This window comes from Rattus norvegicus, chromosome 10, assembly GCF_021556685.1.
Source record: "Rattus norvegicus strain SHRSP/BbbUtx chromosome 10, alternate assembly SHRSP_T2T, whole genome shotgun sequence".
Classification (NCBI taxonomy): Eukaryota; Metazoa; Chordata; class Mammalia; order Rodentia; family Muridae; genus Rattus; species Rattus norvegicus.
In genome coordinates this window covers 62,354,105-62,426,193 of record NC_141543.1, presented here as the reverse complement: position 1 = coordinate 62,426,193, position 72,089 = coordinate 62,354,105, and the positions used below count along the sequence as shown (strand labels likewise).

Here is a 72,089-nt window from a genome sequence, read left to right as displayed (position 1 = left end):
TTCCCCCACTCTACTGATAGATACTGAAGATGTCTTTGCAGAGACAGTGCCTGGGAGCTGAGGGTCTCGTGCATGAAGTGGTCTCATTTCTGCCTTCAATATGATGCACTTTTCTACTGTGTAAATTCAGAGTCTTTGTCTTCCCATCAGACATGGGGACTCCACATTCCCCTTCTCTGAATCTTCTTTGTGTAGAACAGAAGTGTGACTAAGAAGAATATGAGAGCCCCACCCCCAGCCCCCTACCCCCACTCCAGATTCCTTCTACCTCTGAGCGCTTGCTGCTCACTGTGACTCTGGTCTCTAGAAGCTCCAGGCAGACACCTGGCTGCAACAACATGCCCTAAAATATACACTGTCAGTCTTAAGTGCTTAATGTCTTCTGCCCACAGCTCCCAAGTTAAACTACCTTATGTTGTTTCTCTCCAACTCCAGGAAATAGGTGTGCTTGGCCAGTGTAGAGGAAGCAAAGTGAGCGAGAAGTCTAGAGAGGGAGGAGAGGGAGCCTGAGACAGCAAGGAGGCCAGAGGCTGCTTCTTAAAGGTACTCACACATCCACATCCCATTACCAAAGCCTTTCTGAAGTGTTTGTCACTTTTCAGGAACAGGCATTGGACCTCCCCTCATTCAGGCACCCTTCCTTCCACATTCACCCAATTCTAACTCCTACCCAGGCATGCTGGAGATTCCTGGGGTTCCTGAGTGTGAAGCTGAGGTGAGCAAAGGGCTGGGAGAAAGAGCAAATGGTGCAGTGGCTCTGGGGAAGCAACAGGAGGAGGGAGGCTCTCTCTGGGGAGGAGGAGGGAAAGGAGGGGGGTAAGGAGGACGAGGAGGAGGAGGGAGAGTGAGAAATGTATAACTCATATCTCTACCACATGGGTTTAGGGTGTGCTGTGCTCACCTATCCTGGGACAAGGAAGACACAGAGTAGTTAATAAGAGAGAGGGGTGGCAGGAAAAGTGGGAGAGCGCTTGGCGAGTGGAATTGGAAAGTTTGGATTTGAGTCTGTGTGTTCTGGGAGAGTTACTAAACTTCTCTGGGTTTTGTTTTCTTCTCACACAAGAAGGCAGGTTGAGTATGAATGGGGTCAATGATGCATATCTGGGCAAGTATAAAGACACAGATCTGACGATAACCTGAGCTATGTTCTATGTGTCACAATTATACATAATTTATTCATCATCTTCAGTCTTCCTGACGTCCCTGGAGGTTAGAAGGTAAGCTACACACACACACACACACACACACACACACACACACACACACACACGCACAGATAACCTGACCAAGGTGTTCTGAGTATGATGGGAGATCCACAGAGAGACCACAGTCTCATGCTTTTCCTTCCCCGCAGCCTCCACTGACAGTGGTGTTGAGCACTCAGATGTGACGTGATTGGAAGTCTGGGTGATGAGCTCTGAACTTACTTGGCAGTGTCTTTGGCTTCTATGTTTCATCCCTCTGTTTTGTTGCTGAAGATGCCTGGTTCTTATGTCCGAAGCTAACCTTAATGGCAAAGGGCACCATCTGGGGAAATGATTCAGCCTGCTGAGGCCTCAGTTGCCCTAATAATTCTGGCGACTTCTCTCTGGACTTACAAGAGTAATTACAAGGCCTCTCGGAGACCACAAAGCTCACCTGTGGGTCACAGAACCTCTGACAGGATAACAAGTTGCTTCAACACAATCACAGCAGTGCAGACCTGACAGAAAGCGGGCTGGCTTCTCTGCTCATTCCTATGCAGACAGGGAGGCTGAGGCTCAGATGGGAAGTGATTACAGTCTCTCAGCAACAAGAACCAGACCATCACCCAGCCGGGACACCTCCAGTTCTACCTCCCCATCAGCGGCTCATCTGGACTTCCTTGGCACAGGAGAAAGTCCTGAATGGTGATATCAGCTTTGGATATCCTGCCATAATGTCTGTTTTCAGGCTACATCATCTCAGTTATAATTAATGATTGTTGACTAATAGGTGCAGAGGAAGCTGTAACCAAATTGCTAAGGGAGTGGTCTGGACTCTGAGTAAAGTTTTATTTGCAAAGACACAAAGTAGGCTGACTTTTAGTGGCAGCCTACAGCTTGCCTTTTCTTGCTTTAGAGAGTACATTACTTCTTTTCCCTGGAATCTGGTCTGCAGCCCACAGAGCATCTGGTATATTGACATTTTGCTCCAAATGTCAGGACCATGATGGCTGACAGGGAGACAGCACCTCTCCCATGAGATCCAGTGCCCATCTGTCCAGTGCCAGGACATGCTGGACTGTCTTGGACTACTTGGATTATCCTTTTATTGTGAGGACGCTTCACAGCATGCAGCATGACATCTGAAAAGTTAACATGGCAATGGGAAAAGAATCTTGTGAGGACAAGGGCAGGGCAGCCTATAGTGCTCGCTCCCTACCCTCAAGTATCCCTTTCTCCATCCTTCTGAAACCCCCTTGGATGTCTCCATTTTCTATTTGTTTCTATGGCTAGGATGAGAGCGCCTTCAAAACAGAGCCCATTCCTGGCTTGCTGCCATGACCCCAGACTCCCACACTAGGCCTACTATGTAGTTCTCGGTCAGTAAGGATTACTAAACAAAGGAGTGACTGGGTGAGTAGACTTAGCATGGGTAATGCAGGTCCCAGAGGAGCTGATGTCCATCCTTTTGATCGAGGAGAGACAGTGCAGAGCTGAACTTGAGGTGGAGAGCACTCAGATCTGCCAGCCGGAAGCTGTATCCTCTGAAGCTCCTTGTTCCTTGGTGGGCAGCAAGGCTTAAGGCTTCGATGCCATTTTGATATGTAATGACCAGCTGGCTTGATCCTGTCCTGGCCCTCTTCCCTCTTCATTAAAGGTCTTTGCAAGGAACACAGCAAAAATATGGAAGTCAAAACCTGTTATGACCTGTTATCCTCCCCAAAATATGTTGGAGTTGTATTTGCTAGTACCTCAGATGGTGACAATATTTGGAGACTGGATCTTAATCATCAAGTTAAAATGAGGGACAGAGGATGAACTCTACTCCAGTATGGCCGGAGACACCATATGAAGGGAAAATTTGGACACAACCATTACATAGTGTGGAAGGACAATGGGAAGAGACTTAAAGAGGGAGCTGGAGAGACGGTGTAGCAGTTGAGAGCACCGGCTGCTCTTCTAGAGATCCAGGATCAACTGTAGATGGATTCTGGTATCCATGAGGTGGCTCACAATCATCTGTAGCTCCAGTTCCAGGGGCTATGCTGCCTTCTTCTGGCCTTTGTGGGCACTAGTCAGTCATGTATGCACACAGATATACATGCAGACAAAAAAATGCAAAATTAAAATTAAGCAAGTCATAAGGAGGTCAGCAAAGAGAGAGACTCAAAACAAACCCCTCAGTTTCATCTGTCAGGAGCAGCTGACCACATTGGCACTTCCATTTCAGATTTCACACCTGTAGAGCTGTGAGACAGGTATCTGTTGGTCTAGGTCACACAGTGTGCTATGTGAGCTCTCAGCAAAGCAGTATCAAAGCCTTACTGTCCTCATCAGTTTTGGTCAACTTGACATAAATCTAGATATAACCAGGAAGTGGGAATCTTAATTGAGAAAATGCCTCTATCTAGATTGCCTGTAGGCAAGCCTGTAGGGCATTTTCTTGCTTAATGATTGATGTGGGAGGGCCTAGCCGATTGGGAGGGCAGTGCCAGCCCTGGGCATATGACTCTAGGTGGTATAAGAAAGCAAGCTGAGACCCAAGAGGCCACACAGTGCTGGTGGGGCAGGAGATACCCAGAGGCCTGGGAACCACTACAATGAGCAGGTATGTGTGGTAGAGAGATGGGAGAGAAAGAGAAGTAGAAAGGTTTGTGTACTATGAAGAAAGGTGGAGACTCTAGGTTTGAGAGGAACTGCCTGATGTAAATAGCCTGTCCTCTTAGGCCATGGTAATGTCCTGGTTTGTGCTGCCTCTGAGGGTCATGTCTGTGTCTGCAGACCTGCAGCAGCAGGATCTGTGTTGATGTCTGTGGCCCAGGTTACCACCAGAGGATGCCCATGTTACCACTCTGGGATGCTGCCTGGGGTCATATTGGTGTCTAAGGATTTCTGAGAGCTAGCCCTGCCCCTTGCTCACTGCAGCACTCAGGTGAGATGGACCTGTCCCTCCTCTAGGGCAGTGCTGGTGGTCTGGGTGTGGGAGAACTGGCCCTGATGGTGTGAACATGGGAGAGCTAGTCCTGTTTCTTGCTGGCTACTGTAGGCAGGAGAGCTGGCAGGTTGACCAACTCAGCTATCACCCAGGCCTAGATACAGGGCTTGAGCTGGCCCAGTCCAACATCTATGAACTGCTCAAGAGGCAGGTCCTACAAAACCAAAGCTGCAGGATCTTCATGGCACAGGGCAACAACAGGATCTCCAAGAGGAGACCCGTGAGGATCAAGTATTGATAGTGTAGCAGAACTATAGGCCTCAAAGCAGACCAATGACTCATTGCAATGAGAATTTGCAAGTGAAGTTGTTTGGGCAAAAGCATGTACCTTATGACACCATCTCCCATTGTGAGATATTTTTATTTTTTGTTTTCTTTTAGGGGAGAGGTTACAAGAGCAGAGGATGGATATGGAGGGGTAGGGAGATGAGTGGGATAGGGGTGCATGGCATGCAATTCACAAAGAATCAATAAAAAAGTGGAAGAAAGCTGAGCAAGCCAGGAGGAGCAAGCCAGTGAGCAAAGCTCCTGTGCGGCCTCTAGTCCAGGTTCCTGCGTTGAGTTCCTGGTCCAACTTCCCTTAGTGATGAAGTGTGACCTCAGAGTTGTAAAAGGAAGTAAACTTTCCCTCTTCAAGTTGCTTTTGGTCATGGCGTTTTATCACAGCAGCAGAAACCTTAACCAAGGCACTTACTTTCAAAGGAGTTTCAAAAGCAGCTGGAAAAGTAGAAGAACCAATGAGGACTTGGAAGGGGGCTGGGAGAAGACAGAGGAGAAGGTAAAGGGCTGGGTGTACATGATCAACGCATGGTATCCGCATGTATGGAAATGCTAAAGTGAATCCTATTAATTTGGACAATTAACATGTGCTAATATTTCAAACAGCAGCATGGATTCCACATCCCGACTCAGGACCGCATTGGAAGCACATTGTCAGCCTCTGTTCTTATTGGTAATTAGAAATGATTGATTCTAATTTTTAGAGTATTTTTTTTTAAAAAGTATGTGTGTGAGTGCGGGTTGGGCTTGTACACATGAGTACAGTGCCCATGGCAACCAGAGAGTTAGATGTAACATGCAGTTGTGAGCTGCCCAATGTGGGTACTGGGAACCAAACTTGGGTCCTCTGCAAGAGCGATACATTGTTTTTACCTCAGATCCATCTCTCCAACACGCCAGACATGAATTCTTAATGTGCCACCTGAAAGGAGTCATTGACCTACTGTCTTAGTTAGGGTTTTACTGCTGTGAACAGGTACCATGACCAAGGCAACTCTTATAAAGACAGTATTTAATTTGGGCTGGCTTACAGGTTCAGAGGTTCAGTCTGTTATTATCAAGGTGGGAGCATGGCAGTGTCCGGCAGGCATGGTACAGGAGGAGCTGAGAGTTCTACATCTTCATCTGAAGGTTACTAATGGAAGATTGACTTCCAGGAAGCTAGGGTGAGGGTCTTAAGTCCACTCCCACAGTGGCACACCTACTCCAACAGGGCTACACCTCCTAATAGTGCTACTCCCTGGGCCAAGCATATACAAACCACCACAGCTACTCCGAAAGCTGTTTTTGCACTTTAATGTGCCATGCCAGGTGCTAAAACAACATGGAGGGTACCTGGGTGGGTCTAGAGGTTGAGAGGCCAGTGCCAGGGACTGTGTGTGGCAGGCAATAGTGAACTTTACTGAGATGACAGGAGCCATGGAGACAGGGAGAGGGGAAGGATTCAGGACATGTATGAGAAGAGGAACCTCCCACTCTGATCAGAAGTCTCCTTCATCCCTGATTAAGCGAAGGAGGCAGAAGCTCTGTGTGTATTTTAGTCACTGTGATATTAATTTCACTGAGTTCCCAGGCCACGATGACTCTATGAATCCTGCCTTTCCTGAGCTAATGGGCTGGCATAAATAACTCCAGGGGGAAGCCCTCAGCCTCACAGCTCCTAAGCCAGGCTGGAGTTAATCAATCCTTGGCTCCAAGTGTAGCCGAAGGCAGAGATGTCGGGTCAGAGGTTGTGTCTGTCTGGGGCTAATTTCCTTCTAACAGATGGTTCTCCAGAGAGCCTGGGTGCCATGTGCTTAGAGGAAAGCCGTATTTGGGGGTCAGGAACCTGGCCTCTGATTCTTCCCTTGGCTGTGACGTGCAGTCAGTCCACACAGCGAGTTAGACTAACTCGTTCTCCCGTGGGTGGACACTCCCATCTCTTGGGAAGAAATTAATCCAGTACCTCTTGGTGGTAGGTATGTACCCAGTCTGTCTGTCTGTCTGCTGTCTGCATGTATCCCTCAGCTGCTGGCTCATCTCATCCGGCAATGTCACAGTCTTCATTTCTCCCAGAAGGCTGGATGCACAGGTTTTAGAACTTGGCTCGGGGCCAAGCTGCTTTAGTTCAGATTTTGGCTCTGTCTGTTATGGCTCTGAGCGTTTTCCAAGCCCTCTGACTCTCCATTTCCTCATTTGTCAGACAGGCAAGAAGTGATGAAGGCTACCATCCAGCTCAGCAAACGCTGCTCACCCTCAGGGCTTACCATAAGGACTTAATGCATGACCACGAGTCATGTCTGGGGCTGGGCCCTGCACATCTACCAAGAGCTTAGTGTGTGGGTGCTATTATTAGATCTCTCTCCTCAGGGACCTCATCTGCCCTGGTTTCTTGTGAAGCATTTGTGGCAGCTCAGATGCTCTGACCTTCTCTACAGCATCCTAGGGAAGGATGGGCTGTGGAGCAATCACAAGGACTCCATGCTGGGCTCCCAGTCTCCTGCCAGCCTGGCTGGGAGTTTGTCAGATCTCAGCAAGACTTCAATAGTTAGTTCATCAGACATTTTGTTGATGGGCCATAGCATCTTGTATTGCAGCAGGCTATGAACAGAGCCTACTGGTCTGGGACATCTTGCAAACTGAGTTTGTGCTCCAAGGACTATAAGGAGACCATGGAGGGGCTTCAACCAACTCCCTTTGTACACAGCACTTGGCAGTCAGAAAGCCTCATTGCTCTCTTATTCATTTAAATTGTCAGAATTTAATTTATTCAGTCATTTTTTTCTTTTTTCTTTTTTCTTTTTTTTTCGGAGCTGGGGACTGAACCCAGGGCCTTGCGCTTGCTAGGCAAGCGCTCTACCACTGAGCTAAATCCCCAACCCCCAGTCATGTTTTTATATATACTTTATTCTTGGTTTGCATTGTATACTGGCGATAAACACCATGATCAAAAGCAACTTGATGGGGGAAAAGATTGACTTGGCTTACAGGCTCTGATCATGGGCCATCTTTGAGGGAAAGCAGAGTAAGAACTCAAGCAGGGCAGAAACAAAAGCAGAAGTCATTGAGGAACACTGTTTACTGGCTTGCTCCTCATGACTTACTTAGCCTGTTTCCTTATATACCCCAGGATCACCTGCTCAGGAAAGGTACCACCCACAGTGGGTTGAGCCCTCCCATACTAATCATTATTCAAGAGAACGCCCCACATGTTGCCTATAAGTCAATCTAATGGAGGCAGTTATCAATTAAAGTTTCATCTGTCCAGTGACCCTGCTATGTCAAGTTGGTAAAAAACAACAACAAAAGCCTAGCTACACACACACACACACACACACACACACACACACACACACACACTTCTTTGATTATATTCTTCCCCATTGTCTATTTTTTCTCCTTCCCACTGAACTATCCTATGAATAAAAATTCCGTCAAATTCTCCTATAATTTTGTCTCTTTTGTTTGTTTGTGGCTCACTGTATTTGATTAGGGTTGTCTGAATGGACATGGGGAATTATTTACTTGAGCAAGGGCAACTTACCAGAGGCTACACTACTGAGGAACATGAGTCCCAGCACCGTTAACTACCTATAGAAGGTAGGGATTATTAGCTCTCTCTCCATGATGGAATGTTGAGCCCAGTCTTATACGGGCACTGCATACTGTGTACTGTATACAATACTGCTGCTGTGAATTCATGGGTATAAGACTCATGTCAATTCCTGAAGATAATGCTTCACAGCACCTCCCCTCTCTCTGCCTCTTCCATGGCCTTCCTTCTGTGACATTCCTTGAGATGAAGTTCCTTGAAGGGTCACCCCTATTGAGGTTTTGTTGGAACCTCTGCAGAGCTCAGGTGGGAGGAGACTTCACTGAGAAGGATGCTCAGATTGCAGAGGGAATGTGCATGGGGCACAGCTGGGTCAGCAGGACCATCTTCAGGTGCCTACTCCCCTCCACTTGCTCTGCACTTGCCCAGCCTGGTACCTACTTGTGGAGTGATTGACTCTGTCTCTTAATCAACCCAGAGAGTTGAATCCAGGATGTGTGCTGGGAGAGGGTGCCCTCTCCCAGGGATCTACACATGAAACAAGAAAGCCTAATTCTGAAAGGCCCCATGATGTATTTATTTTCAGAAGTCACTGGGCAAACCAAACTCCCAGAGACAGAGGCTCAATTCATTAAGCTCAGATGATTAATTATGGGGCAATTAAATATTTGATTAAATTAATCCTAAAGTGTTTAAACATTGTTTTGCAAAGAATGTTTGCTCATTAATTATAAGGAGTAATGCATGAATGAAGCAGGGATGGGGAGTATGTGAGAATCAGGAAGCTTGGAACATGCCCTTGAGGCTCTTCTCCAGAGAGAAGGAGTAGGAACCGGCCTACAGTCCACCTCTCTGCCCTTGGCGTCTCTGTGCTCTTGCTTATAAATGAGTCTAGGGAGGATAGAGTCATGGATGAATCCCTGGCAGGACTAGGGTCCAGAAGCAGGAGATCTGGTCCAGACTATTGCTAACACTTAAGTATCCATAAGTGAGTGCCTGTCCTATTGGTCTCAGGGTCTGTGTCTTCCCATAGGCACTTTTGGGGAGAACACCAATTCTTTAGTTTCTTGTGGGATGAGCTTTTAAGGGATTTAATTCACCTTTCTATTGTCAACCAAGAAGGTAACAGATCAGGGAGTGTCTAATCTGACTGCTCTCCAATTGTGTAGGCTCTATGCCACCTTCTTTGAAACTCTTTCCTCCAGTGGATACTCAGTTTTGATGGGACATAATATATCCTTCAAACTGTGACTAAAATCCACTGGAAGGTATTTTCAGAGATGAGCGGACTGTGAAAGGGAGGCTGGTCAAACATGCAGGAGTAACCAGGGCTTCTGGGAGATATCCTGGGCCTGAATTCTGGTTGGGTGTTTTGCTGCTTTGGATTGGATAATCCCAGGACTTGGAAGGACTCTGGCCATAGTCTAACCAAGGAAAGCAGAGGGCAAATTATGGGCAGCTGGAGATGCTGGGTCCAGGGCAAAGGAGATTCGGGGGTGGTATGACAGGGGGGTCCAACCAGAGGGCTCAAAATGTGAGCAGTGAGCAAAGACAGCCAGTGTATACAGCCTTTATAAGTTTTATTGCAAGGGAGAAGAATGATGTGGTGGTGGCTAAAATAAGAGGTTTTGAACAGAATGATGTTTTTGTGAATAATGCAGTTAACACACTTCAATGGTGGAAACTTCAGAGAGCCAGGGTCATGGTCTGCATATTTGTATATTTTGGTTAGACTCTGTTGGCTCTCTCCTATCTATTTTACTCTCTCCTTTGGACTCCTGGGTGATATACATGCCAGGATGATAAACTTGAGTCCGCAGGGTGACCAGCTTAGAACCCTGAGTCCCATGAGTCTACCAGAAGAATAGCAGGATAGCTGTTCTGTTCGATGGTGGTGGAAAGAGTGGGCTGGTAGCCTGGAGCCTGGAGCCTGGGGTCTGGAGCCTGGGGCCTGGAGCCTGGGGCCTGGAGCCTGGGGCCTGGAGCCTGGGGCCTGGAGCCTGGGGCCTGGAGCCTGGAGTGCTGGTTCCTTCCTGAACCTGCTGCTAGGTAGCAGAGAACTTGGGCTGGTTACTTCTCTATTTTGGGCATAAACTTCTCCAGAGAAGTAACAGTTCCACACTAATTGTTTTATGAACCAGATGCCTTCAGGATCCAAGTTTTCTCGCTACAACCCCCATATTGTGTTCCCATGCCCAGGTAGAAGACACAGGAATCACTGGCTATCCCCTGATGTCTGAGCCTTTTCAACCACCCTACTCCCTGTGGAATCCTTCACTCTAATCTAGTTCAGCTCCATTTGCAAAGCCTCTGGGATGATCAACACCACCTCTCCTTGATTCAGAATGAGGTGAGGGGCTTTATCCTCTCTCTAGCTGCCTCCTCCCCCATGTTCCCTGACAGCAGCAGTCTATATCCGAGTGTCTGGAACAGAGTGGGACTCAGAATCACTTCCTCTTATCCTCCATCATTGGCACAAACTCCTGGCTTCCCCTGAGCGTTTCAGGGAGTCACAAATGTTCAAAGCCAAAGGCTTCCATTGGTGGAACTCTAGATCACCGTGTTGGCAAGCTGAGGAGTCTCCTGTTTGTTCCTCGTCTGTCCAACCTCCCATAGCTCTGCTCAGCATTTGGAGAATCAAGAGGGTCCAAAGGTTCAATCTTCTTTGTGAGACTTAAGATACTGGGACAAGGAGGGAGCCCTTCCCTCTTTCTAGCAAAACTCCACATTCTTGGAAGCCATAGATTGAACCAACATGCACCTTACTACTGCCCATTGCCTGGAGATGTTTTATTTCTCCATTTTAATCTTGGAAGGGGGAGAAAGAGAAAGAGAGAGAGAGAGAGAGAGAGAGAGAGAGAGAGAAAGAGAGAGAGAGAGTCTTGTAGGAAGGCTGTATAGTGTGGTGTTGAGAACACAGGATTTGGAATCATGCAGGCATTTAGTTTGGAATAGTAGCCTGGCCATTTCCTTACAGTTTGAGTTTTAGGTAATTCCTCCTTGCTGAGTGGGGATGCATATAGAAACCCTGTCTACCTGCCTCCCTGCCTCACAGCCTTCACATAAAAATTAAGTGAAGAGTTTGCATATCTGACACCTGTGGTTCAGAGAGTGGTGGATGGGTGAAGGTGGCCTAGCTCCCAGGGCTGCTCACAAGAGGCTGGATGGAGGGGAGGCAAGTGTAGAACCATGCTACACAGTGTGGGCTTGGCTTTTAGCCTGGATCCTCATGAGGAAGTAACTGTTCTGGCTAATTGGAGCAGAATAAAAAACCTACCACAATTCAGCAGATAGCAGAAAGGAGAATGAGCTCATGGGACAGAGCCTGCAGCTAACTGGAGGGGGATGAAGGTGGTGTAGGAGCAGTGGGAGGATGGCAGACAGGGTGGCCAGGCAAGAGGGTCTCATGAGTGATGGCCCCTTCCAGCAAGAACTCAAGGTGGAAATGACCCTGACAGTTTAATCTGTAAAGTACATTTGTGTCTAAGCTAACTGTGAGTCAAAAGTAACAATTTCTTTTAACGTGTTCTTTCATTCACTTTTGGGTAATCTTTGGGTCATTATAGGTTTTTAAAATTTTAGAGTTGCTGCTGCAGCTGCTGGGGTCTTGCCTCCATTAGTACTTGCTGCCATAGAAACCAAGGTAGGGTTCTGCCTCCATTAGCACCACCACACAATCCAAGGTGCTCAGAAAGGGTTAAAGACAGGAATAATTCTTACAAGCTACACTTTTTCTGTGCAGTTATTACACAAGGAGAAGCTATGCTATATCCCTGGAAATTAAACACATTTTCCCAAATGACAGCTTCTACATGTAACAGGGTAGGGGCTGGGAACACCCGAGTTGTGATTCTAGCTCCGCTTCTGGGGGAGAATGTTATTATCCATGCAACATGCACTCCACAAAAAAGTGTTAAAAATCATCTTAATAAGGACTCCAGCAGCTGGAGAGATGGCTCAGTGGTTAAGACCTCAGTTCTTCCAGAATACTGGAGTTCAGTTTCTAGTACCCACGCTACATGATTCACAACCATGGGTAGCTTCAGCTTCTGGGGATGTGGTGCCCTCTTCTGGACTCTGTGTGCACCTGCACTCATGTGCACATACCCACACCCTTATCTCCTATACTTAAAAATAAAATAAATCATCAATAAGGACTCTAAAAATTTTACTAAAATTCACTCTTTTTTTATTGGATGTGTACAGAACCCAGGGCTCCCCACATGCTAGATGAATACATTAAGATTCTCCAACCCCTTGATTATTTTTGTCTTTAATGATGATTTAAGAAATAAAGCATTCTTCAATGATCTAATAGGTTTACCTATTTCTAAATGAGACTGTGCACCTGAAAAAAATGCAAGTAAGATTAAAATCAGGAGTGAAAAGGATGACCTATGTCAGCACACTGATGACTAACACACTGGCCAGCTCCCTATAGAGCTCTGAAAGAAACTTAGGGTAGAACAGATTGTTTTCCGACACTGCAGTTACTTCAGCAAGGCCAGGCAACAGGAATGGGAAGGTATGAAACTACAAGACAGCATTTGTATGGGTAGAGAATACAGTGGGTCAGGAAATTTACAAATTAAAGAATCCGAGGCAAGATGGATGCGAACTGCAAACACGAGAATCAATGGTTCTCCTAAATACCACAAGCAGCTAGCAAATAGAATAAAAAACATCCATTTGTAAAAGAAAGCAAGCGATCTAACATGCTTAGGAATAAATATAATATATGCCTGACCTTTATAAAGAACATTACAAGCCCTGCTGGGATGTGGACAGAGGGAGAGCTGCAATATTTCCCAAGATGTAGTGTATTCTCGGTAGTGTGAGGATGTCTCCTGCCTCAGGTTAATTCTGTGAGTTAACACTGCCTGCTCTAATCAATCGCACTGGAGCTCTTCCACACGCTTGATTCCAGAGACACAGGCAGAGGAGGGTTTCAGAAGCCGTGCTGAGAAACAAGAGGGTGTGGCAAAGTGGAGACCAAGAAACACTGCAATGTTTTCTAAAATCATAATTTAAAAATAATAATAAAAAATGAATAATGTTGGAAAGTGGATAGAATTGGAGAGTTTTAGTTTAGAACCCCCCTCGTATGAAAATAGACTACAGATGGATTAAAGAGCTAAATATAATCTTAAAAACAGAAAACTTGGCAGAAAATGAAATACGTATTATCTTTGTCAAGAAAGACTGCTCTTGGCTTTGAAGAAAATATGGAATCCACCAAGGAGATGACTGACGGATGTTGCCAAGAACAAAACCAAAACTCTGGTGTGTTAGAGGGAAAACACACACACACACACACACACACACACACACACACACACACACACACACAAACACACACACCACACACATATGACACACATAACACATACTACACATATACACATACACACACATACACACAAAGACACCCACACCCCCCACACACACACATATGATACACATAACACATACTACACATACACCACACACACACACACACACACAGCAGGGGGGTGAGGAAACTCTAGAAGGAAAAACTTTGAAACATGAAATGCTGTTAACCGTTTTGCAGGAAGACCTCATTAAAATACCTGCAAGGGAAATTATTACGACTCAATAGACAAGTGGGGAACGCTTTACAGAGACAACTCACTGGTGTGGGCCCATGTGCTAGCGAACACCTGTGGAGCCTTTAGCCTCTCTGCTAATCAGAGCAACGGCAATGATTATTCTGTTGGATACTTGTTGAACTAGCCTCCCCCACAAAGCACTGTCATCAGCCCTGTGGCAGGAATGGAGTGTAGGGTGAGATAGAGCAGGGACACAAACTCAGTCATGCTCAGGGTGAAAGAAAGGCTAAGCATTGGATAAGAAGAGTCTAAGGACATCAGTGTCCTTTGTCCCTGCTCGTTCAACTCTGGAAAGGAAGACACTGTACCTTTGCTAGTGCTTCACATGTCAGTGTTCAATGAGAAAATTTTGGCAGTAACCTATAACTTGATAAGGGGCTGTCGAGGAAATTATAGCTCATCCGTGCTGTATTTTTGTATCTATTAAATTTGATTATAAAAGCCCTGTGAAAGCATGAAAAATGCTTCTTATGCATTGCTAACTGGATGAAAAAAATCTGAGTGCCAAATTATGCACACAAGTGCAGCAAAGAGAAAATGTGTGTCCCCGCAGGCAGGGACAAGGGAGGGAGACAGAAAGATGAGAAGTTTGCTCAGTAGGATCCAGGGTGCCTTGCTTCTTACGTTCCTCACTTTGAGAACGTGGGCTTCTGAAGCCTGTGAGATCCACATCACAGCTTCTTTCCTGCCATAAACCCTCCCTTCCTGGGATCTCTGACTCCTGGATCATCCATGCTATCCATGATGGCTCCCTGGGTCTGGGCTCAACCACCAGGACAATAGCTTCTAGTAGTCCTTGAAACCAGCAGAAGCCCCTGGCTTAGGGCACCAGCAAGCCATCTTTGTAGCATAGCCCTCAGCGGGTAAGTCATTGTAATGGCTACTCTGGTGTCCACATTGACCGGATTCCACTTGCTTCCTGTACTTACAGGACCTCAGCTTCAGCTCCAAACTGGAGGCCAGGACCAAGAGATGGCTTCTCCCCAGGTGAGAGTAGAGAGCAGAGGACGGTACCGATCTCAGGCAGGGCAAGGGCCCCGCACTGTGTTGGGAGCATCATGCTAACAGCTACCCTGCTGCGTCAGGCAGATCTGAGTGTAAGGCTAGATTTGACTGGAGCTTCACCCACTCCACACACGCCTGCAGGCAGCCTGAGCTCCACACCTCAAAGACCCTCTGCATGTTCATTAGGTCCAGAGTTGCTCAAGTGTGTGTGCTTAGAGTGTGCACGAACGTGCAGCTTGTGCACTAGTGTGGCCTGTGTGCTGTTCATTCACTCCGACTTCTCCCTCGCACTTAGTGGTTTTCCTCTCTGCCCCAGTTCCCCCAGTTTCCACTCCCTTTCCATCCTCTCTAAGTCTGTGAATAGGACCCAGAGACCCATTGTTCTGAAAGATAGCCACAGATTCCGAAGTAGCCCAGGAGCAGGTAGACAGCACTCCCGTTTGCATAGGACTTCCGGCTGGGTGGCCCTACTTCAGGACAGCTTCAGCACTGAGCCAATTCAATGTTCCAACTCCCTCCATCCCTGCCTCCCACAGAGATGTCATCCCACTACCTTAATGACTTGTGCAGGGTTCCTAGAGACCCATCAGGTCATAAGTGGGGAGGGGCACACGTGACACGTGACACTTTGTTGGAAAGTTCTGGCATTTACGTTTCTTTGGCTCTTCTCCCTTTATGCCAAGGGCCAGTTTCCACCCTGGGCTCATGAATCCAGATCCTCACCCTCTGGGTGGGGGCCCTCACACCAGCTGTGAGAGCGATGGGAATTGTTATCCCAGGAGCGAGGAGCTCTCATTTCATTTATACTGTAATAAAACTCCTATCGATTTTAATAAAATTGAAAAATCTCTCTGTGGCTCAACAGCCCGGAGCCCCACCCATTGCTACCCGACTGGCTGCATTTTCTCCACTCTGTGGACATCGTGATTCATGACTGGGCACTGCTGCAGCCCAGGGCCGATTTCCCGGCAGAATGAATGTGAACTATAAAAAGTTGCACATTTGAGTACTTCCCAAGAGGACCTGCCTGGGAGGTAGAAAGGTTCCAGCAAAGGGGTCAGAACCATGAAACAGCCTGAGAATGCCTTGGGGAAGGAGCAGAGAGTCTCAATTTCCCTGCGTCTGGTGTCGTCTTGGTTCTCAACATCAGTTCTACCTAAGCTCTGAGAAACAGCTTCTCCTGGCCACCAAGTCTGGTCCAAAATGGATGATTGCTCAACCTGAATTCCTGGTCCAGAGCACTTCCAATCCAGGTGCAAAAGGGAGAAGCTGTGTAGACTCCTTGACTCCCTTCCTACGTCTCTAGATTAACTGTGCTCTCTCTGTATCTTGCAGATGCTATGCCTGCTGCCTAAAACATTCATCCCAGCCTTCCTCATTGTCTCTTCTCTCTGCTCAATGTATCCACCCACTCACTCTCTTTGCACAAGGCACCGACCCCTGCCGTTGGCTTCTCTCTGTTCTGTGCTCACACTGACCCTGTACATTACCTGTTCCAGCATTGCACACACTGCCTTTGCCTTTGTCACACTCCTAAGCCTCCATTCAGTCAATTCTCTTAATAATCTATTTGAATAGGTATCGTTATTGGGGACTTCTCAATGGACATGGAATGACCACAGAGGGGTTAAGGAACATACTCAAGGTCACACAGTGAGCAAGTTACAGAGACAGGTGATCGCACTTATGGGTTTGAGCTAGTGACCACTCTGCCTGCGTTACAAGAGGTAACCAAGGTCTAGGGTGCATACCTTTCATCCTCAACACCACTGGTTAATGCAGGACTGGAATACTGGAAGCTTTCAGCATCATGTGTAGGTTGGGTATCGAGTTTGGTAGTGTGTCCTTCATAGGGTGACTATTCCCCACACCAAGCCTTTCCCCTGGTCAGTGCCTGAGGGTCTGTGGAGTGGTGAGAGGCATTGAATGATATTATTGAGTTTTTTCAATGATGTAAGTATGATCTACCACATCAGGCCTACATAGGTTATCTAAACTGTGAAGTGCCTGACATTTCAACTCTAGAAAGCATGAATCTAAAGTCAACAGCCTTCCTGGCTCTATGCTTCTTAAACTGTTTTGTCTTCCTCAGCCTCTGGTTGCAAGCCCCACATGCAAGGGCCTAGAGGCTATACATGGCCTTTAAGAGCCAGACTGAGGCTGGACTGTCCCTGGGCATTGGGAGTGCTGAAGCAGTAGTGAGTCCCAGCCATACAGCAGAATGGCTGGACCTCACGCTCACTTTGGGAAACCTCAGAGGCTTTCCAGTACAAACTCCCTGACCCCAGTTAGGCCATGCATCCAGAATTCATTCTCCACGCAAACTGACAAGGAGACCTTTAGGCTGTATAGTGCTTCTAACCCAAGCCCCTGGACAGGAAAGGCTGGTGGAAATACAGTTTCTTGAATCCTGGGCATAAGTTGAAAGTGCTGGATGAAGTTTTCTGGGTTGTGGCTGTTCCTAGGAATTTCTCTTCTGGATTTGTCCCTGAATAAAAGTATGGTTTCCATGAACCTAGACTAATTTCCCAGGAAGGCTGCGTTGCCCTGCCCCCAGAGTGCCTCCACATTGCGTGCAAATGGATGGGAGAGGTGAAGTTCCATTCATTCCCTCTAGGGAATATGCTTCTAGGTGACACTGGGAGTTTGTCCCATGTGGGGTTTTTGGAAGGGAGCCTTCTTTGTTGCATTCCAGAAATGTTTCTTCTGCTGAACTGTTACTGCACCCCATTTACCACCGTTCCACAACCTCCTTTCTATTGTGCTCTGGTTATAGCTCCTCCTCAATCTCCTTGTTCCCACCCTCCAATTGGCTGCTTCCCTATCATGTGGTTCTCCTCTCTCCCTGGAGTCTTTGCTCATTCAACCAATCCTAGATAGAGTGGAATCACACTGATCTCGTGCTCCGTATTGTCCTGGAGGAGATTGGGAGAGCTGGGCTCTTTGCAAGATGTTCAGATGTTGACACCCATGTCACCAACTCCCTGGAGGCTCTGCAGAGGTGGGACAGCTCTGCCCTATCCTTGGTGTGATTTATAGGTGGTGTGGATTTCAGAGCCATGAGAATGTTTAAGCATGTGCTGGCTGCATCCCTGGGATGGGGCTAGGGATGGAGCCTGTACAGGGGGAATTAAGATCCAGGGACGCAGAGATCTGGTCTCATGTTCAGGAACTCCCTACGAATCCATGGCCATTCTCAGGACTAATCCCAATGGTGGGGGAATACTTCTGCTAGATATTCATCTTCTGCATTATCCATCCATCTTTCTGTCAATCCATCCATCCATCCATCCATCCATCCATCCATCCATCCTAACTTATTCATTAGTCACTTACTCCTCGTTTGTCAATTGTAATTCTTTTACATTCATTATTGATTTGACACACCTATCCATTTATGCTTTTTTATTTATAGCTTTACTGAGAAACAACAAATAGGGAAGATTTATAGGGCTAAAATGCAGTTAACAGCCAAAAGAACAAAGAATCTGGACACAAGGAAGTACTATCCTCTCACGAAAAGCATAGATCCCCATTGCTTGTGTCAACATGCCTGGGTGAGAGGACATTGTGTTAAGTGAAATAGGCCAGGCACAGAAAATAAGTACCATGTACTCTTCACCATGGGTGGACGCTAGACAAGTTGATCTCTGATGATCTTTCTTCTAACAAAAGTGAGGGGCAAAATAGTGGTTCCCATGAGAAGATAGACAGTCTGGTTAATGGGCACAATATATATTTAAGCAGGAGGCATGAGGTCTAGAACTTTACAGCATAGGAGGTTGACTATAGCCAGCAATGGCTTATTACATACTTCATAGGAAATAGAGGGAAGTTGTCTGAAGTTCTGGTAAATATGCTGGCCACCCTGACTGGGTTAGTACATATTCTATACCCACTCCAGAAGACCACAGTGTATCCTGTAAGAGATAACTAAAGAAACATATAAGTTGAAAAATTTTGGTATACATTTACCAGTACTGCTATTTCCACCTCCATATTTTAAAGAATATTAGACTTTTCTAGACATTTGTGTAAATGGAAACATGCAGTATACATTATTTCCCCATTCTGTCTTCTTTTATTTAGCATAAAATACTCATTTTACAGTATGCATCAGTACTTTTTATGATGCCTTTTTAAAGGCTGTATAATATTCTAAGGTGTTGATTAACCAGTTTGTCATCTGTTGATGGTCAGTTGCGTTGCTCTGTCTGTGGCCATGGATGTCAATGTAAGGAAGGTGGCTCCTGTTTCTCTCAGGTAAACACCAATCCACATTTTATGACAGATCCACATTTAAATTAAAACGATATTTTCATTTAAGTAACTGTAGAGTCTCAGGCAGTTTTAAGAACAACTGTAGAAAGATCCACGATGTCTTTACCTTTTACCCAGTTCTGACGTCTTGCTGAACTTTGCTAAGGTACCTGGCTATCCACACTGTCACAATCTGTCCACGTATGCAGATTGCCCCAGTATTATTTGTGTCGATCTCTGTGCATATCAAGTTTTGTGACAAGCGTAGGTTCAAGTGCTCACGGCTGTTGACACAGAACCAAGCTTCTCCATCAGAACAGCAGACTCCACATCAGAAAATGAAACCTGAGCTCTGGGTACCAGCAGAGGCCTGCAGGGTGCCTTGGGAGCTCCAACAGCCAAGAGCTGAGAGTTGGACATTTCACCAGAGGGTCAACAGCATTTCTCCGAGCCTGCACCAGCTCAAGCTTCTACTGTTATGACTCAGGTGGCAGCCATGAGACACAGATGAGAGGGCAAAGCCCAGGAACTTTTCAGCCCTGAAACTGTTCTGTGAGACAGAGTTTATGTGGAAATAGAAGGTCTGACAGCCTTACTCTCAGCTTTCCCTCTATGTCATTACAAACTAAGGAGACCCCAGACCTAAATTTCTTTAAATTCAAATTGTTTACCCACTCGCTAAATGATGTGGAGAGAATAGGTATGTCTAGTCTTACTTTCTTTTAGAATAATGTAGAAACCAATACCATGCATTCATATTGGTGCGAGCCACTTGGGAAACTTACACGCCTTGGCTGCCAACACCACCAGCAGCTCCCAAACAGGAGGCCCGGTGCCTGGCTGCATGGGGCATTGGTCTAAGAAGCTCTTTCCATTCAAATAACTCTGCCAGCACCAAATAGCCTCTTCCCTCCTGCCCCGTGAGGGACCACTCCATGTTTACTTTCCTCTTTTTATTAAAGTATGACAACATTGCTCATAATACGTTTGTTGGCAACCATTGTCTAAAACAGAAACCATGTAAGTGTAATATTTCATGGAGGAGTGAATTCGCCATTTAAAGACGTGTGCTTGGATGCAGTCCAGCGCAGGCCGTGACTGCTGCAGCGGTAAGCAGGAGGGAGCAGTGTTTGTATGTGTGACGAAGGCACAAGGCCATTCCATCTGGTGAATTACTACCCGTGTGGTGCAGCTGATCACCATCTCGGTCTTCAAGATACACCATCGTGAGTGTGGGAGGCTTGAGTGTTAAGGAAGCTGCGGGAATATGGTAGGCACCTGCAATGTGAAATGGTTCTGTAGATCAGTTTACGGTCATGAGGTTTACAAAAGACACCTTTGTTCGTTGAAAGAATGTGAAGGTACAGGGGAAAAAGATGCCAAATTTCCACAAATGAAGATGCTGTGCCTCTTCTGTTGACTCAAAACAAATAATGCTATGGCGAGACTTATTCTTAAAAAGACGGGTAGCATACCATTTTCATGGGTTTTGTTCACTTTCACAATCTTTTCATTAATTAACTGATTCATTCACTTTGCATCCGGATCAAAGCCCCTCTCCTTCCTCCAGGTCCTGGCCTTACAAATCCCTACCCCCATACTTTCGCAAATTTAAACCAGATTAATAGTTAAAAATACAACAGTGCTCAATTTAGGAAGGAAAATATTCAATAAGAAAAACAACCACAATAATCAGTAATGTGAAATGCAGAAGAAACACTTGTTGTAGGTCATTTTCTTCTTTTATTATTTTAAAGAGACTCCCACCTGAAACATTTATCTAAAAATGGGATAGGGAGATGGTTCAGCAGTTAAGAGCACTGACCCATTTTCAATTTCTAGAGCCTACATGGCATCTCGCAACCATTTATAACTCCATTTCCAGGGAGTCTGACTCCCTCTTCGTCAGACATGCATGTGGTACCTCAGGCAACAGACATGCATGTGGTACATAGACATACATGCAGGCAAAACATCCCTATACATAAAAAATTAAATAAGTCTATATTATAAAGCCAAAATATACTGTCTTATTTTCAATTTAGGTGCTTAAGATATGGTTGCCATGGTGGCTTTTGTTAGATGTCTCCTAAGATAGGACTTTCTGTATGTTAATGTATAATTAGACCAAAATGAGATATTTCCTATTTGAAATTTTATAAAGTTTAAAAACCTCTCATCCTTTGTTGGTATTGTGACATTGCAAAAACTTTGCTACAGCATTCATATTTAGCTAACTTACTACAGTAGCTAAGATTAATACATTCATTGTTTATTTGTGATTTTTCAACTTAGAATAAATTGATCTATTATATTAATAAAAAACACCTCTCCAGTGTTTTCCCAGATGCCAAATTATGGCTGAAAAGATTTTTAATCATCTCTGACCTTGTCCATGGCTACAATCTTTCTCTTTCTTGAGTTCCAACCCTTTGATTTCCTTTCAATTCTAAAGCATCTCTTGGACTCTCTGTAATTCCTGCTGTCTCTCCTCAAACAGTCTTCTTCAGACCTTTTCTTGTTTTGAATATCTTATGTAATGTCACTTCATATGGAGAGAAAAGCCTACGCTTAGTGGTTACTCTATTTACCTCTCTCTGTTCCTGAAATCTGACTAGATCTCCCTGGGACAAGGGTCATTTCTCGTCCCCCTTCATATCCACTACCCACCTCCTTATTTCTTTCAGCAATTGGACCAACTCTTGATTTGATCTGGCCATATGACCACCTGTGGGAAAGATGGCCTTGCTCTGACTCCCTTTTAGCTCACTGGACTGCATACAGGCTCATTTAGGGTTGATTGAACATGGGGTAAAGTGCTGTTTGTGATATTGAAATATATATAGATCTTTGGTATCCTTCCCACTTCCCAGAGAGTCGTGTGGCGATGGAACCAAGACAATTTTGGTCATATAGAGAGGACCAACTTTTTGTAACACAGAGAAAAAAGAAGAAAGATCCAGAATTCCTGAAAAACTAATAGCTGTAGAACAGACATTTCCACTGGCTCTGGACTACATAGTTCCCTCTGAGGGAAAACTGACTTCATCTCTTTGGGGGCCATAACTAATGTTGCAGTGTCTTTGTTCCAACAACTTAGTCCAAAAATAAGCCTATGTGCCTCCACGTTAAATCAAAATGATAATCCTATTTAGAGGTATTTTTGAAGGGCGAGTATATGGATACATTGATGAGCTTGTAATAAACTCACAGCACTTGCTGGTCATTGCTCTTTATCTGTCCTCATAACTCAACTCGCTGCCTAGCAGGATGTAACACGTGCCCTTGCCTGCTCGTTTGTTGATCATTTCCTTCGTCCGCTGGGTGGTGTCTCCCACTTGCAGGGCTCTTGCCTGTCTTATGGTGCTCCTAGCTGTAGCTGAGGTTCTAGAACAGCACTAATCACAGCAGAAATCCAACAGTATTCGCACGTGTTCCCCTTCTTTTCCACGTTTCCCTCCTTTGCCTTTCATATCTGATAGTTTGTTCTACTCACGGCACCTTGGGAACCCTATATGGTTCGTTGATTTCCTAACTTCTTTCTAGAGCATAGGAGGCACAGCTTCCGGGAACACCCAGCTTAACCGCACTGGGAAGGATCCATGTGTTGCTTAGGTAGAAGCTACGGGAGCTGCTTGCGCCGCTCCCTTCCTTCGTACACTCTACGGCAAGCCACACACTCCAGTTCCAACTACCCATTCTGCCCCACATTTCCATGGATGACCACTGCCTCCCGCCTCTGCCTGAAGAAGAAATTACCTGCCTTCTCCCAGGTCTTCTGTCTTTCCTCACGGTCTCCCCAGGCTCCTGGGCACTGTGGGCTGTGTGTGCAGGGAGGGTGCCTTCTGGAGGCAAACGGGAAGGTAAGAGCAGAGCTGCTGGCTGAGTGATCTTCAGATGGAGAGGCACAGACATTCTAGCACAAAGTACCGAAGCCTGGGGCAGCAGAGCTTTCCACACAAGCCGAGGAATACAGAAGTCATAAATGAAAAGCCAGTCAGATCCGGATTCATAAAATATTTATAATATCTGAACAAGGAAGACACAACAAGATTAAAAGGAGACCAAGGAAGGGATATGGAATATTTTAATGTGATAATTAATTTTGATTGACAATCTGATTGGATGCAGAGACAAAAGCCTTGATTTGCATTGGTGAGGTATACCTTGATGTATCCTGAGGGCATTTCCAGTGCTGATTAACTGAGGGGTAAGATCTGTCCTGAAAGTAGGCAGTGCTGCTGTGACACGGACTGGGGTCCCGGATGGAAACGGAGAAAAGTGATTGGAGTTCTCGTACTCACTTCCCTCTACTCCTGTCCCACCTAGATGTATGTGTGTGTATGTATCTGTGTATATGCATATATATGTATACACACACATACATATGCTATATTTCACATTATGCATAGAGGGCTATACTCTAATGGTCAATCTTGACAGGACCGCAGAGTGTCTAGGAGACAGTAAGACACTTTCTGGGTCTCTGGGAACAGCTTGGGAGATGGTTAGCCTGTGGGAAAGGCTTCTCTGAATGTGTATAGAGCCCTTGCTCAGGCTGGAGGCCTGGGTGGAATAAATGAGTAAAGGGAGAGGGCCCGCAGTGTAGGCATCTCTCTCTCTCTCTCTCTCTCTCTCTCTCTCTCTCTCTCTCTCTCTCTCTCTCTCTCTGCTTCCCAGGCACCATGGTGTAACTTTCACAAATGTGCTTTCTCTCTGCACTCCCCAGGCTCCGTGGTGTGAGCTGCTCTCTTCTGCCAGGCTCCCTGCCGGGATGAACTGAAACCCCTGACAATGTGAGCCAGAGTCATTTCCCTCCTATAAGATATTTACGTCAGATAGTTTTTCACAGCAGTGAGAAACGAATATGTGTGTATATTCACACACACACACATAATGTGTAACGTGTATGTAGATAGATTATAACCTCCGTGTAAACAAATCAACCCCTTCACATGAGAAAGGCGTATGTGTTTCTGAATGCAGTGGGATTTATAAGTGCTTATGTGTTTAATAGTGTTTTTCCTGGAAGAAGAAAGGGAATCTGGGCGTTCAAGTGGGTGGAAAGTGTTGAAGGGAGATTCTCATTCTTTTTTTCCTGGAAGCTTCTGTATGTTTTGATTCAGAAGTAATGTAAATATATTCTGGGGTTTTTTATGAGTAATAAGAAAAACTTATAAAAATATCCTCCAAAAGAAGGCCAGAGGGAACTGACTACCTTCTGACTGACTTTGGCTAGCCCGTGGCCTGTGCCATTGGTTAAGGAAGGGCCATCTTGGTGTGTGACTGCTCTCCCTCAGTTCCCATGTCCCCCTTGTTCTGGTGGCTGCAGGTTGCTTATGTGAGGGGCATGGGTGGGAGCGGCCAGCCTGCTGGAGCATCTGCCATGAGGAGGAGGTGCCCCAACCTCCCATCTCAAAGTGTTGGCTCCCCCACTCATTCAGGCAACCTGGCAGAATATTTTCGAATAAATCATGGGCATGGCAGTTACATTCCCTAAACCACAGTGGGAAAAGGATTATGGTATTTACTACAGGGACAGCAAGATTGATTTTCACCCAGAAAATCTGCCAGCTTCTTGATTTAAGGAGCCAGCGACCAGCACAGGTTAGCTCTGATTTATGAAGGATTTCTTCTTCCTCAGGGCCCTCTCCTGTCCTGAGGACACCTAAGGTGGGGCATGTCTGGAGCAACTACTGTCCTGATAGATCACCCTAAGGTGGCCCATCAAGAGCAGGAAGACAGCCGCTCACTGTCCCACAGCTGCTTCCTGCTGTAGTCTCAGTTCTACCTCTTGCTACCACAGCCCTTGTCACCACAGTTCCTTGGCCAGCAGATGGTGAAACACCATAGTGTGTTGAAATGGGGGTTAGGAGATTAGCCTGGCTATACAAACTCCCACCCTGACCCTACCATTGCTGGCTCCATGAGCTAGGGTGAGACTATACTTCTCAGTCTCTGTTTTAAATGATAGTAGCTAATGTCACACGGCGATCATAAAGTAGCCTGTGTCAGTACAGCCATTTAAAGTCCTATCTTGATTAAATACTTAGTTACTGTCAACTCCAAGTCCTTACTTACTGGGACTTGGAGAGCTACCAGTGTTAATTACAAATGTCTTAAAGAAAACCTGGCTTCTTGGACTCTGCTCCATGTCTTGCCTCAGCTGACCCTCTGCTGTCCAGGTTGTAGTGGCTCATAGGAGGCTTTGGTGTCACCAGCACAGACAGACATTTTCTATCACGGATGCCTTGATAGAAAGGTGGTAACCTTGAAGAAAAACTTTCCTAACAGCTCTTTCTTCTTCAAAGAGAGGAAGCAAAGAAAGTTACAAAGAGGCACCGCCTCTCCTCCCCTCCCTCCCCAGGATGCAGCTGCATACAGACATCAAGAGACTAAACCCTCTCTGGAAACCTCACAGTCCAATCAGAGTGAAGTCTCACTCAGCCTCGAGTGACCAGATCTCTCACACACACACAGCCTTTCTTCCCGTTGTCCACTGGGTCAGCAGTTGCTAAGTATGAATATCATTGGGAACACACACTCCTTTCAGAGGAAGCCCCAACCAATAGGTGTGGGGTGGCAGGAGATGTAACCTTCTCGGTCTCTATTATTTCTAAGGATCCTCATGGGCTCTTCTAGTTCTGTTTTCTAGAGGTGAAGCAGGTTAGTAACATCCTCCTGCTCTCCTCAGGGCCAGTTAGTTTTCCATAAAGAACTGCCCAGGGCAGGGCTCATTCCCTAAGACATAATGCATTTCACAGCATGGTTTATGTAGAACTAAGTAAATTTTCTCTGCAGCAGTCTCCACTCCATTCCTCTTGGGCCCTCCCCCAATGAGGCTGAGAGCAGGAGGAGAGTCTCAGGGGTACCTGATAGGGTGCTCCAGACCTTCAGCTTGAGCTCCCAAACAGGGAACCCTTACCTTCGGAGTTTGTAGGCAGGCTAATGGTGATTTCACAGTTTCTTCAAGAACAACCGGTGAGAATCTGTGCTACTAGATAGCACACCACGGTCATTTCCCCAGTCTACACCAAGAATGTACAGCTACAAGTCAACGCAAGATCCTGAAATGCAAAGATGACATTTTTCTCCCCTTGAACAGAATCTAAGTGTTTGTAAGCCTTAGCATCCAGAAATAAGAAGCAGGGTCCCTTCCCTCCATGATATCTTGGCCACCCCAAGGCTATGGGATCCTATAAGGGAGGAACCCCCCCAACCCCACCCCATCCCCACGTCTCCAGCTTATCTCTGTGAGCCACTAATATTCTCATCAAATGACCCTCTGCCTTGCATATCTTCCATTTTCCTATTTATGTTTTAGTAGTTTTCAAATGTACTAATCTGATACGTTGTCAGTGGAACTGTTCCAGCCTGAACCTTTCACTCCTGTGATGAAGTCTCTCCCAAGCCTGCATGGACCTTTCCTCCTCTGACTGCACAAAGCCACATGATCCAGACTCACGCCCATCAAACCTTAATGGCTGAAAAATCAACGACTCCTTTCTCTATGCAAGACTCACAAGAGCCTCCGGCTTCAATACAATTCCTACACATTGGAAACATTTGCAGGGGAGTCGGGGTGTGATGTGATTAGAATAATCCGGTTTCTGTGAGTTGGCGTTGAGGTAATGATGAGGTAATTCAGTTAATGAGGAGTAAGATGTAATGTGGATGAAGGGGCTTGGCAGAGATGATATATTGGACTAGACTTTGCTTCCAGGACCAGTCTGTGGAGCAGAAGTGAACTCAGCAACCCTTGGTTTCCATGGCAGTCTAGGGGATTTCCCTCCCCCTGATAATTGCCAGTGCATGAGATATATCATCTCAAACAAGCAATAGTCTTGGCCACCAAGAGTATGGAAGGGGAGACACTTAGGAAGATTCAGAAAACAGTGGCCAATGTAAATGGTACTTAATGTTCCTAATGGACATATAATTATCTTGACACCGAATTACTAGTAAACCGAAAGGCTTTAAATATCTGATATTGGTAAGAACACCATTATCCATGAGCATTTATCTGCCTTTCTAGTTCATTATGTGGCAATGTGATTTATGCCTGACGAGACTCTGCCCTCTTCTAACAGCTCACTGACATCTCGTCCACAGGTCATCCTGTTCAATTTCTGTCAGGGCATTTGCAGGAAGAGAGGATCAGAGCCCACTAGCATTTCCACAGTCCTCTCGGATTTTTTGGTTTGGATGCTGCAGTTGGGTCAGGAGTGTTTCTCAAAGGCCCATAGGTAGCAGGCTTAGTCCTCAGCCCCTGGTGTTATTGGGAGATGGTGGGCTCTTGATAGTCAGGGAGTAGCAGAGGGGAATTAGGTCATCGGGGGCCAAGCCTTTGGAGAGAGATTGGAACTTGCCCTTTTCCTCTCTGGCTTTTCCTTCCTAGCTAGTATGAATTGGACATTCCTATTCTACCATGAACATCCTCACTATAGGTACCTACCAATGGGGATTGTACACTGAGACCTCAGAGGTTCTCTCTCCCTCCCTCTCTTTCTCTCTCTGTCTCTCACATAGGTGTATGTGTGTGTGTGTGTGTGTGTGTGTGTGTGTGTGTGTGTGTGTGTGTGTGTGTATTTTCAGGGCTGTGTGTGGGCACTTTGTTTTTGAGGCAGGGCTGCTGATCAGTTAGGCTGGTTAGCCCCAAAGCCCCAGGGATCTTTCTCTCTCTGCTGGGAAATTCACCTCATTGCTGGGATTACAAATCCATGCCACTCTGCTCAGGCTTATGGGGGGTTTGGGGTGTCAAACACAGGTATTCGTGCTTGCAAGGCAAGCTCACTTTGCTTGCTGAAATAGCTCCCTACCCTCCCCATCCTTGTTTTAGGTTGATTTCTCTGTTGTTTTATCACAGCAAGGGAATATGGACTTCTGGGTGCTGTGTGTGGGAACTATCCTAAGACTAGAGAAAAATGATCTACAGTGCCTCTCGAACTATGTAGTGAATTAGCCAATTACCCCAGAGGCTTTCGAGATGCCAAATACATGGGGCAAACTCCCTCCTCAACAATTACCTGGGATTCTCCAGCAATGGGAAAGTTCTGGATTTGCAACCCATTATGCATTAGATTGACAACCATGAGGGAAATGGCTTACAAAACTGTCCAGATGTCATTGTCCTTGCAGTGACTAGAACATGGCCCTAAATAATACAAATACCCCATCCTGTTCCATCAAAACTTTTGGCCCAACCAAGGGCTTGAACCAGCCCCTCTCTGACCACTGTTCTGGAACAGGGCTTGGCTTGCACAGTCTTCCTAACTCACTGTTTCTACTCGGCACCTTGATATCATCATTCAGTGTTCTACCTTGGAGAAAGATTCTCTCTTCTCCCAATGAGGCTGGCTTCTCTGGTCAGGCTGGCTTGGAAGGGGACTACATTTCACATAGGCAGGGAATATGGTTTGACTGAATACCCAGTGTGGAGGGCAGGTGCTTCATAGAATGTGCCAGGAAAAAAGAAATGAAACAGGGTCCGTGCACAAGGAGGTGTCATGTGAACTTCAAGATGAAAGGAGTCACAATGCTTTGCTACCAAACTGAGAATCAAACTGTTGGCAAAGTGATCCCAGAGGAGTAAGGTTAATTGACAGACATGGCAAGGTGCAGGTGACATGTGTGTCCTGTCATGAAGAGGGGTTGAGGAATAGTGAGAAGGTGAGGTGTGGCGTGTGAGTGCCTGGGCTAAGGAATTTTAGACACGATGCACACAAGTGTGAGCGTTGTCTTGGAGTTGGCCTTGTCCTGGGAGGAAGGTTCTGTGGTGTGGCCATGAGCATTTGTCTGTGGGCACCAGAGAGAACACGAGATGTCATCTCACTCGTGTGGAATTCCAGATGACCTGTAGTAACCTGTAGTAAGGGAAAGCAGAGGTGCAGGCGTGTGAGTGTGGGCCGGAGTGAGAGACGAGCAGGGAGCCCAAGGAAGCCTGGGGTGCAGGATGTTCTCCGAGTCCTGAGTACGAAGATGGCTATGTGGGCACACAGATCTAAACTCATCAAATGGATATCGCGAAAGTGGGAGGCTTAGTGCAAGACAACACATCTCAAACACGGTTAAACCAGGAAGCAAGATGCACCCCTTCACACTCACCAAGGTCATTCTCAGCTTAGCTCTCTTTCTGACCAGCTAGAATGGCTTTGGGTAAGTTTTCAAAAAGACCTCTGGCCATCAGTTTCTTCATCTGTGGGAATAACAGTCTGCTCACCTCATCATAGTTCTTCACAGTTCAGCAAATGAATAAAGTGGGGTATGAACATGCAAATCCTTCCAGCAGCACCCAGCACATTTTCAGGCCCCTGTGATGACGGCCCCAGCCATGACGGTCAGTGGAGAGGCTGGGGTGTTTCTGCACACAGGAGTGCAGCGTGTGGATCCATGTGTCTGCATGCCAGAGAGGGATCAAGATGCTGTGGACTCAGGCTGGATGCACATCCCAAGTTCAGCCATGGATCCTCTCTCATTCAGCCACGAGTCCTCCCTCATCCCGCCATTCATACGGCCTCCTCCTCCGCCCTGGCAGATGGCGTGGCTATTGATTTTTTTTTTGTAACAGTTACTAAACTGCTGCATTTACGGACTCATTTCGTCTTTTATCATATCCAATAACACAGTGCATTTTGGAAATCACATCGCCTCGGTTCCTCCATGGCTTCTGCAAATCAAATTTATTTTACCATTGAAAATGTCAGAAGGATTCAGCTGCAGGAAATCTGCACTGTTCTGGGGAGGCAGGACTCCGAAGCTGCCTCTCGGGCTGCATGAAAGAAGCTGGAGATGCTCCTGTGAGTGGACTCTGCTTTGCCCATGCGAATTTCCCAACTGGAGGGAGGCATGGGAGAGCGTAGAGTTTACAGGTCTCTGGATGGACTTGTACAAATGCAGAGCATCATGGGAAGATCTGGGGGTCAGCAGAGCTTCTAAGAAAAGCTCATCTTCTCTTCATATGAAGACACTGATGTAGTGAGTGAGGTTTGCCTGGAAGCCTGGGTAAATGGTGAATTGGAGTAGAGTCAGCTCAGACCAGAGGCAGGGTGGGGGTAGGGAACCAAGGACAAAGCAGGAACAAGAATGTTCCAGAATGATTTGGTAAGGTGGAAGGGAGAACTGCAGGCAACTCACGAAAGCTGGGAGGAGAATTAGCCCCTCCCAGGGATGAGTTCCCTTACTGGCTGTCCGATGCAGAGTGGTAAGTCCCAGGTACACACAAACCACAAAATGGGAATCAACAACCAGGTGTGGTGGCACACATCTTTAATCCCAGCACTTGGGAGGCAGGGCCAGAAAGGTCTACCTGAGCTCCAGGACAGCCTTGTCTACATAGTGAGTTCCAGGACATCCAGGGCTCTGTAGAGAGTCCCTGCCCCCCCCCCATGGACCCAGTAGGATGTATTTATACATATTTATGTACACACATATGCATATGTACATATATATGTAACAATAATAGCACACATATACATATATACGTATATATACAACAATAATAAAAGGAAAAGAGGCTATCAACTTTATGGGGAAGAGGAAGCATTACAGGGAAGGCAGCTGGGAGGGGCTAGAGGGAAGAAAGGAAGGGCAAGAATGATGTAATTCAATTTCAATTAAAAACATCCTTTTATTTGGAGTTGGAGAGATGGCTCAGTGGTTAAGAGTGTGCCTTGTTCTTGCAGAGGATCTGAGTTTGGTTCCCTTGCCCACATCAGGTGACTCACAACCGACTAACTCTAGCTCCAAGGGATCTGATGCCCTCTGCTGGCTTCCTAGACACCCGTGTTCATGTGCACAAACCCACATAGACATACACATAATTAAAATAAAAGAAAACAAACCTTGATAAAAGAATGAAGTTGAGGCTTGACCTAGGGCAGGTATCTTTGTAGGCTGTAGGAACTGGTGCTAGACCGGCTGAAGACTAGAGAGGGGGATTTTGTACATTCATTCTCTGATGTCCCTCTGCTGCATTCACAAGTGTCCTGCAGAGTCAACTGAAGGGAAGAGCATACCATTGACCTTGTCAGGAGACCAGAATTGATACCCACAAAATCACCTAGAAGGAGGACAGCTTCTCTCGCTGTCTGTTCTCATTCTCCACTCTCATCTTCTCTAGCCACAGACTGACTCTCCTTGTGACTAAATAGTGGTCATCAGGAAGAATGGCTTCCTTCCTCTCATTTTATTTACATAGTCTCTATGCCTGCCAGCAGCTAAGACATCAGCATTGGCCACTTGCAACCACAGACTCCTGGTAGTGGGAAATGGTTGGTGAATTTGGGTCAGCTGCCCTCTTCCTACAGCTAGCTGAGACATTGACCAATACTGGTATAGAATAACTCCACGGCCCCTGAGTAGGTACAGGTGGTGAGAGAGGGGGATGAGCTCCTGGATCCTGAGTCCCAGGTGGTGAGTAACTATTCGAGGCTATTGTGAAGCTCTTTTCTCTAAATGGAAACACTCCCTCCCAGAAGGACCGGCGGAACTTCCTAAGCTATGAGGCTTGGGAAAGCTAAGAAGTTATCTGATTCCTAAGTCTCCATCTTGAGCTTACATATGCAGCAAACACTTGCTGGGCAATGGGAGAGACTCTTCGGTGGAGATGCCTACAAGTTTTGCAGGGAGCTCCAAGGACGGCTTCAGGGATGCAGCTCTCAGCAGTCATCACGTTGCTAGCGTGAGCCTTTTGGTGATGCTCCTGTCGATAATGTGAGCAAACCCACTGATTCAGTAAGCTAGACTTAGGTGGAACCATTTTTTTGTTTTGGTGTGTCGTTCATTTCCTATTTGCATTAAATAGAATTTGTTATATCTTCCCAGAAAAAGTCACACGAACGGGACAAATCTGGTGACTCTTAAGTCCGAGTGGAGCGATAAATATGAGATAATTTTTAGGAATACCTTCTTCTGCTGTTATGAAATGATCAGTGAGAGTTGCAGCATTGGTAGCCTGTTCTCCAAAGAGACCGACCTCCTGTTTGGTATTTCTGGGGGTGAGGACTTCCTCACTATCGTTCATGACACTAATGGTAAGTTCCCTTGGCGATGGCGAAGCAGAGATGTTCAGCCGTTCTCTTCCCTCCTCACAGAGTCACCCAGAACTTCACATTTATTTATTCGGCAAACATTGACAGAGTTCTGAAGGGAGCAGCGTTGATTTGTGGGGCAGGTGCACTGAGATAAACGAATGTGCTCTCGGAGGGATTTTTCTAGTTCAAGACACAGATGTGCAAATGCTAAGACAAATGACATCTGGAGGGACATCAGTCAGCATTATCCATTTCCAAGACACAGGGATGAACTTTGGGTAAAGTTAAGGGGGAAAAAGGAACCATTCGGAAGGGTATGGAATAGGTTATTCGGATTGAAGGCTAATCAGTAGCACAGGCTTTGGGACACACAGGGCAGTGAGGCACTCCAAGGATGCAGTGAGCAGTAGAGAATGGACAACATTTCATGGCTCCAGGTTCAGGAACAACAGTATCTGTAGTCACTGACCCTTTGGCTCTCTAGCTGACAACCAAAGGCCCTGCGGGTGAGCCTAATTTGAGCCTAATTTGAATTATCCCCTGGCTTTTCCAATTCTTAGCTGATGATACCATCATGGCAAAACCACCAGGAAAGGGATAGAAAACCCACAAAACCTGAAGCCTATGTTCAGAGCTGAGGCTAGGTAGAGAGATGCTGGGTGGGACTGACTGAGACCAATGGCTGGCCTCAGGACTTACCATTCTTTTGTATTCAATGAAGGTTTTAGGAGGATTCATGATCACCTCGAAGAAAGGCTACATATGTCACATTCCCCGAAGCAAGGCACACTGTATCTCCATTCAACAGCCACTGTAATTGAAGTGGGAGTGTCGTGTGGAATTTCCCAGAAAATTTCCCTTAAGAAGAGCAATATTGCCTCTCCTGTCAGGAATCAATGAGCCAATGCACGGATGGTTCTCAAAAGATGGAGTCCAAATGGCTGATGAACACATGGAAAAATGTTCAATGGCCTTAGGCATCAAGAGAGTATAACTTAAAAATACATTGTGATTTCATCTCACCCCAGTTAGAATGGCTGTCATAGACAAAGAAAAAAAAAAAAAAACCACACCAAACATCAACAAATGCTGGGGAGAAAGTGGCAAAAAGGGAACTTTTATGCACTTCTCATAGGAATGTAAATTATCCAAGATGCTATAGAAATCAGTGTGAAGGTTTGCCAACAAACTCAAGTAGACCTATCAGATGACTGAGGTATGAGGTGTACCACTCCTGGGGATATTACAGAAGGATTGTGCATCAACATACCACCGACAGAGATATCTGCATCTGTTGTTTTTTTGCAACACTATTCACAATAGCCCAACTGTAGAATTGTCCTTGGTGACATTCAATGAATGGATGAAGAAAATGGGGTGTATGCACATGAGGTTGTATTCAGCTCTAAAGGAGACTGATGTCTCCAACTGGAGATCATCACCTTGAACAAAATAAGTCAGACAAGGTAGACAAATGCCACCCATCCTCTCTCATTTGTGGATCCCGGAGTTTATAAAGGGAACATCACTTCTGTATGTGTGAATGAGGGTAGAAGTGAAACTGGGGACAAAGAAGACTGGTAAGGAGGAGTGGGGGAGAAAAGGGAAGACATGGTGGTGACTATGATCAAGGCACATGGCACAGTTATAAGCGTCCGTGTTTGTGACAATCACTACCATGCACAATAAATATATGCCAACAAAAGGGAGCAATGTTTGTTTCCCTGCCTGTCTCTGCCCACACTGACCTGCTATTTAGGAGGTAACTGCACATGTTCTAGCACAATCTTACACCAAGAAGACGAGAACCACATCTCGGGTCCAACTGCAGACAACAGTCGAAGAAGTAATCTGGATTTCACAGGATATACCATTTCTGGAGAGGCACGAAGGCTGTTTGGGGGATTCTTACTTGCAAAAGAACCAACTCTTAAGTAATATGCAGGAGAACCCATCAAATACCTATCAGCAGTTGTTACAATTTGAGGTTGGAATCAGGAAGAGGACGTAACGGACCACCTGGGAGCAGTAGACCAGCTCATCTGTCCTGGAAGGCCCCGAATCCATTCTGTGCTTGTTTTCTGTTCTTCAGCCTTGGCCCTTGGTCTCCATCAGCCTCTTTCAGAGTTGTAAAAAGATGGCATCTAGTCTGAGAACCTAGCGTCACCATGCTCCATGGCCTGAGCACTCAAGGCCAGCCTCTGGTAGGTTCCTACGAATGCAGTTTTAGCTCAGTGCCTCCTCTTCTTGGATGAAGTGGGTGACTAACTCCATGTCTGCCAGGGTGATCCTGTTTCCACCATGATGGAAACTAGTTGTTGTAAGGTGTTCTTAGAGGAAAAGGAGAGACTTGGAGTGTCTGCCAGGAATGTCCTATTGTAACTGGCCCTGTTCATGGTCTGTGTTGTCACCAGAAACCTTGAGGAAGTCCATAATCCAAGTTCCCGCTGACTGTAAAGAGCAAGGACGCTACTTTGGCAGTGACATTGATGACCGAAGCTGCACAACAACAGCTGAAAAGGGAAACCATCAGAGGGAACTCTTAAAAATTGTGATAGGATGCTGAAGCGTAGCTTCCCACGATTGATGGCTTCCAGTAGGGGAAAGGGTAGAGGAGGACTCAGTTTTCTTTAGGTCACAGGTCACTGGGAGTTTAACCATGCTCCAGTGAGTATATGGACAACACAGATTGGACTTGTTGTTGTTGCTGTTGTTTTGTTGGGGGGGTCATAGTTGGGGGACATACATGGAAGGAATGGGAAATGAATGTGATTGGGGTATATAAGGTGAAATTCCCAAAGAATCAATAAACATGTTATTTAAAAAAAATCAGTGATAGCCATGACAGAGTCTTTAAGAGATTCTCAAAACTCCCCTCTGAAACTTCATGAGCCTGGCCGCAATCTCGTGCGTTGTTCTCAGCGATGTCTTCTAGCCCTACAGGTCATCATTAACTTCTAAACACGTAGCAGCCTTCTGGCCCCAAGTTCAAAGACTACCACGATCTTTCCAAAAGTATATGATCAAATATGTCACAACAATATGTCATGAGCTGTACCAATTACTATGTTAGTTTGGGTTCTTAGAGCTGTGATAAAAGGAAAGCCATGACCAGAAGCAATTGGGGGGGAGGGGGAGCCATTTATCTGATCTTTTAAATCTCAGGTCATCCATCATTAAGAGACGCCAGGGCAAGAACTCAAGATAGGAGCCTGGAAGCAGGAACTGGTGCAGAGGCTGTGGACGCGTGCCGATTACTGGCTTGCCCCTCATGGTCATGGTTTGATCAGCCTGTTCTCTTAAAGAGCCCAGGACCACAAGCCATGGGTGGCACTGCTGACATTGATCTGGGTCCTCCTACATCAACCAATAACTGAGAAAGTGTATCACAAGCTCGCCCACAATGTAGTGGGAGAATTTTCTCAACTGAGTTCCTCTTTCCAGATAACGTTAGCTTGTGTCAAGCTGACAAAGCAAAAAAGAACACAACCCCAGAGGCAAAATAAAACAACAATTATAAAAACCAACCAAGACATGCATGAGAACCTGCCTGGAAAAAAGCTTGATTATCTGTACATATAAAAATTTATTTGAACCATAGAACTGGAGAAGATATTTGGGGAAATGGTCTAGGTACAGACCACAGAAGAGGTTTCATACATTCAGAAGAATCCTCATTTCTGACATTTTGTCTCTGTCCCTGTCTCTCTGTCTCTCTGTCTCTGTCTCTCTCCTACCCTGGCACACAATAAAATTAGTTGTCAACAGCAAAGAGATGGTTTAAGCTTTAGCTTGGAAACTAAAACGTGCACTTTCTAAATTACCCATGGGTTAAAGGAAAAAAAAAACACAGCAGAAGTGAACAAAAACGTGTGTTAAAAATTATGAAAGTGCCACACACCAGGCTTGTCTGATGGAGTAATTTATAGTCCAGAATGAAGTTATTAGGGAATTAGAACAGCTGCATCTAACCCACAGCCCAAGCAATCAACTCAACAATCTTAAAGAGAAAAGGAAACTAGGAAGAATAAAATAATAAAGATAATGAGGACAACCAGCACAGAGCAGAACAAATAGCAGCACATAAAACATAAAAGGAACTCAGCAACGAAGGCAGGGTGAGCTGCTTCCAAGGCTCTGTTTTAGCAAACCTCCATAAGATGGCCCAGAAGAGGAGGTGAAAGAGATTATTAAACCATACGCAGAAAAAGAAATCCTACAGGGAGACCAGATATGACCCAGCAGCTATAAATGCCACATGCTAATCTGTCTGCAAACCTGGAGAGTGTCTCTTAGATTCTACTTGGGACTCTGTCAGCCCCTGGCACAGGACTCTGGTCACATACCATGGAGTTGCGAAGAGGTTGCCAAACTGACTTCACAGTCTGGACAAGAGCAGTCTCTTTTTATCTTGGAATCTCTTGCTCAATCACGAGAAAACGGAATCAACTAAGTAGAATTTGTTTCCATGTGATCTACAAAGCCAGGGAGTGTGATTAGAAAAGGCGAGACCAGAAATCAGGGACAAACAATGGTCAGATTGCAAAACAAGAGATCAGTAGATGAAGACGGTAGGGATGGGAAGTCACTGCTGGGGGATAATACCTGCCTAGGTAAAAGGTCAGTATAAGTGTCATTGATCACCTTTATGACTGTGTGCCTCCCAGTAATTTAACCATCCTGCCCCTAGAAGCATTGCAGGTGTGACTGCTATATCATGTGTGTGTCAGTAGGTGGCAGAGCGGAGAGAGGTTATGTCTATACTCACTATTCTGACCTACAAACATCTGAATGAATAATTGCCTAACATTCCCCGAAAAAAGCTAGCATGAGACAACCACCAATCTGATGCCAGGGTCCCAGACAGGGAGCTAGACTAAGGTGACCTCCAGTCAGGTGCCAGTTAGGTCCAGATGGGCTCCCAGGATGGGGAGTTAGCTGGGAGCTAGAAAAACCCTACCTGGGACTATGGGTCCTGGGCAGGAGTGAGCCAGATAGATGACCCTGGCAGGGGAACATTCAGGCAGGCTGTGCAAGGAGGGAGCCAGAGATGATCACCAGCCTGGACAGGGAGCTATGCTGAGATGACAACCAGTCCAACACACGCAGGCCTGAGGGCACAGACCATGAACAAGATGACCCCTGCCCAGAAACATAATGCATGAGTGGGTCATAGCACTCCTGAGACCTCTTTCAAGATGACCCCACACACTCAGAGTCTCCAGCTACCACTGAGAGGAGCAAGTAAGTGGTGGAGAGATGGCAGAGGGAGAGAAACAGAAGGGCGTGGGCACAACAAAGAGGCAGAACTGGAGACTCGACGGTAGTGAGGTGATATGAGTAGCCTGGAGTGAGTAGGCAGTGATGCCACCTGGGACTTGGTTGAGTCTGTGGCCCTGCTGTGCCAGGCAGATATCCCTAGTTTGGGACATGTTGATGTCTGAAAGTTGTGCAGAACTGGTCCCACCCCTCACCTAGCATGATGGGAGAGCTGGCCCTGGCTATGATGTCCCAACAATATGGCTGCCTAAGCAAGTTAACCCTGAAACCATATACAGGAAATCATATACATACGAATAGCACTAATGGACTGAGTATGGTGTGTGTGTGTGTGTGTGTGTGTGTGTGTGTGTGTGTGTGTGTGTGTGTAACAATGAGAAGGAGGTCACATTTCCAGAAGGAGCAAGAGAAAGTACATGGTAGGTGTTGGAGGAAAGAAAAAGGGGGAATGGTATAACTAAATTTTTCTTAAAAGCACAGAATAATATTTAAAAAGATGAATCCTGGTAAACAGGAGGTGTGCTAGGATTAATGAGGGAGGAGCAAAGGGAGAACCGAAGAGTGCCAGGGTAATGACACATTTGTTTGGTCCTCATTCTCCGATATGCCATCCATCTTACCATAACCCAAATCCCCATTTCTTTTAGATTTTCATCTTTTTGAAGGCTTTCTCATCCATTCTCAATTTCCTCTGCTGCGTGGCACCAACACCATGGGCAGGTGTGTCTGTGTGTACTAGGGTGTGTATGTATCTGTATGCTTAAACCCTGCAAGCCATTAAACACAGAACGGTGGCTCAGCATCAATTCACTCCAAGGCCGTGTTCATTAGCAGCTGTCTGCCATGTTTACCAGCATCCATCTATTCTCTAAACAAGAATCTAGTGGAAGAATATTTACCTAATGTGGCTAATTAGGAAGGATCTTTCTGTGCTTGCATAGCTGGCAAGAATGAAGCATATCCGATTCCTCCAACCACCAGCACTGGGGAGCCGGCTGGCCTTGGCTGCTTTAAAAGCTTCAAAGGACACAGCTGCTGAGTGTAATTTCTCCGTAACTCTGCTTCCTGCACAAACAGCCCCCTTGGAAGACTCAGAGACCTCCAGCTCTGGTAAGTCTTAATAAAATGTGGTACAGAAAGTCAATACCCTGTTGAGTGAGGCCCCTCTTCTTTTTGTTAAAATAACTTCTTTTAAAAAGAAACAAGTCAATTCTCAGAAAGCCAGGTTGATAAGTCAACATGTTCACACTGATTGCCCTGCTCAGCTTAGTCTCCATCCAGGCAGACCCAAGCTATTCTGAACTAACCACTCTGCCTCCTGACAGACCTCTGTCCCTCTTTGGCAATGGTAGGACTGAATGGGTTGACTTTCCAACCGTTCAATGCTAATCATGCACACATCCGCTGGATGGTAAGGTATCCTCTTTGTCCTCGGGGGGGCAGGAGAAGGTAAGTGAACAGGATGTTAGGAGAATATGATTTGTGTTCTGATTGGTGGATGTGTGTGGTGCTTTAAAGGCAGAGGACCTATGGCCGTGAAGTAAACCCAGTGAAGAAGCCATGGGTAGAGACGTTTGAACTGAGTCTAGAAGGAAGTTCTTCTGATGAGCAAGATAGAGAGGAGCATGCAAGCAGAAGGGACACTGGGATATAAGGCTGGCTCTAAGGACCCTTGCACATTTGAGAAACTTCTGGAGGGGTGGGAAAGCACAGAGCAACCACTTCTCCTTGGCAAAGAGTAAACACGTGAAGTCTGTTCACTGGTAGAATGGCTGGCTTGCCACGAGAGCCACCAACTGGTAGGCTTTTTGGTAGAATCTGCTGATGGAAAGCATTTTACAAGTGTGTACATCTTTGGCAATACCATTGTCTTCACAACCCCCATCACCACAATCTTCACTTTCTACACCATCATTCTCATTACCATTGTCTGTCCCCTTATCATCATATCCCAACCAATATTATCACCATTACTACCATGGCTCTGTCATGACCATTAGCACCACCTCCAACCACCACAATCTTCCATCGCAACTCTCATCACTCTCATTGCCATCTCTCTCATCAGGACCATCTCTCCATCAGAACCATCATCTTGCATTAGAACCATCTCTCCCATCAGGACCATCTCTCCATTAGAACCATCTTCTTGCATTAGAACAATCTCTCCCATCACCCCTACTAGCCATCTTTACCACCCAATAAGTATCTATTTCTTCTGAATAGTCCTCAAAAGGTTATAAAAGCAGTAACATTTGCTGCGAATAAGAGACTCTCCAAATAGCCAAACTGCCTGCACCTCATACAGGGCACTCAGGGATTCAGTCTGAGTTGTCATCCATGCTGGAGGAGATATTTAGTGATGCATCTGCCTTCGAATAACTCATGCTCCTGTATAAACCCTCACTCATATTTCTGCAAATAACCTCAACAAACTTGCCATTTCACTAAGCTATATTCGAGTGAAATTGTTTCTCTGGTCTGTCCTGAGTGTCTTCTCCCCGAGTAAACAGGCAACCATTCGTAACTCTCCAAGAGGAGCCTCACATCAGCGCCACCATCTACTCTATAAGCATCTTCATCATATGTAGGCTCTTTGCCATCATCTTTCTCATTACCATCTTCATCAGCACCACAGCACCATCATCGTCTCTATCACGGTCTTTATAGCAGGAACCTTTTTATCCTTTTTTCTCACATATCCAAAGCCGAGGCCTGTAAGAAATGGAAACAGGAATCTGTGTGTTCCTCAGTGGGTAGGTCCACAGTTCTCCTCTTCTCTTGTCCTTGCTGCCTCATCCTCAAGGTAGAAAGGTCTCACTAGGTATGAAGCGAGGTTAAATGGTTGAGTGTAAGTACCTTGGTCTCTCTGGCCACGGTTTCTTCGCTGCCTAGCCTGACTGTGGCTGCAGGCTGTTTCCCCCCTTTCTTTGTGATGTCTTCACCTGGATAGGCATGGGTTACAACCTGCAGTTGTTAGAAAGCCAGGCTTTATTCAAAATTTCAAGTCCATCTTTCTTCCAAATCTCATGGGGGGCAAAGCCATTTTGTTATATGTTTCCTATTTATTTCTCAATTTTCTCAGAGCCCAGAGGAGTGTATACATTACATACCATTTAATGTACATGAAATTTCTATAAATTTTCTGGAATTGTTGACCACTGTGTTTGTTGCTCACAGGTCACTTGAAGCCACCCAAGGACTCCACTGACCTTGACTGGATTCCTTATTATGACTAAAAGCTGGTTGGGCTGAGTCTACTACACTAGAAATATAGGCAGACACAATTGTGTCTTTTTCCGATCTCAGAATTTATTGAATGACAATAAATTCATCAGCTACATTAGTTCTGTTTTCTAATTTACCGAGTAGTCTCGATTTTGCTGATTTTGCTTGCTAGCTGATTGAGGCAAACACATGCTCTTTTACTTTAGTCTAAAACATTAATATTAATTCAAATCACATATTGCATACCCCATAGGTTACAGAAAGGGGTAAAGAGGCTGCAGCAAAGTTCAGGGTTCTGATGAGGCATGCATGGAGACCTGAGAGCAATGCAAACGGGAGCTACAGGAATTGGAAAGTGAACATGCTGGAGGTCTTTGAGGGACCTCTGCAGAGTCAGGACCCAGGCCCAGAACTGAGCTAGGCCTTGGGGTGTAGTTCAGCTGCTGAAGTAAGGTATAGCTGTAGAAGCTGTGGAGATGAAGGGTTGAGGAGCATGAAAGGTTAGACAGTTGAGTGGAAATTTGATTAGGTCACATCAAGAGTGGATCAGAGACAAGCTGAAAACCCTGGACAGTCAAGAGTTCTCTCTTAGTCCCTTGATAGACATACTGGGTGGCCAGATGATAGCTTGATGGGGCTCATCCCAATCATATAGTTGAAGTGAACATTTCTGGTTTCCTTGGAAACTCAGTTATGTCATATGATGTTTGGCTGGGAGAGATGCAAGTGAGAGGCTATTTCACTGAAGCAGACATGTGAAAGGAGGCATGATGTTTAGAAAGAATATAAATACGCCCACAGACTCTGGGGTAAGGCTTCCTGTGCTTTAGCGTGCCTTGAACAGCTTCGCTAGTCTCTGCTGTTGCTGCTCTGGCCCTGGTTGGCCTTGCACTACATTGCTGGTCTTTGCTTGTCGTGACTTTGTAGAGAGTAACTCACCAAAGAACTTCTTGTGATATTCTGGCAACTTCTTGCTACTTCCGTAGACTTGGGCTGATTGGCCTTGCATTTTCTTCTGGATGGAACTGCTGTTGTTGCTGCTTCATGATTGGCGATTGCCCAGTGGACTGAGCTGTTTGGTAGTTCAGTCTACTGATATCCTGACAATGAAGACTGGAATTGCCCCCAAAGAAGTATTCCTAAACAGGTCCACTTTCCCCATGTCCTGATAACCTCCCCCAACCCCCACTACCTCTGGTGGGTGGTGGGCTAGAAGGGAGGTTGGAGAGTTTAAGAATCCTTATTTAAGCAGGTTTTGAGAAATCTAAGTCTACATATATTATCTTCCTCATCATGAGGTCCATGTAAAGGTGTCACAGTCTTTCTTTGTTTTGATGAGTTTGCTAAGTTCCCTGGCTTCCTTTTCCTAATACGATTTTAATATACCCATGAATGTGCTCATATGATCACAACGTATCTTATAAGTATATAGAAGGCACTCTTCTTACTTTTAGGAATAAGGTGTTTATCTGTCAGTGCCTCATAGGTGAACAGATGAAGCATAGGTATCCCCCAAGGTGAAGGGCCATCCCTTCTTGTGCTGACACTCAAAATGGAGTCAAAAGCTGCTTGTAAAATGGAGCTTCTTGGGGCAAGGCATAGCCTCCAAAGCCACTGTTTCACACAATGTAGACTAAGTTAGCCTAATGTCGATACTGGTGGAATAGCAACTAGTTTTAAGTGGATTCCGTTCTCCTTTGTGTGAAACCTATCCTCCGCAGGCAAGCCCAGACCTGTTCTCAACATCCTAGCAGACAGCAAGAGGCAAAGACAGAAATAAGCGAGGTTTGCACAGACATGGCATCATTCTGCACTCCCTTGATTGAACGCAGCAAAGTGTCAAGAACTACTGAGTTTTGTGAGGGAGACAGACACACCTTCTTCAGGGCTGGAGCTTCAAAGGCTTTGGATATGGAGAACGAATTGGCTTGATTCACATCTAGAGTTACATCCCCTGTAGAGGGTCCTACATCATTGGTGAATCACTTTTACCATCTACAGGATGAAATTGAGATCCGACAGGTTTTCTGGTCTGGCTAACGTCCCACAGCTGGGCTGTAGGGAGAGCCAGGCTTCCCAGCATCCCCCCCTAGAATGGCAGATGTCTGCTTCCCCAGCATCAGCAAGTTGAGAGTGGGACTGTCCTTTGCATCCTCGGTAGAACCAAAAGCTTCCTAAATCCAGCCTCTTCTGGATCCCACTGCTCAGCTCCTGAGATGGGGAGGCTGCCTGCCTCACCCCTGAAGCTTAATTAAAATGAAGATGAAGTACTCTCCATGACGGGTCACGCTTGGTGGCAGTCACTGTGCCAAGGACCCGGCGGGCCTTCTGATGTTGAGCATCCTTTTCCAGCCTCTGCACTGGCTCAGCTTCCTCCGGGAGCCTCATTATAATTCCTTTGGTAATTAAAACAACAGATGTTATAATTAAAAGGATCCTCATTAAATCACAAATAACTGAAGCTTGAGGTGGGGCCTCATGGAACCGTGTCACCAAGTCACCTTTAGAGGGAATAAAAAGCAGGTGAAGGGGTTGGGATCACAGGCTTAGTACTGCAAAAGGCAGCCAGGCAAGGAGCTCGTGAGATACCTAGAGAGCTGCCTGGGGAAATCCCACCAAGGCTCTGGGCTCCCAGGGAAGGATGGAGTTGGGCCCCCAAAGTCCCCTTCGGGTAGTTAAAGGAATACCTCATTAGGAGGAGACTTGGGGGTATCCTTCTTGCTCATTGCTTCCTGAGGGAGTTCCCAAGACAATTGAAAACCTAGCTGCAAAAGGGGGAACATGCCAGAAAGAAGTTCAGGATACATGGTTCTTATTTTGCCTTGGCCACTGACTTTCTCACTGTCCTTGAGCAAACCTTGACACCAAGCCATAGTACCATACTTTGGAAAATGTTGAGAATAACATATTGGATGTTCGTAAACCCTCCAGCTCCTGTCTGGAGGACAGATGGGCAGATGCATGAGATCTGGACTGCTGGGACCGACACAAGTGCCTCTAAACAACGTCTCATGAAGGTGCTGCTTGAATACAGCGGTGTCCCCCAGACAATGCTCCATAAACATGTGTGATGTGTGTGTGTGTGGTGAGGGATGATTAACTCTAAGATCAAATTCTCACATGGGATGGTGATGCTGCCTTTAACCCCATTTTCATTTCTTTCTGGCCAAGTTGTTGGCCTGGGAGGAGCTATAGAGAGTTCAGAGGAGTAATATGATGTTCTTATTGAGCTAGCCTGGTCTCAGCCCTTCACTGAGGCAGAGGAGAGGATAAAGTTCTACCAACCAGTCCTATGTTGCTTTCTAACCTCTGTGCCTCTTCTAGACTTATCCTTCGGCTGCTTTCATTCCCAACCAGCCTGCTTCCCTAGTGTAAGCTGAGGGCAATGAGCCTCACCACCATAACCAAGTTGTCTTGAGTACTTAATGATAGAATAGCGAAAACAAATGCTCCTGCAGTACTTATCACATTGCAAGAACATTCTAGAACTTTATGTTCATTCACTTCATCCTTATAGCAGCCTTATGGGATTGCGTGATGGTTGGCTTTGTTAACTTGACATGGCCTGGAACCACCTGGAAAGAGAATCTCAATGAGTGTCTTTCTTAGGTATTGTTCTGTGGACATGAACAGGCACTGTAACCAAGGTAACTTATAAAAGGAGGCCTCCGGGTGCTTGCTTACATTTTCAGAGGGTTAGTCCATTATCACTAGCTAAGAGCTTTACATCCTGGTCCACAGAGAGCAGGTAGAGAGAGAGAGAGGTGGGGGAGAGGGAAATAGAGGAAGAATAGGAGAGAAGAGGGAGAAGGAGAGGGATAGGGATAGGGATAGGGAGAGGGAGAGGGAGAGGGAGAGGGAGAGAGACTGGTATGGGATTTTGAAATCTTATAGCCCACCCCAAGTGATACACCTTCTCAAACAAAACCACACCTAATTCTTTCCAAACAAGTCCACTAACTAGAGACCAAACATTTAAACATATGAGCCTATGGGGCCACTCTCATTCAAACCATCACAATAAGGGATTGTCTACTTTTGGCTGGCTTGTGAGTGTGTCTTTGTGGGACTGTCTTAGTTTAATTATTCGATGTCAGAAGACTCAGTCCACTGTGGGAGGCACTATTCTCTAGTCAATGCTTTCTGAATTGTATAAGAGTAGAGCAGTAGAGCTGAATGCAAGCAAGCAATCAATGCTTTATGCATTGAGTTTGCTCTGCTCTTGACCATTGGTATTATGTTACTACCTTCTTCAAGCTTCTGCTGCCATGACTTCCCTACAGTGATGGGCTTCAACTTGGGATTGTAACCTAAAATAAAGCCTTTTCCTCTAAGTTAGTTTTTGTCAGGATATTTCATCAGAGCAAAGAAATGAAACCATAACAGAATAAGTTTAAGAATGACTAAATAATCAGCTGGGGGCACGGAGTCTGGGAAAGTATGGGTTATGGTCAGGCAAATAATGGTCCAGATGGTAGTAGGGTATTGCTACAAGGAGACTTTATTATATAGGTCCTGATCTATATCCTATGCTACCTTTTTTGCTATCTCTGAGGCTCCCCTTTAGAGTAGACCCTACCCATAGATCACAGCCTCGAGGGTGCATAAAGAACTGATGAGTCAGGCAAGCATGTCCATCTTACTAGTATAGACACATCAAGTCATGTACCAGAAGCAGAGGTGCTGTGGAAACAACAGTCATAATATCAAGTATCAGAACAAGAAAGAGACACTATGTCAGACTGTCTTAGCCTTGGTTCTCTCCACAGTGTCTTTAGCCTAGAACTGTGTCCAGCATTTAGAAAACCCTCTAGGGATATTGGTTGATATGGGTGGTTACACGGATGAGTGACTGAAAAGATGAGATGGTTGGTGGTATGAATGGATCAGTGGGTTACATGTATAGACACATGGATAGATTATATTAACGATTACACAGATGGAGTGGGTTGATCACTGTCAGTGGATACATGGATGGATTGACAGAGGAGCGGGCAGATGGAGCAAAGAGTGAACATCCAGTATGTGCTAGATACTGTATGTGTCTGGTAAGACTGGCCTCAATATTCCCATTCTACAGACAGAAAATACAGACAGAGTGACGCGCCTAAGTGGCAGCATTCGTACCGTACTTGAGCCCCGGAATGCTCACTTCCCAAACTGCTCATCTTACTCTGTGATTCTGCTCTGTGGGAGTTTAGTTGAGTTTCTTGGCTCTGTTAGATGAATTCTGTTCATCCCTATGTGTCTCCATCATGTGTCTGACAGCTATCCTTGCATGGATGCCCAGTGCTCAACACTGGAAACAGACATGGGCTCTACCTTGGATTTATCTGGTTCCAAGAGACTTCGGCCACAAAGCAGAGAATGCTGGCTTTGGTCTATGTGCAGGAACAGGGGAGACCAATGCAAAGGTTAAGATCCTGCCTAGTACAACCCCAAGACCTTGGTATCTAAAGTGTATTTTAAAGGCAAAGCCAGATAAAGTAAAGAGAAGGCCATTCCTGGGGGTGCGGGGGCAAGATTTATAAAATCAAGATTGTGCAAAGGAACTCTTGGTATGGACTTCTTGTTGGTGGCAACAATGGAGAATTGAGGCAGGGATAGGGGATGAAGCAGAATGGGGTGCTGAGGCTAAGTGATGAGAGCTTTAAATACTAGGGAGACAGAGGTTATCAGAGCAGGGGAATGCAGTGTTCAGACATGCACTAAGAAAGCTCAGTCAGTACTCTGGGTGAGATGATCAGATGCTGAGATATGTATTCAGACACTCTTATGGGCTCACGCTTACACAGATGCTCAGAATGGAATACCCTGTAGACCATTTCCAACCCCTGGTTGCCTATATGGTGAACCTGAGGGCCCAAGATGGGTAAAAAGAGGCTCTAGGTTGAGCAGAAACCAGCCGAGCAGCTACAGGAAGTGCAGAATCTCAGTGTGTCTGGGAGGTTGGTATAAAATGATGCTCATAAGAAACTTTTCTCCCTTGAGGACAATGAAGCACAAAAGGAGGGGGTGAGTGCTTGACAGCAGCTCTGATTAAAGTCAAACATGATGTTCTCAACAATACAGGGTGCTGGGGCCCCAGAGAAGTGAATGACACAGAGTACTGAAACTCTGGGCCAGGCGGGAAGAGAAGGCGGCTCCCAGGAGACTGAGTCAGAGGATGCTGGAGGCATGGAGGCCTCAAACCTCCTCCTCTAAAGGAGAAACTCCCTTGACAGCCCCATGTTTTTACTGTCCTCCTTTTGTGGGGAACCATGTGGCCTCGGTACCCTGGGCAGGGGAGCATATGCTACAGATTGTCATCAGTACAAGTTGTCTTGTGTGTTTCTTTTCAGTACTAGGGATAGAACCAGGATGTCACATATGCTAAGCAGGGTCTTTACCCCTGAGCTCGACCTATCCCGATTTGCATACAGATACAGTTACTCTTATGAACCATGAAATTACACAGATACTCAGAATGGCATGTTCTAGATGTGGCCTGTGACCTATTGGAAAGAGGTCATTTCTTTTCTGTCTCCTTACGAGTCACCACTTCCTTCATAGGGGTCCATTCTCTTCTAACTTTTCTCCATAGTCCCACTAACTTGGACTTTAGGCTTCAATAAAGGTATTCAGCATGGGGGCACAGATGTTCTGTCCATGGCAGAGGGGATTAAGAGGCTGCACGTGTACTTCCTAGCACTAATGTGGCTGTCTTTAGAGGGCCCACTGTCTTCCCTTACCTACCAGGCACATGAGTAGCACAACAGCCCAGGGAAAAGTCACAGTGTGGACCCAGTGGCTGACAAGCTGGTGGCATCTGCACAAGCCAGCTCCTCCCCCTGGTCTCTGTCTCTTCTTCTGCAAAGTGGAAATGATGCCTCCCAGGCTACTGTGTACATAAAAGGGCGTTATGCTTGGACAAATACTTTTTCCTTTTTAATGTTTTTATTAATATTCTAATTATACGAGTAATTTTCAAGTGGCAACACTGTGAACAGCAACAGTGAATTTTTTTTTTGAAGCAGAGCTCAACCAAGGGTCCCAGAGCCCGGAGCCAGGTCCTGCTCAGGGGTGACCACCATTATGGGTACTTAGAAGAATGAAGGACTTAAGTTTTCTTTCTGTTTGTAACTCATGGTGAGACTGCACCTCCTGTGTTCTTTGCTCAGAGCCTCTTAGACGCTGCGCCAGATCTCATCTGGTGGACTCTGTTCCTACCCCATCTCATCCAGTGTCCACCTGAATATGTCTCCATGTAGCCATGAGACAAGGCACTCCAGCTTCTCAATGGGTGCTAGGTGGAGGCTGTTGGGGTTAGAGGTCACTCAAGCCTTGCCTGGTAAGGTGACCTTGGGAGTGACTTTATACTACCTTAGCAGTACTCTGATGAATTAAAAACACACTGCCAGCCCTACCTATGCTCAAAGGGAGAGGACCACAGAGGCAAAACTCATGTCAGAGGGGTTGCTTTGGGTGTGGCATAATTACTTTTCTATTGCCAGGACAAAACACCTTGGCCAAAACATATTATAAAAGAAAACATTTAATTTAGGGTTCCACTGTTCCAGAGGCTTAGAGTCCATTATCGTCATGGTGGGGAGCATACTGTCATGGCACTGGAGCAGTGTTACTGAGAACTTACAGCTTCATCCATAAGCATGAGGCAGAGAACTAACTGGAAATAGCATGGGCTTTTGAAAGCTCGAAGCGCTCCCCCAGTGGCATACCTCTGCTCATATGGCTAAGCACTTCATTCCATTAAAGAGATAAGCATGGTGTTTAACTCTTCCTGGGCTTCTCCAGGGCTTATCTATGTGCACAAAGACTTCCTTTTTGCCCTCTACACATTCTATCTATGCACTTAGTTCTATAAGGCAGAAGAGATCTCTGTGCTGTAGGCTTAGATTTTTTTTCAGAACCTACTTTAATAAGGGTTCTTAAACACTTCAACCTCCCTTCTCGCCCACAAACCAAAGGTAGGGGAGAAGAAAGGTTAAGAAATGGGGGATGTGGACTTGTTTGGAAGTAGTTCTTTGGGGGCGATTCTAAATGTGGTATCAGCAGTCCGGTCTAATCAACAACATCAAACATGACTCAGTAGCAGTGGCTCAATCCAAAACGAGAAGTCCTTTGGCACTTTTCTTTCTGTGATGTCACTACAAGAGGAGATCAGCAAAGACCAGGAAAGCGTTGCAAGATGAACTGATGCAAGAGTGTCCTCTCACGCTCTGTGGGGCTATATTTATATCCAAATGTCACACTTGTCCTCTCAAGCATCCACTCCAACAAAACATTCTATTCCCTTCTGCAAGACAGTGTCCAGAAAAATACCACGTGACACTACTGAGCCTCCAAAGAAAAGAGAAATGCCGTCCCCTCTCTGACGCTCTTTGGAAGGGATCTTTGATAGTAGGAATGATGTAAGATGTGAGCTTTGAGCTGTGTCTTCTGCAAGAGTGACAGGATGCCTGCTTACTTGTGCTTAGCAGGTTGTGTGGAAGCTATGTCCCGATGGGAGAAAGCCCTCTTGAGTCTTCTTTTCATCACCTTTCACTCTGTGGATTTTCCTAAGAACTCTTGCCAGATCTTTCTGTAGCACATCTGTCTGTTCCCAGACAGAACACATGAAGACATCGCCCCTTTGTGCAGGTGTTACACTCCTGGCACCAATGTCGTCAGTGTGTCCCCCATGGCTGATTATCTGGTGAACTTATGCTGGGAAGACCAGCATTGTTCCCTTGAATGGCACTAAATGGTGCAGCTAACTTTCTTGTAGTGGGTTCTTGTCCCTCAGGATCCCTTAGGAAATGATCTTAAATGTTTGCTCAAGAGGAGTGTTATGTAGCAGTCTCTCCACAAGATTAAAACCTTTTGTCTTGAAGGAAAACTTACTAAGACACAGAATGTTAAAGAGGGAGGTGAAACAACAGGATATTTTATGACAGCATGCTTTTAGGGAGGTGTAACAACAGGGTGTACTAAGGGAAAGTATAACATTCCATCCTGGAAGAGAGTGCTTTAAGCTCAGGAGATAAACAACTCAATGTCTTCAGGAAGTCCCTGAAACTGAGCAGATTCATGTGGCCAATCATAAATAAGCAGTAAAGACTATTGGGAGACACTCACAGGTAAATCAAACTACCTAGAAAATTCTCAGACAAGCTGAATTGCCTAGAAGAATCAGAGACCAACTGACCTGTCAGGAAAAGCCTCAGACTAACTGAGCTAAGGACTTGCAAAGAATACACTCACTCTCCAACCTTCTGAGCATCCTGCAGGCTGTGCAGTGTGCTCCAGTGTTCCCAGCTTTCATATACTATCATCTGTGCTCAAATGGGCTTTGATGATACAGCTGTTTGTGTCATTTCTGCTCCTGTAAGAAACCCCAGTAAAGCTCATTGGTTCGCCAAGTTAGACTTTGGTGGTATCTGTACTTTGGTGTGTAAATGCTTCTTTTTGTGGGGTGTGGATAAATGTTTGTTCATATCTCCTCAGGAATAATCTCATACAAGAAATAATGGGACAATATCTCAGCAGAAAAAAACAAACCGTTATAAATAATACCATTTGGAATTGCAGAAATAGTATGAGGCTGACCCACAAGGAACTGCATAGTGGCCAGAGAGAAGGGGAGTTAAAGTCCTGGCCATTTTATAAGGGACAATCAGAATCTGGGTCTTTCCTGCTTGCTACTGGGATCTAACTACCATGATCAGGAAGTCAGGAAGCCACCTGAAGAAAGAGTGTACTGGGGAGGGTTCCAGGGAACCTCACTATCAGAGCCAAGTCATAGCAAGAATGCCGTGACCTGGAAACTTAGTATACACCAACCTTGTGAGGGAAGGAGCAAGTTACCTCTTGTTCAGATGGCAGTTTTACTTGCCACATATCCCTCAAGTAGAACTGTTGACTTCTGTGGCCTACAAGGGCTGGGAGATGGCAGACAGTAGCTAGGCTCCTAATGCATTTGCAGCTGGGTAAAGAGACATGAGGCCTTGAGGGCACAGACACAGCCCACCACTGCCTTGATAGGGGCCAATGCTGTGCCAAGCATGCAGAACTGAGGAACAGTTCAGGGGCAGGAGCAGTACACAGGCTGGGAGGGGTTATGGGCGTAGTCTGAGGCTGAGATCAGCTCTGATCTTTGGCTATGCCATATTGTCTGACAGATAGGTTGGTGATTTAATTCAAGGCCAAGGTCATGGTCTTGTCTGGCCAGGATCAGGGCTTGATTTTCAACCTACATCAGGACCTACCTATGGCCAGGTCATGATCAATGTCTCTTCTTTCCTTTAGGGAAAACTCATGGTGCTGTAGGAAAGACATGGAAATTGGCCATTGAATGGTAGCCTGCTCTGCCTGGGTGTCACTCCTGAGCATGTGGCTAAGAAAATTTAAAAGCAGAAAAACCAAGAACTCAGAGAGCAAACCTTGCATATTGCAGTGCCCTAGTTTCCCAAACCTTTCAGCCTCCCTCTCTTCCAGTCCAGGTTCCCCTCCCTGAGTGGCCTTATTTCCTGGCACACCTGGCAGAGACAGAGGGTTGGCCAGATACTAGACAGAGTTCTAATGTCCAAGAAGGTGAGTCATGGTGGAATGTATAAATCAGGGTGTCTAGCTTCCATACTAGGTCAGTTTCCTTGCTTGGGGAGGGATCCGTGACTTGTAAGGAGAACAGTCCCACTGACTGCCTCTGACTGGAGTCCTCATGTGTTCTGAGGTTGATGGTGGGGTAGCAAGGCAGGCTTCAGGGAGGACGTGGTATTTATGCCTCCTGAGAAGACTGGAAGGCAGTGAGGCTGGAACCTAGCCTGCCTGAGACACCTGAAAACCTGGCAAAACTACCCAGTGCCTTTCCCAGATGCTACTCTACTTCAGACACAATATTTTGATCATTTCCACATAAGATGAATCAGAAGCATATGCATTAATTTCCCCTTACACACACACACACACACACACACACACACACACACACACACACACAAATTGTTGTACTTGGCAAAGTGCAGCTCAAGATTTGATGAATTTAAGGCGGCTGAAGGCTTGTATGAGATCCAAGACCAGGAGGTCTTAAAAGCTGGGGCAGCTTGCAGCTTGTACCAACCACTTCTCCAACTCATACACGGCAGTTATCTTGAGGTAGAATTTCCTGTCCCAGATGACCTTGCTGAAGACATCCTAGCACCCTCACTCAAGTCTAAATGCAGGTCAGGTCTCAACACACTCCTTCTATGGTATATCCAGGCATTAGCCCAGCCCAGTCTGGCTAAGGGGTTCATGCCCTGGAAGAGCTGGATACTCTGCTCCCATGAATTTGACGCTATTTGTTTACTGTCTTGTGTCTCTGAGGCAGGTGGTTCTCACGCCTGTTGTAATTTGACTGTCACTGTGTAGCCATTTGTTCTGAAATAAAGAGTTGGACTATTCCACCCTGGAGGGAAGCTCTTTAAGTCTCAGGAAGTAAAACAACTTCCATGTTTCAAGGAGTTCCTGGAACTTGTTAGACTCTCAAGTCCCCCATCCCCAAGGTTATATAAACAGTCAGGCCTGCTTCGGAGAAGGGATTGTGTCTTCTCCAGTTGTACAGAGCTCTAGTGAGCGTTAGTAAGTTGTTGCCATCTGGGTAATGCAGCTGCCTTTGAGTGGACCGTGCTTCTCTAAGTAACCTCTCACACAGGGCTGTGAGTGACCCCAGTAAACACATTGGTTTATAAATTCCTATTTGGTGTTATCACTACTTCAGTCTGTCGTTGGTTCCCTTTCTGAGGTGAGTGGTTGTTTGGTCGTGTCTCCCTAGGAATAGTGTCCCTCAACCAAGGTGAAATGGCTTTCAGAGACTCATGTGTTTGCATACTTAGTATGCAGCTCATGGGGATGTTTTAAAAGGTTGTAGAACCATTAGGAGGTGGAACCTTGCTAGAAAACGTGAGTCACTGGGGGTAGGTCTTGATTGTTTGATAGTCTAGCCTTACTTCCTGCTCACTGTCTCTGCCCTCTCTCCCTCCCTCTCTCCCTCCCTCTCCCTCCCTCTCCCTCCCTCTCCCTCCCTCTCTCCCTCCTTCTCTCCCTCCCCCTCCCTTTCCATTTTTCTTCTTCCTCTTCCTCCTCTTCCTCATTCTTTTCTTCATCTTCTTCACTCCTCTTCCTGCCACCTCCTTCTTGTCCTTCTCCTCCTCTTTGTGTGTGATATCATCTGTGTTATATATGGTGAGAGAGAGAGAGACAGAGAGAGAGAGAGAGAGAGAGAGAGTGTGTGTGTGTGTGTGTGTGTGTGTATCTTTGTGTATGTGATGGGAGGGTATGCACTCCCATGTAAAGACACATACAAGTCACAGAAAGACATTGAGTGTCTTTTATTCTCTTTGCCTTATTCACTTGAGACAAAGTCTCTCACTAAACTTGAAGTCCACTAATTTTTGTGAGGTTAGCTGACAAGCAAGCCACACTCATCCTCATGCCTCCTCCCCTCCACCCCCTAGCACTGGGAATACCCCATTTGTAGGTATTAAGCATTTGAACTTAGATCCCTATTCTTATATAGATCATGATATAGGTCTTCTTACTTCAATTAACCCAGTTTAAAAAATTCTCCATTGAAACTCTCTTCCAGATGGTTCTAGGTTGTATGAAGCTGACAGTTAAACTGAACATTATTCATGGTGATCACTTCCACCCAGACAGGACAAATTGAGAGAATATCTCCATGATAAGAGTTTGGAAGCCACACCCCACTCCTTCAGTCATGCCATAAGTCAGTTTGATGCATGAAAAAACCAGGGAACCAAGCATTGAAGATTAAGGGAAGCCATCTTGGAGAATGAAGGTCCTGTTTCCAAAGTAGCATTTACCCATCTAATAGCATTCCACAGAGGCATCACATCATCCAGATTCCCTCTGTTACCCAATTAATCAGTGTTGGAGGTGGGTAGGAGATACATTTGGTACAGAGGACCCTGGGACAGTAAGAAAAATAGAATGGATTAGCAGTTGGGAAAACCATATAGTTCTGCCATGGGCAGGGGTCAGGGATCCCTCAGGTTTCAAGGGCCAGAAGGATGAATATGCTTGACTCTGGAGCTAAGTAACCAGCCATTTACATGCTCTGAGTTCTGTTCCTTAGAAGTAAGGCTATTCTGGCTTGGCTCGAGTAAGTTCTGAGCACTGTCTACCAGAGTGACATTATGATGATATAACCTACATCCCAGGTCAGCCATGGGCCAAGTGTATTTTAGAATTTATCTTGATAATTCTTCTAAACATTCTCTAGGCTCCATTTTTCTCTGCTAATCATTAGCATCAGCCACAGACATGGGGCATGACTAACTTCCACCCTTCAGAGTATAGGGCCTGACATAGGTAGGGGATTTGGGGAGGTCTAGGGAAGACTTCTTGTATAAACTCGGTATGTTAGAAAACTAAGTCATAACCAGAGTACTCTGTACTAAGCCTGGGAGTGACACAGAAAATGCTCAGCAGATTATGATGTTAACACTAGTGTGAGCACAGGAGATGTGACCTTAAATATCAACCACTAGGGAATCTCTTTATAAGTGGAATAGCTAGACTACTGGAATGGGGAGTGACAGAAAATACAGAGAGAAAGGAGAAAGCAATACACCTGAAATGAAAAGCCAGGATCCAAGGAGGTACAATCCACTCCAAGAGGAATTGGATCCCAGTGATGGCCAGAGACAAGTCAGGGTTTTGCACAGTGGTTGAGTCTCTCATCACTGAAGCTATGCAAGGAGAGGATGAAGAGTCTTTCTGGAGATACATACCTTGGTATTTGATGGGTGGAGAATGTGTATGGAGGTGGGGAGGGCCAAAGAGAGTTTCTTTCTTCCACGGCTGGGGTTGGGGATGGGAAGGGACCACTCTCTTGCGGATGTTGGATGTTCTAGTTCTAAGCCCTGGGGTCTATTGTCAAAGGACCAAGTTAAGCTGGGTTTTGGACTTCTTGATTTCCCAGCAACAGCACTAGGGAATACAGGTGGGGATGTGAGGGGACTCTGCAGCTCTAGTGAACAGAGGGGCAGGCATTAATTAAAGCACAGATTGACTGTCAGTCATGGGGAACAGCATCAGGACTTAGAATTGCTTAATAAGAGGGTTTGTTACACTGGTTGGTCTTAAGAAGGCAATATTGATCAGGAATCCCTGGCCCGGAACTAATGGTATATTCACCCCCAAATTGCAGTGGCTGATTACTACAAGGACATTCCCTTCTATTGTTACTTGTGAAATAGCTGGTGGCCTGTGTGAAGGAGAGGAAGCAGTGTTTGTGGGAGGGGAGAGGGAGAAGGGACAAAGGAGGAGAATGAACTGAAGGCCAGGGAATGAAGTGGTGCCTTCCCCCCCCCCCACCAGACAAAACCAGCTATGAAGAGCTAGATAAGATCTTCATCTTAAAACGGCTTCTCATCTGTGGAAAGTCCCTTGCTGTCCTGGTTGATCGGGAGGTGTGTGCAGCACACAATGCTAATAATGAAACTCCCCTTATGTTAGTCTGAGACATAAACAGTTATGAATCCATTCCTTCCCACTGGCAGTATGATGATAGTGCCTGAAGTGATGTTGATTTGAATAGTTCAGGGTAATATCTTGGTAATGTCTGTTGGGGCTCATATGGGAGGAAATGAGTCTGGGTGTCCCAGGATCCCTCAGGGCTCTGCTTTTGTGATGTAGGCATATGGCCCCACCATCCCAAAAGGCAGTGTTTGCCTCCCGGTGCCCATGGATCTTGCTAATGTCTAGCTGACCAATGGCCACTATTCACCTTCTTCCTCCTCCAACACAGCAGAGCTGACCTCAGACTGTGTGAGTTTAAGTGTGTAAGTCTCTGATTTTCAGGGCTCCCGGTATGGTGAGAGCAATGAAGAACGCAGAAACCAGGGTGCACACACCACCGAAGAGCCACAGCAGGTCCTTGGGGTGGGTGCTCCGTCCGATCTGAGCTTGAGCTTCAAGGATGAGCATGAGGGCTCCTGGCGGAGAAGGCTGAAGACAAGGGCAAAGTCAACGCATAAGGAACAGAGTGACATCTTTCAGCGATGTCAAGGGTTTGATGCAGTGTAGATGGATATGGCTGGCCATGGAACTGAGACTGGACCACTGAGACTCTCAGAGAGAAGACAGCTGTCACCAGAGGACTGAGTGTTGAGGTTAGGTTGGAAAAAAGGGAGGGAGAAGTCCAGAATGATGTTCTGGCTTAGGAAACAGCTTATGGTGGAAACTCAAGTTCACAGGAACTCAGATTCACAGTACGTTTTGTCAGAGATGGAGCATTAAGGCTTGGCTGTGTTACGTGAGGTTTCAGAAGATGGCCAGGAAGCTCAGGGGATGAGTACAGGTGTGTGTAAGTGTGTGTGTGTGTGTGTGTGTGTGTGTGTGAGAGAGAGAGAGAGAGAGAGAGAGAGAGAGAGCATGTACATGTGCATGCGTGAGTGTGTGCTGTGTGACTGAAATGGATTTAATAGCAGAGGGCACGTGAGAAGGCACTAGATGACCTAGGTAGGACCCAGCGACAACGGGGAAAGCAGGTAAGGCAGCCTGAGGTGACGGAAGAGCCACATGCAAGCACAGTAAAGGTTCTTTGCGAGAGGCACCACTATTTTAACAAATTCTTGGTTCTGCAGACTTAACAGAAGAGGGGCAGCCAGGTTTTTAATGGCAATTTATCTCAATGTGGGCTTTTACACCTCAATTTATCATTATCGCTGACAACACTTGGATTAATCTGTTGCTCTGTGTCTTTCTTGCTACCGTGAATCCCAGAAGGATCAAAGGGAATTGATATACATAAAGAACTGAATTCCAATTAATGCAAGCCCGCGCTAATTTTCCAGCACATAGCCCAGAAACATTCTCATTCATTGCAAATTTGTCGAGGCCTTTCCTCCAGGGAAACACACCCATGGTTTTATTTATTTATTTTCTGGCATCAAATTCATCACAGCGAACATTCTAGAGTAGATTGGGAGTTCGCTCTGCCCCTCCCCAGCTGTTTACTTGTAGTTGGGTCACGAGGAGGAGCGTCACATTCTCAGTCTCTCTAGTACCACTGGCATTGTATTTTTATACCCTCGAGTTACGGCTGTATGTGCATGGGTCTGGGAAGGGAGCGCAGACCTGTAAGAAAAGAGAGGTTCTTAGCTGGGATCCTTGCCTTGCACCTACCTTTGCCCCAAATGGGGCTATTTTTCAACTCTTGGGAATAGGGACTTCAGTGGAGGGGTCAGGACAATGGTTTCTCTTGGAAGCTGGGTTCTGATTCTCTCTGAAGAGAAACACAGGCAAACGGGGAAAAAACACTGAGCCTGGTTCCTCAGCTGTGTGTGCCAGGCACTCCTGCACTTTGGCATCCACTAGCTCAGTGGCCTTGCACTTGCCAAGACCCACCTCAGTCTGTTCAAGGAGCTGCTCCCAGGCTCTCTCACTGCTGTGTCTGTAAACAGCTCTTGGGTTACCAGAGGTGCCAGCTTCCTGTAGGCAGAGACAAGGCTGCCAGTGTGGAATCATGCAGAGAGAGACACCACAAAGATCTCTTCCTCCTTCCCTCCCTCTCTCCCTCCTTCCCTCCTTCTCTCTCCCTCCCTCCTTCCCTCCCTCCTTTCCTCCCTCCCTCCCTCCCTCCTTCCCTCCCTCCCTTCTTCCTTCCATCCCTCCCTCCATCTCTTCTTCTTCCTCTCCTTTTTCCTCCCCCCCCTCTCTCTCTCTTTGTGTGTGTGTGTGTGTGTGTGTGTGTGTGTGTGTGTGTGTGTGTGTGCACTTGCGCCCTCGACTTAGCAAGTGTGTGGTGGAGGAGCCATATTTACCCTTAAGCATATTGGCAAGTACTGCCCCAGGAGGCTGTGTCTTCTCAGAGGTTGGCTCTGTGAACCTGTCTTCCAGACTGTCTCTTCAAGCCAGTTGGCACAAAAGCCCTCCGCCTTCCCTGGGCTGCTGCAGCTGAGCATACCTCTTCCCATCTCCCTGGGGGCGATGCTGAGATGCTGAGTGCCTTAGCAAGGCCTCCCTGCCAAGCCAGACACCAAGCTTCCCAGACGAGCTCATTAGCATCTCTGGGTCAGGCCAGCCGCCCTGCTCTCCTAGATTGGCAGGAGTGAAACTTTGTTTAAATTGCCTTGGTCTGACTTAAAGAAATGTTCAACATCCTTAGTCATCGGGGAAATGCAAATCAAAACTACTTTGTGATTTCATCTTATGCCCATCAGAATGGCTAAGATCAATGAAACAAATGACAGCTCATGATGGTGAGGATGTAGAGTAGGGGGAACTTTCCTCCATTGCTGATGGGACTGCAAACGTGTACAGCCACCATGGAAATCAGTGTCACAGTTCCCCAGGAAGGTGGGAATAGATCTACCTCAAGGTCCAGCTGTACCACTCTCGGGCATATTACCAAATGAAACTTCATCCTACCACAGAGATGCTTCTCTATTCACAATATCCAGAAACCTGAAACACCCTAGATGTCCCCAACAGATGAGTGGCAGATTTACGTAATGGAGTATTACTCCACCATTAAAAAATGAAATCCTGAAACCTGCAGGTAAATGGATGGAACTGGAAACAAATCATCCTGAGTGAGGCAATTCAGACCTAGAAAGACAAAGACGGTATGGGGTCACATACATGTGGATATTACGTGTGAAGTCAATACGTAATGATAACCCAGCTACAATCCACGACTAGGCACAGATAAAGAACTGGATCTCCCTAGGAAGGGGAAATAGAATAGAGTTATAGATGGGTTGGAGGAGAGCTGGAATGGGAGGGTGAAGTGGGGAGGAGAAGGGAAGGAAAGGAAGGAGGAGGAAATATGGGGGAGACAAAATTAAGGGCCATTTGGTGGGTAGTATGAAAACCTAATACAGTAGAAGCTTTGTAAAATACATACATACATGAAGGGACTGTAAACGACATTGCCAAATAACAAGAAAGGCAGGGCCCCGGATGGACATCTGTGTAACTAAATGAAATTTCCAGTACTGGAATTGGGTTACATTTAAAAGAGTTATTGGCCAAAGAGGTCCTATGGGAATCCCCAAATAATCCAGGCTGTCGCCAAGGCTATATACAGGTTGCTCTCCACAAACTGTCATCAAGGCCCCACTGCTGAAGACAACACCTACACAACTCATTGAGCATGGGGACGTCCATCTGGTGCCTACACAGAGCCTTCATCCCTACAAGCTAGTGTCATTGATGCAGGAAATTACTCCGTAGTCTACAAAAGGAAAAACGTGAACATCAACCCCAGCTTCAAACCCTTTGATCGACAATGGGCCTGTAAGATACACGAATTTAACGATGGCACGAAGCTTGTGGGAAGGACCAACCGATGTCTGAGTTGACTTAAGGCCCACTCCATGAGACAGAACCCACAGGCAGCACGGCTTGGATGGCCAAGAACCTGAGACAAGGTAGCTCAAGGACTAAGGATAAAACCAAACTTTTAAAGAAAGGAACAAAATGACTCCTAATGACATACTGTGCCGTACTCGTGGATCAATACCCTGCTCAGTTATCATCAGAAATGCTTTCTCCTGCAGCAGATGGGACCACATACAGAGACACACAGCCAGGAATCATGCAGAGAACAAGAGGCCTTGTAACAGTTTGCTCTGAGTCGGAGGTTTCCATCAAATACCTCCACTCAGGGCTCATGGAACCCTGAAGAGGAGGAGGCAGAGAGAGGGTGAGAACCAGGAGCCTCTATTGATTTCCTGGCTTTAAAAAAACAAAACAAAACAAAAAAACAAAAAGGCTAATTTGATCTTTTTAAAATTTTAGTGCACACGCACACATACACACACACACACACACCCACAGAAGGGGAGGGGAAGGGGAAAGGAGAGGGGAAAGGGGAGGGGAGGGGGAGGGAAGGGGGCAAGGGAAAGAGAAGGTGGGGAGGGGAAGGAGGAGAGGGAGAGGGAGAGAGAGAGAATGAGGTTGACCACTCCTTTTCCATTTTAACCAGTTATGACTTTCTATAACAGTCTCCATCTGCTGCAGAAAGCAGTTTCTCTGATGAGTGGTGAGCTATGCTTCTCTGTGAGAATTAGGACAGTATTTACAATGTAGTTAGAAATTATCCTGACTTAGGAACATGGCAGTAGTAGGCTCTCCTCATGGTTCTGTGACCTCTCCAACCACAGGTAGTCGACTAAGTTTACAATACCAGGCACAAATTCCCTCCAATTCAGCAGACCACAAGTCCAATCACACCAGCTGTTGGTTACCCGAAAGATAAAAGTGCCATATTATAAGCTGAGCATGCTAAGAACAATAACTTTAGCATCTGATACATTTTACAGAAGAAAAGATGAATTTGGTTGTTTTCAGGGGTATAGTAAGGATTGCCCCATAGTATCGTAAGGTGCACTGGGTTAAAGGTGAATCTTGATGGTCAATCAAAGCAACAGTTAATGATAAGGAGGTATCTCAGGTCAGTGAATGTTCATTCTGTTTGATAGATGTTCCTTTGCAAGGTCACCAGTGGTTTGGATAGCTGCCGAGGGCCAGATTAGTCCAGGCATTTCCTGAGGCCCTGATGTGTGGAGACGGAACATACATATCTCCTTCTCAAAGCCAGGACTATGCTCAGCCTGGCTAGGAACAGCTTGTGGCTAGGGCTCAGGAGATTTTCCCTGAGAACCTGATGTGCAAAGAAGAAACAGCTTCTTACCTAACACCAGTCATAGGCTTGGCAGAGCCAGTAACGGCCTGGGGCCAGGGCCCGGGGGAGCTGTGGCTTCAGATCCTGAGAATGTAGCTCTTCCCACCCTAGAGGGCTGTCATCATCAGTCCCAGGGCTGCTGCATGTTCTTCTGTGATGCTTTTAAGATACCCCACGTTCATTCAACACTACTTGATTAGCTTCCCACTGCCTTCTTCCCAATGTATGAGAGTCCTTTGCCGACATTGTCCCATTTTTCATTTTAGGAAAAGTGTGTATAAAATGGTGTATTTCTTAATAAATTTGCTTCTCTCTCTCTCTCTCTCTCTCTTTCTCTCTCTCTCACACACACACACACACACACACACACACACACACACACACACACACACACACACACATTGTTGTTTTGGCCTGAGCACAGTGGAGATTCAGAAATGAAGCCCATGGTTCTCTACTTGTCCAGTCTCAGCTGTGCCCTGGCTCTGAGTGGGACTCGAGGAGCCAGCCCAGATACTGGAGCTCTCTGCTCAGAATCCTGCTGATGTTTCTTCTGCTTTTCTTCTGAGGTCTCCCTTCTTCCAGCCACTGTCTGCTGCCTTCCCTCTTTCGGTTACTGGGATTTTCCGAAGACTTATTGCTGATGTTTCCCTTCTAGATAATTAAAGGGGCTGTTCTCCGGTGGCTGGGTCTTAATTTGTAAATGCAGCTGATTAACAGTTTCAGGAGGTCGAGCCTTCAGCAGGACGTTCTGATGCTGCCATGGTTCCCAAGCGTCTTGGCTTCTTTTCCCATTGTAATAAATATCCTGACAAAAGCAGCTGAAGGGGGAGGATTTACTCCACTCCCAGTACAAGATACAGTCTGTCCATCAAGGTGGGAGAGTCAAGGTGGCAGGAGCTTGAAGCAGCTGGTCACGTTTCCCCCGCACGAGGGAAACAGAGGGGTGAATGCAAGCACATCAGTGCTCAGCTCACTTTCTTTATTTAAGGAGGCTGTGGCCTGGAGAGGCTTGGTTGTCAACAGTGAGCACTGCTCTTACAGAGGATTGAAGGTCAGGTTCCCAGAACCCAGTTCAGGGGGCTCACAATGTCCCTAACTCCAGCTCCAGTGGATCTGACACCCTCAGCTTGTCTTCTCAGACACCTGCACTCGTATTCACACTTGCCTCTCACGTAGACACATAATTGAAACTTTAAAAACAAACAAACAAACAAACAAACAAACAAACAACAGTCTAGGATCCATCCAGGCAATGATTCCACACCACAAGATTTTTTTCCTTCCCTATCAATTAATAAGATCATGATACTCTTCCACAGACACTCCCAGATGCCCATCTTCTAGGCCACTCTAGATTTTGTCAAGTTGACAATTAGCCATCACACCTAGAAGTGAGAGCACAGAGCATTTTACCTCTCGGGGCCATGTAGGAGAAGCGTTAGAACTGGCCAGGGGACAGAATGCAAGGAAAAATATGTAGGGTAGGGGACATGGGAATACCTTAAGCTTCCTGGTTCTTGGTTCTGAGTTGACTTACTGTGGAGGATCTTTGGCTTGATGGATGAGGGTTAATAGACTCTAGATTGCTGAGTTTACTTGTGGGACTTTTGGCTGTCTGCTAGATCGAGGAAGGCAACCTCTTTTTAGGTTTCCTAAGATCTTTAAATGTGAGACTCTGGGTTATATAGAGAAGAAAAAGCAATATGTAATAGAATCAATCTTAGGATGAATGGACCTAGTAGGAAAGCATAGACTCCAGGAGCGCACCATGAAACCATGCATGCAATGAGTGGGTAAGAACTTCCTGCCTGTAAATTGGGGGTGGTAGTTCTCATAGCTCCAGGTTGTCAGGGCTGTAGAAGGACAGCTAGGAGATAACAAAGTGCAGCTCCTGCCTTCACCATGGACCCTGGGAGCAGGGAGCCTAACTGCTCCTCTGTGGAACCTAAGCTTCGAGACTCAGCAGAGTGTGGCCCTGCTGTGAGCATGCTCAGTTCGCTCAAGCTGAGCCGCCCCCAGCCATGGCGTTCAACAGGTGCTGCTTCTGTTTGCTTAAAACATTTCAGGGCTTAACGGCAACACAGCGGCTCAGGCACAGGCTGTCTGCCATTTGAAGCTGAGCGGGAGTGGGGCTTCCAAACACATCCTTGTGCAGAGATCGTGGCATAATTAGTATAATTATTAGGAGGTTAATGAAGCTGCGAGCGGCACACCAAGCACGCATTTAAACAAAACCTTTTTTTAAAAAGTGGGTGGAGAAATTTGCCTGCTCAACTTTCTCTCTCTCCTCTCTCTCTCTTACAATTGGGATTTCAGAGGTTGTAATTGGTATGTGGGAACGAGAACTCAGAGAATGTTCTTGCCCAAGCCTGGCTCTTTACTCTCAGGACCATCTGTGACATCATCAAGCCAGATAATAAATACGTTCTCTCTCCATGTTCCTGATCTAGCCTGTGGACAGTGGCGGCAACTCCACTTCCTCAATATGTCTGGGCTTGGCTCTCGGCTTCCCTTCCCCTATCGTTGTTCAAGGTAGAGGCGGTCTCGTTCTCCCGTGAATGGCACTACCTTGCACTAGTTCCAGCCTTCCTCTCAGAGCACCTTTTTCTTAGGCAGGGTACCCTAAAGCAGACCTCGAAATAGGGATTCCAATGAGAGACCCTTATTAGGAAGTATTCCCAGAGTGATCCAGGAGTGGAGCGCGGAGACTGGAATGGGAAGAGAACAACGTGGAAAGGTGGCCAGGTAATAGCTCTATCTTAATCCACTGTAGCCGAGGTTCTAAGGGCAGCTGTGAACAGCTCAGGCCTTGCTCAGCATCCTGATTTGAACCAGGAGAAGAAGCTGAGATACAGGCAACGTCAATGATAGGTTGGACCGTGCCTTCCAATCCCTGAGCCAAATGACCCAAGCTGCTGTCGGATATTTGAATTTTCAGAGGAAAACACAGCCTCAGCTGCCAGACACCCACTCTCAAGACAGTTCCGTTTAAGCATCAAATTGTCCTACATTCCTTTGAATGACGTCAAATCTCTGTGATGCTGGGTGTGAAGCAGCAGCTGGGATCAAAAGCCCGGAGCTGGTAGGAATCAGCTGGACCAGGGAATGAGGGCAGCGGTACGCAGTCAGATCCGAGCACGGAAGAGTTTAGGCAGTGGCGAACAGGCACGTGCATTCTGTCCATACACAAAGGAGGTTATTTACGGGTAAAATTGACATGTTATTTTCTGCCTTCACTTTTATGTATCATTACAAGTGGTGGTTATAGCGTTAGGATATAAATGTCGTTAAAGCTGTTTGACCCATGCTACTAAATAGATGGAACTTGATAGTTTGGCTTTTTGGGGTGTGTGTGTGTGTGTGTGTGTGTGTGTGTGTGTGTGTGTGTTTTGTTTATTTGTTTATATGTCGAGCTTTTGGTCTGGGAATGAGTTCTTTGTGAAATGACTTAGACACCTGGGTTTCAGTGAACTGGGAAAGTTTGGGAAGCCCTGGGTGAAGGGCTGCCCCTGAGTGGATGTTAAGTGTCTAAGCCCTCAGGCTGTCTGTGCCATGGGCAAAGGGGCCTCCAGAAGCCCTAGGGCAGCCTTCTGGCAAAGAGACACTGGTGGGGGCTGCTGGGAATGAAGGCAGCTAGGAGAAGTATGTAGAAACACACACACACACACACACACACACACACACACACACACACACAGAGAGAGAGAGAGAGAGAGAGAGAGAGAGAGAGAGAGAGAGAGAGAGTGTCAGACTCTAATGGAAACAGTATTTTCAATCTCAGTGTACCCAAGCTGTAAGGGGTGCCTTACAATGGCCTGGAGATCCTGTTCAACGTAGTTCCTACTGAGGGTTCCGGGGGCCTGAATGCCTGTGTTCAGAGTACAGTCCAGGCTGTTGTTGTGGCTGTTGATTTGTGGCTTCAAACAGAATTTTTGAGGCGTCTCCAATTCCAAGATTAACATGAGGTGGTTTGGAGAGCCCTGGAGCCTGACTGCTCTGAGCTAACCAGGCCCTTCCCCACACTTGCCCCTCCTCCCCGGTGGCGGGAGACTAAGTTCTCTGGACAGTGAGTGTTTTGGATCAATGAACTTGGAGCATGATCGTAGGCAGAACAGAGTCTAGAACCATCAGCGGCATGCCAGCATCCTGGGACTGGGAACTTCCTGGATGGGAAGGTTCTTGGATAGATATGGTGACCTAAGCCCATTATGCAAACAGGAAAATAGAGGCCTGGAAATGAGCGAAAGCATGAGACCAGAACTCAGAACATTGGATCCCAGGACAATGGGCATTTCCTATAGTTGGTGTGTCAGTTCAGAGCATCTTGAACCCCGGATATTGAAAGTAGATAGATATCAGCAGTAGTGTCCCCACTAAGATACCAGGAGTTGGGGTTCACAGGTGAACACCCTGAATGAAATACTGTGAGTGGGGAATTACTACTATATTTTAAAATCACTTTGTCCCAGACGTAGGGAGGGCATCTTCCCTGAAGCTGGGCATGAGTGAACAGTCTCCTGCCTTAGAGGGGCAAGAAGCAGGCATTGCTGATGAATGGGCCTTGGTGACAAGGTGTGATTTTCCTCCCAGGGTCCCCATCCAGCATGGAAGGCTGCAGCAGTCTTCTTAGAGCAGTGAATTCTCAGAGAGACACAGCAGGTACCGAGGTCTGCTAACTCTCTCAGGCTTCTCCATCCCCTTCAAGATCATGAGCTAGAGTTTGGTCTACACAGTTGTGGAGAAGACAGAAGAGAGGAAGCAAGGTCACAGTACATTTTAGTGGTAGAGGATCAGTTTGGACCCTGGTGTTTCCTCTCAGATAGCTAGGTATGCACGGCATTTCCCTTTCCTCTCGCTTTATTCCTGGTAGTCAAATGGAGCGCCTGGTCCCTTCCCATGTGACCTTATCAGAACTCCCAGTAGAACAGGTTGGAGTTAACGTCCTTCCCATTGGTATGGCCCTGCCCAACACTGTTATGGAGTTGTCTGTCTTGGCATGGAATCCTTGCTGTCTCTTATCTGAGGAATAAGTTTATGATCATCATCCCAGAGGAAGGAAGAGGAGACCCCAGAAATAGACCAAAACAGCCTGGCATGAAAACCGCAATGGCCATATCTGCCAATAAGGAGACCTCACTTGTCATTTCTTGAACTTGTGGCTCTTTTGTTATGTGACACTATGGCCACAATAACTGACATATGGACTTTCAGGCCTCTCCTTAGTTGCATATACGAATCTCAACAGGCTATGTTTTTCTCATCTGTAAGAAATGGACAATCCCACTTACATATGCATGTGTAGCAGAGGATGGCTTTGTTGGGCACCAATGGGAGGAGAAGCCCTTAGTCCTGCCAAGGCTGGATCCCCCAGTGTAGGGGATTGTCAGGGTAGAGGAGGGAAGGAGGCTGTTTGGGAAGGGGAACACCCTCATAGATGAAGAGGGAGGGGGAGGGGATAGGGAGTTTATGAACAGGAAACCAGGAAAGGGAATAACATTTGAAATGTAAATAAAAAAATATCCAATAAAAATAAATTAAAAAGAAAAGAAATGAATGATCCCACCTACCTCACAGCCCTTGTGCTATGGTTTAATGACCTATGATGTAAGAAAGCACACAACATGAAGCCCGCCCTGCTGGGGACTTCTCATAAATGAGATTTGAGAAGCGCAAGAGTCATTCCATGAGAGTTGGGTTCCCATGCTCACGATGAGTAGGCTTCGACGGGGATCAGAACTGAAATCCTATTTCTGCTAAGTAATCAATACTGGTCTCAGACAGGTCACTGGGTAGAAACCAAGGCCAGGCTAGGGTCAGAGCGGAGGGGAGTGCAAAGCTTCCTTTCTTGAGTGTCAAGTCTCAGTGCTGATCATAGGACTTGTATCTGCTCTGCTGGACCATGGTTTCAGGTGCTCTTGTATCAGTGTCTGGGCAACAAAACATCTCTCGTTTCCTGACATTTCCCCAGCAGAGTAGTGGTGGCCAGTCATGGAAGGACACAGTGACAAGAACAATACCACGTGTGCCCGTTGAGGCTAAGGTTTATGGCTTGGAGTGCTCCCCCAGGCTTCCGGTGATCCTCCCCCTTCCCTGCTGATGTGGCATTCCAAGTATTCATCCCGGGAACAGATGCCAGAGCTGCTGAGCCCTGATTCTGCCAAACCAGCCATACCACACGTGACTTAGTTGAAACCTTCCTATGAAAGGGTTAGGGTAGGGACACTTTAGTCCTACTTTAGTCCTTGGACTCCCTGGATTTGTGTGCACGTTGTATGTGTGTGTGTGTGGGGGGGGGTGTCTTAGCCACTCTTCACATGCTGGTGAGAAGAAGGTCTGGGAAGGCCATCCTGGCTGGAGTATTGGCTGCCTGCCACTGTGGCACCACGGGAAAGGGACAGGGAGATGTGCTGGGATGGACCTGTGTGGGAGCAGAGAGTTGAGGTTCACTTACTGCATGCAGTAAGGGATTCCTGGCAAATGCTTGACTTGGGTTCTGCACCACAGAGGATATTGTCTTTTCTCTGCTCAGGCTAGAAACATACCCTCGACCTATTTTAGAAAGTTCAAATGACACAAAAATACACACAGAAGAAAAGGAAAATTAAAAACAAAACAAAACAAAATTATCTCTGAGAAACAATCACTGTTAGCTGACATCACTCTAGGCTGATTGCATGTGTGTGCATGTGTGTGTTCATGTGTGCAGGTGTGTCTGTGGATAGCATTGTCATTTGCAAACTGCTATCTAAGGAAGGCAGGTTCTGTGCAGGAGTGGCTGTGGGGAACTGACCTGGAGCAATCGTTCTCAACTTGTGGGTCACGATCCCTTTGGGAATTTAGCAAACCTTTCTTAGAGAGCTCGTGTCAGATAAACTGTATATTAGACGTTTATAATATAGTTGCTAACAGCGGCAGATTTGCAGTTACAAAGTAACAATGAAAATATTCTTATGGTTGGGGGTCACCACAACAGGAGGAACTGTATTATAGGGTCGCAGCCTTAGGAAGGTTGAGAACCACTGACTTAGAGCCTCAGGATGGGCTTGGACTTGGACACACACAAGGGCAGCCTCTTTGTGAGGTCAGAGGAGGTAGGAAAGAAACTTAATTGCTCTGTTTCATAAAGAGAGAAGAGCTTGGAGCTCCTAGGGTCGATCAAGAGATTGTGCCCTGCTTGGAGGAAGTGGTCCAAGTACTTGACAGGAACACCTAATGACTAGATCTTGCTATGTGGCTATGAAAGGCTTTTACAAGCCCTCTACAGCATTCTTGACATGCAGAGACTTATGAGTGTTCAGGGAAGCATTAAGAAAAGGATTAACTCTCTGTGCCTACTGGCTGGTTATGGTGTGGGAACAACAGAGGTACAGCAGACAGTAAGACAGTCCTGACTTTGAGAATACTTAGCAGAAGGGAAGGGGCAGATGGGCTGGGGCAGACATGATCTTGTCAACAAGGGTCCTTCAGTGATCCTCAATGTGTGGGTGGGGATTTGAACACGGTTTTTTAGATCCGCGGCTGTAGGCTGGCCCTAGTCACCAGGGATGTATGTGCATGCTACGGGCTTTGTTTAAGTGGAATTTTATATCACCTGCTGTTTTTTATAGCTCGTCGTGCTCAGCCCTGTGCCTATGCATCTTGGCCCATCACTAAGTTTATGTCTAGTTCACTTTTCTTGCCATCTTGATGATGAGTTATGGAACAGGAGCTACAGTATATATAGTCTGTGCCCTGCTAAAGGGCTTCCAGGCAGTGTCCAATCCTTCTGTAATAACATCTTTCCATTTATATCTTTACACATTTGTTGAGGTGGCTGCTTAAAAACTAGTTTCAGGTCAGATAGAAAAAGTAAAAAAAAAAGTACTCTGATAAAGCATAAATAGCATTGGTCATTTCTCCTTCATTCCACCACTGAGTTTGAAGGCCAGGCCAGCGTGCGTGGGTGATGGTGGTGATTTTAGTAAAAATGTCAAGCCCTGACAGGCTTTTAATGCCACTGCATCAAAGTTTCTAACTCCAGAAGAGCCAAAGGAACACAGTCTGTCCTTCTTCCTTCCTTTCAGACAGGAACTGGGCCCTTTGGGCCTTTAACACATACTCGGTTTGTAAGCGTGGGCTGCGACTGCTGTGGGGCAGCAGGCAACATGTGTGCAGGGAATGAATTTCCTGATTCTGGCGAGAAGCACAGGGGAGAAGATGCCATTCGGCGCCATGTCTGTGTCAGAGACTATCTGGACTTCGTGTTCCCTTAGATCCAATCACAGAACAAGCTCAAGTCATTCCTGGCCTACTTTATGTGTTGGAGTCTGAGATGCAGGAACAGCCTTGAGAGGTCTTTCCTACTCTAGCTTTCCTGTAGATAAAACAGAGGATGAAGAGACTTGAGCCCTGACCATCTGGAGCCATTGTGCATACCCTTACAGAAGGCCACTGTCCCTGGTGGGTGAATAAGGGGTCAGAACTCTGGGTCTCTGCTCCTATATAAAGCATCTCTCAGGCAAAGCAGCAGATGTAAAGTCCATCTTCCCTGGGCCTCTGTCCATGTGTCTGTCTGTCAGCCGAGAGCCTGGAGGGCTACGAAAATGAATAATTCAGTGAAAGTGAATAATTTCCATGGCAACCTTGCTAGCCCACGACCCACTGCTCTGCTACCTCCAAGAGACTGGTTCACCCTAATAAAGAAACACATTTGTCAGACGACACAGAGCAAACTGGGATGAGGCTATTTCAAGGGACAGGAATGAAACTAGGTCAGCTGATAGTAGCAGAGCAGGGCCTGCTAGAGTCCTGTCAGCAGGCTGGTGGAAGGTCCTACAACATGCAGTGCTGGAAAGAGGCCTGACCCTTCTGATGGGGCGGGGGCATAGAGTCCATCCCCAAACAGCCCTGAATGCAAAACCCACATCACGCAACAAGTATGCACAAACTCAGGTCCCGGGACACCGTCTCGGAGAGTGATTGTCACATTGATGTGAAGTAGGAAAGAGAAAGTGAGGCCACAAAAGTGCCTCCTGAGACTCAGTCTAGGAGATGTAGCCATTAATTGAGATCAGGCCAGAGAGCCAGGATAACCATGGAAGCAACCACAAGGGACACTACCATATGATCAGGACCTGGTGCCCCACACTTCTGTGTCCATAGAAGAACAGGCATCCTTGTTATGATGTCTGGGTGGGTTTAAGAAGGACTGTCCACTCTAGGACAGGCCTGGGAGGTCTAGACACACCCACCGTATGCTGCCATTAGTGTTTGTCTGCAATTCCAACGCTGTCCACTTGAATGGGGCTTCCCTGTGCAACCCCATGGAGGGGCCCTGATGACTTGACTTTTGGCTGATTATCCTACCTCTCTGAGAAACTTCTTTTGTATGAATAATAAACACCTCAATCGCAGTATCATCCCAAGGACTCCATAATTAAGGCAGCCCTGAAATAAATACATGAGTGGCAGAGGCGCCTGTGTTTGCTCTTACTTTTGTTTGTGTGCTGGTGGTACAGGCACTTTCCTGCGCCCTGGCTCTGCAGCATCCTTGCCCAGCCACTTAGTTCTTTGAGACATACTCCCTATGCACCGCTGATGGTCAAATAGAGGCTTTCTGTTCCCTCTTCCTTTTAAGAAGATACAAGCCTGCAACCTTGTTCCATGAAGCCAGTCCAGGGGATAGAGAGAGTCCCAGGCAGCCTTGGGGAGTATCTTAGCTACTTTTTTCTGTGGTTGTGATAAGACACCCTGACCAAGGCAGCTAACAGAAGAGTTTATTTGGGGCTTATAGTTTCAGAGTGTTAAACTGCATGGGTACCATCGCAGGGAGCATGGCAGACAGGCAGACAGGCAGGCAGGCAGGCAGGCAGGCAGGCAGGAAGGCAAGCATGGGGCTGCAGAGTAACGGAGAGTTTACATCTTAATCCATAAGCACAAGGCAGAGAGTGCTAACTGGGAATGTTGTGGGCGTTTGAAACTCCAAAGCCCACCCCCCATGACACCCCTTCCCACAAGGCCATACCTCTCAATGGTCACACCTTCCCAAACAGTTGCACCAACTGGGGGCCAAGTACTCAAATATAAGAGCCTAAGGAGGGGGGTGAGGGTGGAGGATTCTCAATCAAACCGCCAAAGGGAGCAAAGTTAAAAGCAATAAGCAAACAAAAGAGCAAAAGTATTCTCATCTCCAGGGGTGACTGGTACCCTCCCAATAGAAAGAAGACAGCCATCGAGAGAGAGAGAGAGAGAGAGAGAGAGAGAGAGAGAGAGAGAGAGAGAGAGATATGGTAGCCCAGTGGTACTGTCCCTGCTGCCTCCCATAGGCCTCTGGCAACCAGAGGAATCAAAGCAGGAAGCAGGGCAGAGAGGAGGCAAACATTCACAAAGGCTGCCTCCACAGAGGACTCCTGCTTCAGCACTTTGGACAGAAGCCACAAAAAGAGTAAAATGAAGTGACAATCTGCAAGTGTGGTCTTTCTTTTTCCAACTCAGCGATGGCTGCCAACAACAAATAACATCATTTCAGGCCGTGGGAGAACCGCAGCTTTCGGGAACTTTTGTCCCGTCAATGTAAATCTCTCAGCACCGCCTTCTGCCTTGGCAAAAATGTTCTTCTAAATTACATTACACATACCGGCTCTCACCCTCATCAGCCACACACTTCATATTTTATCTACTGGGCAATCATCAAATATGCCTTTATTTGATTTGGAGTCTTTGGAGTCATTAGGAAGAGGTATTATCCTTCTGTGTCCAATAAGGGTCAGCACGCCAGACAAAGAGGATACTGGTAGTGATGATGATGATGACGACGATGATGACGACGACAATGATGGTGGTGGTGGTGGTGGTGGTGGTGCTGGTGGTGGTGGTGATACCCAGAAATCTGAAATCAAGAGGGTCCCATCGTTTGGGGACCCAGTGGTAATCGTTTGTTGGGTCAAGGTTAATCGTAAGAGCCCTTGGTGGGTAATGCAAAAGCCTGCGTGGAGAAACTGTAAACTTGAGGTACTACAAACTTGGTTTTGAGTAGCATGGATATGCAATCACCCACTCCAACGGCAATAACAACCACACCCTGAATGTGATCACAGAGCAGAAGGGTGTGAGTAGAGGATCCAAATAAGATTCACACAATGTCAATGCCCCCATTCTCATAAATGCAGCCAGATGGTGTAAGGTGTTGTTAACAATAGAGAGCAAAGGGAATTCTCTGAGCTTAGCTAGTCTGCCTCTGGCTTTCATCATCGCCTTGCAATCATCCTGAGGGAAATTGAGGCAGAGTAGCCCTTGATCCTGGAATTACAATTTAAACTTCAGGAGAAAGCCAACTCTGTGCCTCTGGACCTATGTGATGTGTTGTTTAGTCTAGCCATGCTAGCTAGATGGTCTCTCTTCCTCTCATTTGTCCCTAGAAGCTGTTGGTCCAGGAAGAGGAGGGTGAAAACCGGCTTTAAGGTGCATCAGCAGAGAGGAAGCCATCCCCTTCCAGTGAATGGTATTAAACAAAGAGAGCTTCATCTTCTAATCACATTAACTCACCCCAGGGGGTGTTTCCCGGCCCATTATCACATGGTGTGGCTGGCTGGATCTCCATTTGTCACAGCAAACATCAGGCATATGGTAATGGTCCTGTAAAACATGCCCTGTTGGGTCTTAATGTCTATTTAATGACACCTGCTATGAAGGCTCCCATAACTGAACTCATAATGGGAGATGAGGGGATATTAGATTTTGGAGAAGGAGAGTTCTCTGAATGACAGGCTGCCTCTCTCCAGGAGGCCCGTGCTGGGCTGGGTAGGGTGGGGGCGCCTGGTTGGAAGCCTCAGAATGTAACTGCAGCAGAGCTGCTAGGAGCCATAATAGCTCAAAGTCCTCTGTCTTAACGCAGACAGGGAGACTGAGGCATCGAGGGGAAGGAACAGAATGGGTCCAGTGTGGAAACAGGGCTTTGCGTCTTTCCTGTTCACCTTTATTCTGTTCTTAAAGTGATTCTCCAGCATGCC

General features: G+C 46.4%; 1 long non-coding RNA gene and 1 other non-coding gene across 2 annotated transcripts; one reads left to right on the top strand and one right to left on the bottom strand.

Annotated features, from left to right (window-relative positions):
- Window positions 1-36,595: 36,595 nt before the first annotated feature.
- Window positions 36,596-36,727, top strand: LOC120095446 (small nucleolar RNA SNORA17). The gene has a single exon (XR_015632509.1). It is a non-coding gene; the product is annotated as a small nucleolar RNA SNORA17 (small nucleolar RNA).
- Window positions 36,728-56,297: 19,570 nt separating this feature from the next.
- LOC120095327 (uncharacterized) lies at window positions 56,298-57,505 on the bottom strand. The gene is made up of 3 exons (XR_015632394.1): window positions 57,233-57,505; window positions 56,817-56,900; window positions 56,298-56,546 (listed from the first exon to the last, which is right to left on the bottom strand). It is a non-coding gene; the product is annotated as an uncharacterized LOC120095327 (long non-coding RNA).
- Window positions 57,506-72,089: the final 14,584 nt, after the last annotated feature.